Source organism: Cajanus cajan, chromosome 11 (assembly GCF_000230855.2).
Source record: "Cajanus cajan strain Asha chromosome 11, NIPB_CcT2T_4, whole genome shotgun sequence".
Taxonomy (NCBI): domain Eukaryota; kingdom Viridiplantae; phylum Streptophyta; class Magnoliopsida; order Fabales; family Fabaceae; genus Cajanus; species Cajanus cajan.
In genome coordinates, this window is record NC_138527.1 from 24,045,024 (window position 1) to 24,112,623 (window position 67,600).

Here is a 67,600-nt window from a genome sequence, read left to right on the forward strand (position 1 = left end):
GGGACTTGGGTGTCTGTCTTCCTTTCACTCAATTTGAGTGTGATTTTTTGAATTTCATCAACTCGGCTCCTTGCCAGTTGCACCCTAATAGTTGGGGTTTTTTTAGGGCTTTCCAAGCCCTGTGTTTGGCTTTAGGGATCGAGGTGTCTCTGCCCGTTTTTCTTCATTTTTATCAGTTAAAAATGGGCGTTCCTCCCCACGGTTTGATGTCCTTGAACGGGAGTAAGGTTGGGGGTCTTTTTTCCCTTTACTCCCAGTCGTATAAAAATTTCAAACAAGAGTTTTTCCGAGTGACGCTTGTAGACGTCGACCCGTTGGAGGATGGGGCATTTTATTTCGGTGGGTTGCCAAAATTCCCCTTCTACTGGCGACCAGTCCCGGCTAGGTTTCACGGAGTGGGGGAGTTGAAATTGACGGCTTCAGAGTCGGCCGCCATTGAAAACCTTGAAGCACTTCCTCGCCCGTTGGATTGCAAGCTCGTCTTGTCGCTTGGGAACTCGACGTACAAGGAGAGGGGCTTAGAGAGTGAGTATCCCGTCTTTCTTAGATTCTTAGGATTTGTAAAAGCTTATTTTGTTGATATATTTGATTTCTTGTGTTTGCAGGCATCATGGGCAAGAACAAGTGGCGCGAGCTGAAGCACCGTTACAATATCGTCGAGATTGAGGTACCAGAGCCTCAAGAGGAGGAGGTTTCCCCCCTGAAGACGAACAGGAAGAGGAAGAGGGGGGGGAAAGGAGGTCGGGGGGACCTCCTCCCCTCGGGATGCTGAGGAGGTATCCTCCAAAGCTGCTGATGCTGGCGCGGTGGACCTCACTGGGAGTCCGCCGGCCGAGGGGGCTCCGCAAGCGGCCACCGAGGAGATGGCTCAGGCTGCTAAACGAGTTGTTCAGGTTGCCGAGGTGGTGACCCAGGCTGCTGAGCAGGTCGCCCAGGCCGCCATGGTGAGTACCTTGCTTTTTGTTGTTTTTTCTATCCTCCTTATCGTTCTTTTGTCTTCTGACATAAGGTCATTTTCTGCAGGCAAGGGATGCTGCCGAGATCCCGGTGGCTCCGAGCTCGAAGGTGCCCGAGGCGGGTGCTCCCGTTGTCGAGCAGGGGACGCTTGCCACCGCTTCTACTACTGTCGGGCTTCGCGACAAGGGGTCGAGTTCCGAGGTCCCAACAGCTACGCCTGCAGTTTCGGCGCCATCATCTGGCCCATCACAGGGGGCCTCCCAGAGCTGATACATTGCACACCGCTTTGGGAAGGACCGCTCCGAGGTGCGATTGGACCATGTGAGTGCCTCTACTGACATGGATTCGTTGTGGAGTGCGGGGGTGACCGCCGAGAAATTCTTTCCCAAGGGTTCGGTGAGCTTGGAGGACTAGGGGATGATCAAAGAGGTCGGGCCCGTGGAAGGTCTTGACGCTGCCCAGGTCTTTCTGCAGAGGACTATGGCCATTGTGGACCACTGGAAGCATAAGTGGTCCAAACAGTAGGAGGACTTGGTCAGTCTGAGGGGCCGAGTTCAACCCTTGAAGGAAGAAACCAAGGCCTTGAAGGAGGAGAACTTGGCAGGCGCTCTCGGGGACGCTAAGCTGCAGAACGAGGCTGAGCTTCAAGCCGCTCGAAGGGAGGTGGAGAGGATCCGGAAGTCTTTGGAGATCGCTCTGAGATCTAACGAGACTTATGTTGCTCAGATTCGTGATTTGCAGGAACTCGCCAGCTCCTCCCGGGCCCAAGTGCGCGCCTTGGAGGATGAGGTCATCGCGCAGAAGGCCGAGCTGGTGTCAGCGGTCGAGAAGCGTCTTTCTGACGAGGTGCTTCTCGGCAGACAAGCAAATGAGAATGCTGCTCTAAAGGTGGACCTGGCGAAGTTGGAGGAGGCGAAGACGGGGCTGGAGAGGAAGCTTGAGGAGACTGAGCGGGCCGTCATTTTTGACCACAAGAGGGGGTTCCTCAAGGCAGCTCGCTAGGCTAGGCTTCTCGCACCCGGGTTTGACTTCTCCGCCATGCACGTGGAGAAGGGAGTTCGATTTGGGAAGCTGGTGAAAGAGGACGACCTTGAGGATAGCTCCAGTGAAAATGCCTCTATGTAGGCTAATTTTGTAATAGCCTAGGTCCTTTATTTCTTTATTTTCCTCTTTGGATTCATGATGTGAACTCATAGTCGCTGTGTATATATTGTTTTTCTAAATTTTTTCCACTATGCTTTGGTTGGGTCTGTTTAGACTTCTGATTTCACTTTTACGCCTTAGGCTTTATTTTTTCCTGTTTGCGCGATTTGGAAAGCACGTTCAGCGTTTGCTGTTTATTTTTGTGCTTTGTGGCGCTTATACCCGATTTAGAGCAAGGTGATTTGTTCCGAGGTTCGAATCCGACCTTGTGCGAGATTGAGATATTTCGCAGTGAGGTTCAAATTTGACCTTTGAGTTGAGTATACCGAGGTTCGAATTCGACCTTGAGTTGTTTATATCGAGGTTCGAACTCGACCTTGGATTGATTGTGCCAAGGTTCGAACTCGACCTTGAATGGATCATACCGAGGTTCGAACTCGACCTGGGGTTGATTATGTCAAGGTTCGAACTCGACCTTGAGTGGATAATACCGAGGTTCAAACTCGACCTTGGGCTGAGGTAGAATGATTCGTATGGAGGTTCGAACTCGACCTTGAGTGTGATATGAATGATATCAAGGTTCGGACTCGACCTTGGATTTAAGCGAGACGTATTCAGGATTCGTACTCGACCTTGACTAATAGCGAGATAAATCGGACCAAGGTTCGAATTCGACCCCGGCGTAGAGCAAAATATGTTGTGTCAAGGTTCGACTTCGACCTTGGCTTAGCATAAGACATTTTATAGTAAAATAATGTAAAGCTAGGAGAATATGAATGAAAAAGAATGAGTCATTTTATTAATTGTATATATGTGCCTCGTTAAAAACCCTCTCAGCCAAAACCCATTTTTTTATTTTTTGGGATAAAAAACTGAGGCGAGAAAAGAGTGCACAGCTCATTCGTACAGAGTTAGCTGAAGTAAAACTTGAGATGCGTGGCATTCCAAGTTTGCGGTATGGGTTTTCCGCTAAGTTCTTCTAATCGGTATGCTCCGTTCTCCAAGTTCTCTACAACTCGGAATGGGCCACCCCAGGTGGGTGCGAGCTTTCCATCTAATGTGTCTTACCGTGCTTCGCCTAATAATCGCCACACCAAGTTGCCAACTCGAAATGAGCTAGGTCGCACTCGCGTATTGTATCTTCTAGAAGCTCGGAGCTTGCAGGCTTTTTCGTGGATTTGAGCTTCCTCTCTAAGCTCGTCGACTAGGTCGAGGTCAACTGCTAACTCTTGAGCGTTCTGCTGGCTGTTAAAGACTTGGCGTCGGTGAGATGTCTCTCTGATTTCCACTGGAATCATTGCGTCAGCTCCGTAAGTCAGCCTGTAAGGAGTTTCTTGCGTTGTTGATTGGGGGTGCAATGATACGCCCAAAGGTTGCTGCGAAGCTCGTCGGCCCATTGTCCTTTAGCGTTTCCCAGTCGCTTCTTAAGTTCTCGGAGGATGACCTTGTTGGCGGCTTCAGCCTGGCCATTGGTCTGGGAGTGTTCCACCGAGGTTGGAAGATGCTTAATGCCGAGCTCACGGAGGAAGTCCTCGAAGCCTTGTGCGATGAATTGTCTGCCATTATCGGTGACGAGGGTGTGAGGGATTCCGAATCTGCGAACGATGTTCCTCCAGGTGAATCTCTGTACATTTTCGGTGGTGATTTTGGCGAGTGGGTATGCCTCAATCCACTTGGTGAAGTAGTCGATCGCCACTAGGAGAAACTTGAGTTGACCTTTTACGGGGGGAATGGTCCGACGATGTCCATTCCCCACCAGGAAAAAGGCCATGACGACATCATCTGGTGAAGAGTTTCGGGTGGCTGCCGACGTGAGTTGCCGAACTGCTGGCATTCTTTGCACCTTTGTACGTAGTCCTGGCAATCCGACTTCAAAATGGGCTAGTAGTATCCTGCTCGGAGTACTCTGGCCGCCATTGAGCGTGCCCCGGAATGCATGCCACATATGCCTCGGTGGATCTCCTCGATAACATAGGCTGCCTGAGGCGTAGTTAAGCACTTGAGCAGTGGGGTGGAGATGCCACGCTTGAACAGTTCATCACCGATAATTACGAATTTGGCCAACCTCACCCTCATCTTCCGAGCTTCGTCCTTATCTTCGGGAAAAACTCCTTCCTTCAAGTAGCTCCAGATGCCTGTCATCCATCCCTGGTCTTCGCTGGTGCTGGTATTGACGACCTTGTCGTCTAGGCTGGGTGAGTGCAAGGTTTCCTGGATGATGGTCCGATGTTGTCCAAGGCATTTGGTGCTGGCGAGCTTTGATAGGAGGTCGGCTCTAGTGTTTTGTTCTCGCGGTACATGATGTATAGTGAACTCGTCGAAGGATGAGATCTGCTATGATGCCATGTGGAAATACCGTTGTAGGAGAACGTCTTTGCTTGGTATGTTCCGCTGAGCTGCTCTACCATGAGTTTCGAGTCGTTGTTGCAACTCACTCTCCGAGCCCCGAGGTCATGAGCCAGCCTTAGCCCCACGAGAAGCGCCTCATATTCTGCCTGGTTGTTGGTCACCTTGAAGCTGAACATGAGGGATTGCTCCAAAGTGATTTGGTTCGGTCCTTCCAAGATGATACCTGCACCACCACCCTTAACGTTGGAGGACCCGTCAACGTGTAAAGTCCATACCTTTAGTTCTTCGGCTAAGGTAGGTGTGAGTTCGGCTACGAAGTCGGTCAGGTTGAGCTTTCAGGGCGCCGCGACTTTCGTATGAGATGCCGAACTCAGATAATTCTACCGACTAGGCTATCATCCGTCCGGCGAGCTCTGGCTTTCTCAGGATCTACTTGATTGAGTAGTCAGTTTTGACGACCACTTGGTGACTTTGGAGGTAAGGTCGGAGACGCCTGGCTGTCGTGACAAGTGCCAATGCGAGCTTTTCGATGGTTTGGTACCGTTTCTCCGTGTCTTGGAGGACTCGGCTGATAAAATAAATCGATGTCTGTGCTTTTTGGTGCTCCTGCACTATAACCGCGCTGATTGCGCTTTCTGCCACCGCCAGGTAGAGGAGGAGGTTGGCTTTGTGATCCGACCTCTAAAGGATTGGCAGAGTAGTGAGGAAGGTTTTGAAGCTTTTGAAAGCCTCCTCGCATTGGTCCGTCCATTCAAAATTATTTGGCTTGCGCAGCAGGGTGAAGATGGGCCCTGCCTTGTCCACCAACTTGGGGATGAAACGGGAAAGGGAGACCAACCTTCCTACCAGACGCTGGACATCTTTCACGATCTGGGACTCTGCATCTGAGTGATGGCTTTGCACTTTTTCGGGTTGGCCTCGATCCCCCTACTAGTGATCATGAAACCCAGGAACTTACCTCCCTGGATGCCGAAGACGCATTTCTCTGGGTTGAGGCGCATGTTGTGCCTCCTGATCTAGTCGAACACCTCGGCGAGGTGGCAGCATGAGCTTCGGCTGAGGTGGTCTTGACCACCATGTCATCGACGTAGACCTCCATGTTTCTCCCGATCTGCTGGTGGAAAACCTTGTCCATCAGCCGCTGGTAGGTGGCTCCTGCATTTTTGAGGCTGAAGGGCATCACCTTGTAGCAGTAATTGGCGCGGTCGGTGATGAACGACGTATGCACCTCGTCTGGTGGGTACATCATGATCTGGTTGTACTCGGAGTAAGCATCGAGAAAACTGAGAAGGGCGTGCCTGAATGCTCCGTTAACCAGCCTGTCGATGCTTGGCAAAGGATATGAGTCCTTGGGGCATTCTTTGTTTAGGTCGGTGTAGTCGACGCACATGCATCACTTCCCCGAGTTCTTCTTCACCAAAACCACATTTGCCAGCCATGTGGTGTATCTGACCTCACGGATGAAGCCAGCGTTCAGTAACTTCTGCGTCTCGGTGATGATGGCCTCCTGCCTCTCGCCATCGACTTTCCTCTTCCTCTAGGCCACTGGCTTCGCCTCCTTGTGAATTGCTAACCTGTGACAGATGAAGTCGGCATCTATACCTGGCATGTCGGCACTGGACCATGCGAAGAGGTCGGCGTTCTTGAGAATCTCAGCTTCGAGCTGTTGCCGCAATTTCGGGTTCAAATGCCTGCTGATTTTCGTGCACTGTCCAGGAGGACTCCCGATCTGGAGGTCATCGAGCTCGTCGATGGGACTTGGTCGCTCATCATGGGAGTCGGACCTCGGGTCGAGGTCGGTGATATCCACGTGGGCGATGTGAGCCACTGAGGGGGGATCACTCAGGTGACGCTCGTCGGATGAGGAGACCTTGAGGCTTTCAGCATAGCACTGCCGGGCTGTCTTCTGATTTGCTTTGATGGAGATAATCTTTCCATCAGTCCCGGGGAATTTCATGGTGAGGTGCGGGGTGGACACCACTGCTTCGAGTTGATTTAACGTCGGCCTCCCGATGATTATATTATAGGAGGTTCCGAAGGTTGTCAGCAGATCCACGTACCCTCGAGTGTGAACTCGTTCTCCTACAAATCCAACTAATGGCTCTGTGTGAGGCTGGATAAGGGAGTGAGGGATATCTAACCTGAGGAACGTTGGCCAATAGAGGACGTCAGCCGAGCTTCCTTGGTCAATCAACGTCTTGTGGACCTCCTAGTTGGCGACCTCCACGGCGATGACCATCGGGTCATCCTGATTGGGGCTGACGCCAACGTAGTCGTCGTCAGTGAAGGTGATTGGAGGCGAGCTTTGATGCGAGGTCGAGGTAGCGGAGTGGACGTTATTGATGCTGCGCAAATGTCGTTTCCGCGCCGAGCTGCTATAGCCTCCCCCTACGAAGCCACCTGCAATTGTGTTAATGACGCCCCGCAAGGGGGCTGACCCTGTTTCCTGGCTTACCTCGGCCTGTACTGCGCCGTCGGTGTTTTGTTGAGAGCCAGAGGGTTGGTCCGTGCAGGCTCCTGAACCGCGACCTCTGCCTCTTCCTCGTCCACTGTAGCCTCCTCTATGACCCTGATGTCGTTGGACATATTGGCCGAGGTGACCTACCTGGATGAGTTCTTCAATACGGTCTCGGAGTGTGCGACACTCTTCAGTGGTGTGATCGTGGTTTCGGTGGTATCTGCAATGTTTGGACTTGTCCGCACTGTTGGGAGTGTGACCTGGTGGTGGCAGGGTGAGCAGATTGCTATTGCTTGCCTCCTCCAGGATGTGAACTCGGGGCATATTTAGGGGAGTGTAGAAGTCGTATCTCCCCCCTTGCTTGTCCGAGCAGTTTTCTTGAACTGGCTGTCATTGGTGACCTTCATCTTGTCTTTGTGGCCACTTTCGGACTTTGCTTGTGACTTTCCGCGAGCCTGGTCACGGAAGGGAGAGTGTTCTTCCATTTGGATGTACCCAGCAGCACGGGCACGGAGCTCGTCCATATCGCGAGGAGCTTCATGACACAGACTGTCGACGAACGGTCCGGGCTTGAGTGCCATGAGCATGGCGAGCAGGGCGACCTCGGGATTCAAATTTCGGATCTTTACCGAGATGGCGGCGAATCGTTCCATGAACATCCGGAGTGGCTCGTCGTCACTCTGTCTAAGACTGGCTAGGGCAGCTGATGTTATGTGATGAGGTCGGCTCGTTGCGTACTATGTTGTGAACCGTCTGACCAGGGTGCCGAAGCTGTTAATTGATTCGGCAGGTAGCTGGGTGTACCAGTTGAGCACGGCCCCTTTGAGCGAGGTCAGAAAAACCCTACACAGGATAACATCCTCATTAGTGTAAAGATTTACCTGTGTGGTATACAGATTGATGTGCTCGTCTGGATCCGTGGTGCCGTCGTAACGGTCGATGTGGAGAGGCTTCCACTCGAAAGGGAAATGTGTTTCCATGATGCCGTCCACAAAAGGATGACAGCGGAACGTCGCCTGATTTCCCATGACGTGGGCAAGAGCGTTGCTTACGTCATCTGCCGACCTGTTGGTCGGTATGTGAGACCGATGTGTGGCACGCCTGGGGGTTGGTGCCCTAGCCGCTGTTGGCGATTGAGAAACCGAGTGCCCTTCCTCCTCATGCAGGTTGCTTTGTTGAGGGGGTTGATCAGAGGGACGCCGAGGGAGTTGAGTGCGAATACGCTCGTTCTCGGCGTGTAGTGCTACTAGGTCAGCCTCATTAGCGGTACGCATCGCGGCTAGGTCAGTTTCGTGCTTGGCACGCATACTTTGTAGATCTGCGGCGTGTTGTTGCCACATCTGCTCGACCTGCTCGATCAGTCGTCTAAATGCTGCTTCGTTATCCATGTTAGTTATGTGATCTAGGTCGTCTGTTGCGCGTTTGCTATGGCTTTTGGTGAAAACCATAAGCGTGGCCGATAAGAGCTGTCTTGATCGGCCTCACGGTGGGCGCCAAATGTTCTTACTAGGAATCCGAGGTAGGGATGATCCGCTAGGTAAGATCGGTGAGCCTCCTTCAGGATACTTTGATGCTCCAAGATGGGGGTGGTACCTGCAAAAGAGACTCCGATGCCAAAGTTAGGGTTTGTGGGAGTATGAGTCTCGTATAAGTAATGCACATACCTTGGTGTGAATTAGGGTTTCGTTGGGCCTTGGGCCTGAGATCAGTTATGATCTGATTAGATAGCGGATCTCGTCTAGACCGAGATCTCCCAGCGCATGTCCGAGGTCATCCTGCGCTGTGATACCGAGCTCGAGCTCGGCATAGCGGTACGGATAGTACATTATTATTATTATAATTATTATTATTCGTGATATAAAATTATTATATATTATTATTATAGTACAAATATGAGATTGTATATTTGAGGATGACTTAAATGAATTAATTTGTACAAGTTATACTAACAACATATATATACATTTCGGTAGCTTACTCATCAGAACTTCACAGTTAAGCGTGCTTGACCTGGAGTAGTACAGGGATGAGTGACCTTCTGGGAAGTTTCCTAGAAATTGCACAAGTAAGAATAAAACACGCTAAACAGTGAAATATCGTGAAATAGAACCCTTGAGAGGCCAAGTATGAGGATTGTTACATTAATAAATTTATTAAAATTAAAAAAAAATTATAATTTCTGACGGGTAAAAAAAGGGTCATAATATTAATTTAGAGGCAGTTAGTGCGACAGTTGATGAAAATGTTAATATAGAGGCAGTTAGTGCGTCGGGTGCTTCAGGGGTCGCAATTCCAATTTTGTGACGGTTTGTGCAACGGTTCTGATAACCTTCGCAAAATTGCCTTCTGACGGATAATTCTGCGACGGTTTGGGAACCGTTGCAATATTGTCTTTGCGGCAGTTCTAACCGTCGCAATGTAGGTCATATAACCGTCGCAAAATCGTCATTTTCTTGTAATGCTTATTTTTTTTTTTTTACATTTATGTTGATAGTAGTTTAGTGACATTTTAACTCAATTCGATTAGTATTTCTAATGCATAAGTAGTTATGACTTTGAGTGAACCTTGCATTTCACTGATGGATAGTCTTTTATGTTATGCTTATATTTGGATATTTTGGATTGCGCTTGGGATTTTTTTGTTTAAATGCTGATTGAATGTTTGTGGTTGTTCTCATGTTTTTTATTTCATGATGCATTCATTATTTTTGTACGGGTAGGGATGTTTAGCCACCTTCTTATCGGTCGCTGAAAGGCCGAATCAGGTGGCCGATTGCCAATCGGTTACCTGGTTCGACTCATCCCTATTAGTTATCGTTAATAAACCATCAAAGGTTAATTAGCTGATTAAGAAGTATTACCTAGCACGGTAAGTTTTTACAGGGCCCATAAGGTCCAGGGCCCATGAATGTCAGTATAAAAAGCTCAGGTCAAAAGGTAACGTCACTGTTCATTAATTACCCTAGATTTCTGTGCCCGTGCTGACTTGAGCGTTGGAGTGCCTTTTGCAGGTACAAACCCTTTCACTCATATTGGATTGGAGCGTTCGTTCGGCCTTCAGAACACAGGAAGACTATTGGTGTATCCTTATACAGGTACATTTGGCGCCCACCGTGGGGCCGAACGAAGTTGGTTGGAAGTTTGTTGAGAAGAACGATGTCGATAACTAGGAGAACAAACATGCAAGATCGTCCCATTGAGGAGCATGTGGAAGTGGTGGATGAAACCGATCTCTCTGAAACAGTGCATTTGCTGAAACAAGAAATGGAATTAATGAAACAACAAAGAGAGAAGGATGCAAGAGAGCTTTCGGCCTTGAGGGCTGAGAATGAAGCGTTGAAAAGTCAGGATACAACATGGAAACCTACTTATGTTACTAACACACAAACTCAGGGATCGTACCAGTCTCACGCGGTACATACGTCGGCTCCTCATGCTTCGGCAGTAGCCCCTGAGAAGTTTCCTTCAGCTTTACCCACTGTGGGTCGTCCGGCAGATATGACCACTGTCGGATCACACCGGCATCCTTTTACCCCTTCCATTATGCAACTCCCTTTAATGGATAATTGGAAGGCTTTGCCCATTGACAAATATGATGATACTACTGATCCTGATGAGCATTTAGATGTTTTTCTGACACAGGTAACCTTGAGTACAACAGATGATGCTGCGTTGTGTAGGATTTTTCCCACGTCTCTTAAGGGCAGAGCTCTCAGTTGGTTCACTCGTCTCCCACCCAATTCCATTGACTCGTTCAACACATTGTCTTCACAATTTACTATTCAATTTGCGACAAGTCGCCCTCATAGTCTAACAACTTTGTCTCTGGTTGGTATCAGGCAGGATAAGAAGGAGTCTCTTCGGACATTTATGGATCGGTTTAATAAGGCTGCGTTGGAAATTCGAGATCTTAATCCTGCTGTTGCATTGCATCATCTCACAACCGCATTAAAACCAGGACCGTTCGTTAATAGTATCTGTAAAAAACCTCCTTTGGACATGAATGATTTAAGAAGAAGGGCTGATAAATATATGCAGATGGAGGAATTGGCAGAATATCGTAGTCAGGCCCGAGCTGAATCTTCTGGCAAGGTAGACAAGCAGATAGAACAACCATACAGGGGGCTAGGGAAGGAGATATCTCTTCGGGATCGGCCTAGTCGGGGTCCAAAATACACTCAATACACTCCACTCAACACTAGTCGTTCGGTAGTACTTGAACAAGCTTTGGCTTCCGAAGTGTTAACAATTCCGAAGAGAGCATCCACTCCACCACGGGCTGATACTAGTAAATCTTGCCGATATCATCGTAATCGGGGACACTCAACTGATGAATGTGCGGCCCTTAAAGACAAAATTGAAGATTTGATTAAGCAGGGTAAGTTGCATAACTTTGTGGACAGGTCAGGTTCGTCCCAAACTCGCACATATCAACCCAAATATCAAGATCGGTACAGGCAAGACCGTTCCGATAAAACCTCTGATAGAGCTCGGCGTGAAAGAAGTAGATCACGCGAACGAAAAGATGACTCGGCACCTTCGCATAGGAGAGTCATTAATACTATTGCAGGGGGATTTGCGGGTGGAGGCACAACTTCTTCGGCTCAGAAGAGGCATCTTCGAGCCATCTGATCGGTAAATTCCATTCATGGACAGCCTTCTCGGCGGTTACCAACAATAACATTCACCGATGCTGACTTCAAAGGCATTGATCCAGAGCAGGACGATCCGATGGTTATTAGTGTAGAAATACACAATTGCATCATCAAGAAAACATTGATCGACCAGGGCAGTTCGGCGGATATATTATATTGGAACACATTCAAGCAGTTGGGTATTTCTGAAAAAGAATTGCTCCCTTATGATGATCCGTTGGTCGGCTTTGCAGGAGAAAGAGTCAGTACCAGGGGATTTATAAAACTTTTCACACGATTTTGTTTTGATGAAAAGGAAAGTAGAGAGGTTCAAGTGAAGTATATTGTGGTTGATGCTAACACTTCGTATAATATTCTCCTCGGCAGACCATCTTTAAATGCATTAGGGGCCATTGTCTCAACGCCACATTTGGCAATGAAGTTTCCGTCTGACAAAGGAAATGTAATTACAATTCATGCCGATCAAAAGGCTGCTAGGGAGTGTTATTATGCTAGTCTACGTGTCGAACCGATGGAAGAAAGGAAATCGAAATCAAAAAGAACACACGACGTGAATGTTTCGGCATTAGTAGAGCAGCATGTATGGGATCTTGATCCAAGAATGAACAACAAAGAGCGTGTGGAGCCAGTAGAGTCAAAAGTACATTTCCAGATAGGTGCATATCCTGACCAGGTTACGTACATCGGTGCCGATATGAATGAGGAACACTGTTCGGCCCTATGTAGGGTTATAATGGAAAATAAAGATCTTTTCGCATGGACGCCTTCCGACATGCCTGGAGTGGATCCCAAGGTCATGTGTCATAAGTTATCAATCTGTGCCGAGGCTAAACCAATTGCGCAGCGTAAAAGGAAGATGGGGACAGAAAGAAAGCTTGCAGTTGAAATGGAGGTTGCTAAGTTACTTGATGCCGGATTTATTCGGGAAGTCCACTACACTACTTGGTTGGCGAATGTGGTGATGGTAAAAAAGTCGAATGGGAAGTGGAGAATGTGCACTGATTACACAAGTCTCAATAAGGCATGTCCTAAGGATGTCTATCCGCTCCCAAACATAGATCGATTAGTTGATGGCGCCTCGGGTCATGGAATTTTAACTTTTCTTGATGCTTATTCGGGGTATAACCAAATCCCCATGCATACCCGAGATGAAGAAAAAACAGCTTTCATCACTGATTCGGCCAATTACTGTTATCAAGTAATGCCTTTTGGGTTGAAAAACACAGGGGCAACATATCAGAGATTGATGAACAAAGTTTTTTAGTACCAGATAGGTAGGAACATGGAGGTGTACGTAGATGATATGGTTGTTAAATCCATAAATGTCGATCGGCATGTGCTAGACTTATCAGAGGCATTACAGTAGTTACGCAAGTATGATATGAGACTCAACCCGGAGAAGTGCGTGTTTGGAGTGTCTGGGGGAAAGTTCCTCGGCTTTATGCTGTCGGCAAGGGGTATTGAAGCTAATCCCGACAAATGTATGGCAATCATCAACATGATAAGTCCTCAAAGCCTTAAACAGGTTCAGCAGTTAACAGGTCGGCTTACAGCGTTGTCACGATTCCTCCCTTGTTTGGCCGAAATAACCAAACCTATTGTGGCATTGCTGAGAAAATCAAAAAAGTTTGAATGGTCTGACGAATGTGAAGAGGCCTTTCGAACTTTAAAGGAGCGTCTCGGTTCGCCGCCTATACTGTCAAAACCCAACTTGCAGTTACCGATTGTGGTCTACTTGTGTGTCTCTAATGATGCAATAAGTACCGTTCTAGTTCAATAAAAAGATGGACAACAACCTATTTATTTTATTAGCCGAATGCTACAAGAAGCTGAAACGAGGTACCAACTTTTGGAAAAGGTGGCACTAGGCCTTGTCCATACCGCTCGGCGTCTCCGACAGTATTTTCAGAGTCACCACGTTGTTGTTCGAACCAATTGTCCGATATCTAAGGTATTGCGCAAACCAGAATTGGCAGGAAGAATGATGGCTTGGTCGATTGAGTTATCGGAGTTTGACATTGTATTTGAGCCTCGAAGGTCGATCAAGTCTCAATATTTGGCAGATTTTGTCAATGAATTACAGCCAAAGGGCTGTTTTGAGAATGATTTATGGACGATGCATGTGGATGGTTCTTCTAATAACCAAGGCAGTGGAGCTGGTATAATTTTAGAAGGACCTACAGGATTAGTTCTTGAACAGTCGTTACGATTTGCGTTTAAAGCCTCAAATAACCAAGCTGAATATGAAGCACTGCTGGCAGGGTTAAGGTTGGCCCGAGAAATTGGGGTTAGCCGGTTGGAATGCTGGACAGATTCAAAAGTTGTAGCCGAGCAAGTGAATAATAATTTTCAAGTAAAAGATGCGAACTTATTGAAATATTATCACTTGTTTCAAAGAATGCGTGACACATTTGAAGAAGCTCAAGTAAAGCACACGCCCAGAGAGCGTAACAGAAGAGCAGATTAGTTGGCTCGGTTGGCAAGTAGCACTCGAAAACCCGGCCAGCTGAGAACCACGCTACACTTAGACCTTGAAGCTCCAAGTATGGTCACTGCCGAATGTTTGGCAACCGAGAGGTCCAGTCGGACATGGATTACTGATATGGTAGATTATCTTCAACATGGAAGAGTGCCGACTGACTCATTGGCTGCTAGAAAGCTTCGGACTCAGGCTGCTAGGTATACCATGGTGGTTGGAGAGCTATACAGAAGAGGATTCTCGGTCCCATTGTTGAAGTGTGTTGAGGCCGAACAGGCTGATTATATTCTAAGAGAAATCCATGAAGGCATATGCGGTTTTCACTCGGGAGGAAGAACTTTGGCTGCCAAGGTGCTTCGCGCTGGATACTATTGGCCTACTCTCCGGGATGATTGTTTGAAGTTTGTCAAACATTGCACATCTTGCCAACAACATGGAAACCTCATTCATGCTTCGGCTGAAGAACTTCACGGCATAAGCTCACCGTGGCCATTCGCGATGTGGGGTATGGACATTCTAGGTCCCTTCCCGATCGCCAAAGGACAGTGCAAGTTTCTATTGGTAGCTGTGGATTATTTCACAAAATGGGTCGAGGCCGAGCCACTTGCCAGTATCACAGCTGCCAATGTTCAAAAAATTTTATGGAAAAATATCATTACTCGCTTCGGCATCCCATATGCACTTGTTACTGATAATGGTTTACAGTTCACCGATCAGAAACTTAATCGGTTCATCCAGGATCTCGGTATCAAGCACAGGTTTACCTCGGTTGAACACCCGCAAGCTAATGGGCAGGCCGAAGCAGCAAACAAAGTAATACTTGGCGAACTGAAGAAACGGTTGGGGGATGCTAAGGGAGCTTGGGCGGAAGAGTTGTTGGAGGTTCTATGGGCTTACCGGTGCACGCCCCAGTCCACGACTAAAGAAACACCATTTCGGCTAACATACGGTACCGACGCCATGATACCTGTGGAGGTCGGAGAACCATCTTTTCGAAGAATACATTTTGATGAAAATACCAATGATATGTCTCTCCGAGCGGAAGTGGATATGGCGAACGAGGTTCGTCTCAGAGCAGAAATCACAGCTGAAGCTTGCAAACAGAGGATGGCTCGTAGATTTAATTCTAATCTTATCAGAAGAAGTTTTAAAGAAGGCGATCTGGTATGGAGAGCACAAGGATCGGCGAGGCGTAATCCGAAAGAAGGAAAGTTGGCTGCTAATTGGGATGGCCCATTTCGGGTCCGGCATAGCTTGGAAAACGGTGCATATAAATTGGAAGAACTTTCGGGCAAGGTCATTCCGAGAACTTGGAACGCATCTCATTTGAAGACATATTATAGCTAGTATATGTTGTAACAAGATCTTGTGTAAATAGATGGTGTACTCTTTTCCTTGATCGGTCTTTTCTCCCCTTATAAAAAAGTGAAAAGGGGTTTTGGCCGATGAGGTTTTTAATGAGGCACCTGTTAATGAAATCTATTCAGTTCTTCCATTCTCATGGCTCAATTTTCGATTCTTCGCTACTCAATCAACGCAACAGGCTTCCCTCCCGAGTTGTTCAACTCGGCCAAGGATGTGCCTTAAAAAGTATCGTAACAGGCTTCCCTCCCGAGTTGTTCAACTCGGCCAAGGACGTGCCTTGAAAGACTATCGTAACAGGCTTCCCTCCCGAGTTGTTCAACTCGACCAAGGATGTGCCTTAAAAACTATCGTAACAGGCTTCCCTCCCGAGTTGTTCAACTCGGCCAAGGATGTGCCTTAAAAAGTCTTGAAACAGGCTTCCCTCCCGAGTTGTTCAACTCGGTCAAGGATGTGCCTTAAAAAGTCTTGTAACAGGCTTCCCTCCCGAGTTGTTCAACTCGGCCAAGGATGTGCCTTGAAAAGTCTTGCAACAGGCTTCCCTCCCGAGTCATTCAACTCGGCCAAGGATGTGCCCTAAAAAATATATGTATATTGTAACACGCTTTCCCCACAAAGTACAAACCGAAGCATATCAGTTCGGTTTTATCAAAAGAACAAGTACAAGCCGAAACAAGTCAATTCGGTTTTATCAAAAAAGACATACAAACCGAAGCATAATAGTTTGGTTTTATCAAAAAAGATGTACAGGCCGAAGCGTATCAGTTCGGTTTTATCAAAAGAACAAATACAAGCCAAAACAAGTCAGTTTGGTTTTATCAAAAAAGGTGTACAAACCGAAGCATATCAGTTCGGTTTTATTCAAAAAGTGTTACCAGCCGAAGCTTAGCAGTTCGGTTTGACCAAAAATGAGTTCCAAACCGAAGCATATCAGTTCAGTTTTATCAAAAACACACGCCGAATCAAGTCAGTTCAGGTTTTATTTAAAGAACATATTTCCGGTATATATCTCTTTGGTTTTATTAAAGCGAAATTCGAAACAAACTCGTTCAGTTTTATGTACGCATACAAATGGTTACCCATTCGGTTCTAGATACGAATGCAAGTGGTTAATCTATTCGGCTTTGTGTAAGAATTCAAGAAGTGTATCTTTTTAGTATTTGTTAATAATTAACGAATAATAATTCAAGGCAAACTGCTTAAGAAAAACGATTTCATTCAAAAGAAGAAGGCTCTATCGGCCTTCAAATTACAAATAAATCATTTCTATTACAAAAGAAAAATAATAACTCTTCCGGCGTTCGGGTGGACTCAACTCCCATAACGGTATCAGGATTTCCCTCGGTATCGTTAGTAGGGACAGGGTTCTCCTCATCCAGTGTATCTTCCTCGGAGGTCTCGACACCATCTTCTACTTGGGGGGCAGTGTTAGGATTATCATCATCCAGTTCGGCTCCTTCAGGCATATCGGCAAAAGACATCAAGGACCCTTGATAGAAATCCTGAGTCATGTCAAACTCAAAACCTTCTTCAAATTGACCGAAATGCTTAGCCTGACGAACGGCCTATTTGAATCCAGCCTCATGTTGAGCAATGATTTTTTCTTTAGCTTGCTCTTTGAGGGTGTCATATGCAGCCTCGGCCTCCTCCAGTCGGCGATGCCCCTCATTAGTTATTTTTTGAAGTTCTAGACGAAGGGTATCATTGTCACGCCGAACAGCATCTAACTCGGCAGCAAGATCCCTATTCTTGGCAATCACCTCTTCATTGACTGAAATTGCTTCGGCTGCAGTTTTTTCGGCCTCCTCAAGATTTTGTTTCAAAGTTTGGACCTCGCCGAGAGGTTCCATGGCGAGGTGATGAGCCAGAGCTAAAGAGCGTGTCTGTACCTCGCAAAATAATCTCCACTTTGTTCTCACATCCAAAGATGATAAAAATTCTTGCCCAAATGGAGAGACAAGATCAGATCGAATCACCGATTCGGAGGGAGTATCCTCGCTCAGAAATGACCGAGACATCAATGGAGGAGGCACCACAATAATGGTTCGGTTCGGAGAAGACTCAGGCATTGACTTAGCCTTCTTGGATCGCTCTGGTTGATCGTCAGAGCCCTTCCTTTTCTTGTGTTCTCGGGCGACTTCCTTCCCCTTTTTGCCCTTCTTTTTGCGTTCTGGAGGAGGGGGCAATCGTTTATCAGTGTTGGGACGGGGGGAAGATGCAACAGCCGAAGTGCCGATTTCCCCCGACTGCCGAGCCTCCTTCACTCTTGCAGCAAGAAGATGTCGAATATTCAGGTCATCAGCACCACTCTTAACCATGATTCCTGCAAGAAAAGTTAAGTAAACATCAATAGGAATTATGATGATAAAGGTGAGAGGACAGCAGCATACCAATTAGGTCGGCCCACCAACGAGGAGACACTATCAAATTGATAAGAGAAGCGTCGCCCGTTCGGCCGTATGGTCACTCGGAAAAATCCGGCCTTGAAATTCTTATACGATGAAGTAAAACTATCCAACAAAAGCCGATCGCTTACTCGGCTTAGGGAGTGCCATTTCGCCAAAATAGTCGGTCGGGACGAATAGAAGTATAGAAAAAGAAGTGGAGAAGGTTTAATATGGAGACATTTGCACAGGTGTTTGAAGCCCTGTAGTTGCACCCAGCTGTTAGGATGCAATTGAGTAGAGGCCACGTTCAACACTCTCAGCACTCCTATAGTAAACTCGTCAAATGGAAATTTGACTTTGAGATCCCGAAGAAGACAGTCATATATGTAGAATGATTCCATCTTTCCACCACTTTGATCAAGGCAGACCATGTCAGGGTTTGGAAAGGCATTATTTCGGCATGACCGAATCCGAATCGGGTAGGGATTTTTGTTGGTATCAAAGTTCAGACAGTTTGTGTAATCTATAAGATTAGTAATCATCTGCGTATCTTGATACCGAGAATAATAAGAAGTGACTTCCCCGTTCACCCATTCGTATCCAGGCACATCGGAGGGGCCGTATCGTTGACGGGTTGCTACCCGAGTTGTTTTTTCTTCGACTTCTTCACTTCCACTAGTAGAAGTTCCTTCTGAAGAATCGTTGCCTTCATCTAGTATTTCGGCATCAATAGGGGACTGAGTCAATTTGGAGTGGCTTGATCTACTGGACGAGGACCCCTCGGAGGACGATGACCGAGAGCTGTCAGCCGAAGAACTTGAAGTATCAACCATGGTAATAAAAACTTACCAATCTCTTCACAAAAGCACGAGGGACAAGCGGATCGGCTCCTAAGCGCTCGGATTAGCACAACTCGGATTAGAATAATGCGTGCGAATGGCCCTACAGTTTAATCTATTTATAGATTTGAAGGAAAGCGAGAAATTTTAAAAGTGTTGAAAACTTATAACCGTTTGATTTCCGAGATCCAACGGTTATAAACGCGCGCCTCTTCATCTTACCCTAACCGCCATCTCCATTTTACCCTTAAAGAAAAATCCGTTTTCCTTCAAGGATGGGGGGCAGTGTACGGGTAGGGATGTTTAGCCACCTTCTTATCGGTCGCCGAAAGGCCGAATCAGGTGGTCGATTGCCAATCGGTTACCTGGTTCGGCTCATCCCTATTAGTTATCGTTAATAAACCATCAAAGGTTAATTAGCTGATTAAGAAGTATTACCTAGCACGGTAAGTTTTTACAGGGCCCATAAGGTCCAGGGCCCACGAATGTCAGTATAAATAGCTCAGGTCAAAAGGTAACGTCACTGTTCATTAATTACCCTAGATTTCTGTGCCCGTGCTGACTTGAGCGTTGGAGTGCCTTTTGCAGGTACAAACCCTTTCACTCATATTGGATTGGAGCGTTCGTTCGGCCTTCAGAACACAGAAAGACTATTGGTGTATCCTTATACAGGTACAATTTTAATTGTGATTAATGGTTGTGACAAGATGTATGCCAACTTTTGAAAACTAATGAATTAAACCGTGTGAGTTGTTGAACTTCAGAATTTATTCCTATTTGAGAGCCACCATTCATGACATATAATTGATTTTGCTTGAATTTTGATACCAACTATTTCACTTGCATGTGTACATATGATAAGGTCATTTGTCTTTAAGTTTTATAATCGTTTGAGCCAAATAGCTAACCTTGCTTTGAAAAATTAAAACCTTTGTGCAAACCTTTGGACCTTAAAAGAGTTTATCTTCATTTTTAGAACCTTGACCCTTAATGAAAAACAATTGACTATCTCACTTTGAGCTAAGAGATCTAGAACAAAAATCCCAGTCATTGATTTTTAATATTTTATACAAGTTTGGGAGAAATTATCATATTGGAATGAACTAATCTTGTAAAAAAAAATTGAATTGGAATGAATTGAATTAATCTTGTAAAAAATTGGAATGAACTACTACATCTATTTGTATATATAAGATTCAAATACCTGAGTCATCAAGATTAAGAAAAATATTTAATATAATTGATAATAATAAATTTGTCTTACTTTTATAATTTTTTTTTCTAAAATAAACTTTATAATTTATCTCTCATAATTAATACTCATATTTCTCTTAATCAATCATAGTGCATGTCATATATTATCTCTCTCTCTCTCTCCTAATTACTATTGTTCTATATCTCTTAACTAATTAGAATATGTACCTTTTAAAGATCCTATAACTAATGAATTTCACAAAATTAAGTACACATATATTAATTATGAGTACTTTAGTCTAAAAATAATTAATACATAAAACAATATGAATTGAGTCAATATCTAAAAGAACAAACAATTATTCTAAGTTGAGTCTTATAAATAGGGATAGATGTAATATTTTATAAAAAAAAAATAAACTAAACTATTTAAAAATCGAACTAAACAAAATTGAACTATTTTCATAAAATGGAGAAAAATTTAGATGTTTTAAAAATAGCCTAGCGGGTTAGGCTAGAAAAAAAATGATTTGAAAAAAAAATTGGGCCAATTTGGCTAGAGTTGACCTATCGAACCACTAATTTTCAAGCTCGAAACAAAAATAGGCCTAGTATTTTTTTTTATATTTTCTTTAGTAAATTTAGAAAAATAAAATAAAATTAAATGGGCCAATTTGGCCTATATCGGCAAATCAATGAATCAAAATAGTTCAATTCAAAGCATCAAAACATTTCAGTTTAGAGCACCATAATAGTCTAGTTTAGTTAAGATTATAGTCTAGTTCAAACTTTTAGAGTATAGTTCAATTTAATCTAGTGAAGTAAAAATAATTTGGTTAAATCCATCTTAACTGGTTTCCAAATTCACTTTAGTTTAGGAAAACCTTTTTACAGTCCAGTGTAGTTTTTATAAGTTTAGTTTAATTTATTTTCTCCACCTCTAAAACATTGTGTTGATTTTATATGTTTAATATATCACTAGTCGTTTATTTATTTATTTATTTTTGTTTGATAAAGAAGGATAACTTATCCCTAGAGCTGTCAAAATGAGCTTGGCCCGGTGAGCCAACCCGGCTCACCACGGGTTCGAGCCGGGTTGGGTTGAAAAAAATTTGAAAATTTCAATACGGGTCAAATTTGAACCCGGCTCACTAACAACCTGGCTCACCCGGGTTGAACCCGTGGTGAGCCGGGCTGGCCCACCAACCCGTGATTAATTTTTTTTTTTTTTAAAATACAATAATTATTGGGCCATGGTGCAGTCTAACATGAGACAATAATGATTTAATGTTGGATTGTGATTAGTAATTTTTATGATTTTGGATTGTATTTGAAATTTAAGATGATTTTGGATTATATTTGAAGTTTAAGATGATTTTGGATTATATTTATCTATTTGAGATTATTTAGATTTGATTTGATTGTATTTAAAATTATCATTTAATGTTTGGGATGAATGATTCATTTATGGGTGTCTTAATTAAGAATCTCAGATTTTTAAAATAAGTTTAAATTTTTGGGCTTTAGTTGTATATTAAGAAAAAAAAATGAAAAAATTTATTTTTTTTAAAGGTGAGCCAACCCGTTTAACCCACCAACCCTTAGTGAGCCAGGCCGGATTCAATTTTTTTGAGCTTATTGATAAATGAGCCGGGTTGGGTTGGCCCACCAAATGGCCAACCCGTGGTGGGCCGGACCGGGTAGCCCGTTTTGATAGCTCTACTTATCCCCATCAAGTCGATCCATATATGAGTAAAGTGGTCATTTTAGTCTCCACTTCATGTCCAAGTTGAATATTGAATTTCAATCTTTAGTTAAGTAACACGAGTACACCGAATCATATTTGTGCTAATAGCTACTACAAAAAAATCCCCTTATATGTACCTACACACAATGAATGTTAGCATATTTTAATAAATTTATTTTTAAAATATATAGATATAAGTTATAGCGACCTATAATGCTTGATTCCATAATTATTAGTGTATAGATATATGTTACAGTGACACATAATATTTATTATTAAATATCATTTAAAATTAATATTAAAATTATATATTAATATATATATATATAATAGATTTATATAACACTTTTTTATGTACCACTAAAAGTCATATTTCTCGTAATGGACCTTTGGTTCTCACATGTCATTTCTAGTCCTATTGATGCTTAACATTTCTTAATGTTAGTGTTTCTAAATTTGAAAAGAAAAGTAGCCATACTCATTGGAGAATTTCTCTCGAGCATTTGCAAGCTCGAACCCTTTTGGAAGAAAAAAAATCCATTACTTTAAGTGAATGATGTACTAATAAGTAATAAACCCTATACTGACTAATGTGAACGACAACCTATGTTGCAATTAAAATATAGGAAATTATTGAAAAATGAGATTTAGTTTTAAGCACGTTCTTTGGACAAATTTATTGATTTTCAAAACACAACTTGGACGACAAAGTACTAAACTATAGGTATAAACATCTAATCAACAAATGTAACGTCTATGTAAGGTCAAGTTAGTTGGGAACAGTCTTCAAGGCGATCTGGCTTGGCTTGGGATGCTTGCAAATGCAAGTTGCCCTTAATTACATGCTTAGCTACTAATCTTGTAGACAAAGTAACTGTTTCCAGTTTGGAAGACATACTTATTTAATTTACGAAACAACACTATTCTAGCTTCTAAAATCAAAGACTAACTACAACTAATTAGGCAAAACAATTCTAGGTTTAGGTTTATTACACTTTTAGGCTTTTACCATAAAAAAAAATTAAATTATTATTTAACCATGTGCTTTATTTAATGCTATTAATAAAATGTTATAATGATAATCACAAATGTTTAAAAGATCAAACTCTTATAGTTTAACTCGAACGTTTCTGCATGTATTTACCACAAAAAGTAATTAATTTGAGGGTAATTAATAAAATTTGTTATAAATAATTGTACATCATTATCCATGTGTAAAGGATTTTTTTATTTTTTTGTTATGTTCACTCTCATAAAGAAAATTTGAATAGAAGGCATTTTAGTAAGTTTCACAATTTAGTTTTTTGAACGACAAAATGTTAAGCAAAAGACAATTTAAAGAAAACACGTTTATGCATCATTAAAAAGTGACTAGGTACCAAAGACACATGCATTTAGCAAAAGGAGAAGGTGCGAAAAACTATTTTGTGTTACAGCATTCGAAACACGTATTTACCGTACACAACACAAGACATAACGATTGGGATGCGGAAACGAAGCTTGTACGAATGTACTCACTTAGTGCACACACAAAAAAAAAATCTCATAACAGTAGGTCTACCTACGTAAAGTTAAATCTTAGATAATTTTATTTTATTTAATATAATTATTTTAAAATATTTTTATTTAATTAAGATCCTATTTTAAATGACTATTTGTTATTTGTAATATTAAGTTCCAATAAAAATAATTAAAACAAAATCAACCTAGTAATAGAAAAGAGAATAATATAAACAAAATCTTAGATTGAAATCTTATGTCGATATTATAATTTTTATTGATAAAAAAATTAATTAAGATTAATATTAGTAAAATTAAATGATGATAACTAACTATCTTAATTAACACACAAGTTAGTTAATTTGCATCGATTCTTATAACAAGCCGTCTAAAAAGTGTTTTCTAAATCAATTTATAGTAATCAATATAAAATGTCATTCCAATATTACAAAAATGTCATTATTTTGCATAATGCATCGATCTTTTTGAATCCAATATAAATTTCCAACGTAAAAAAATATATACATGCTATTATACAAGTCTAGATAATACAATGCATTATACTAATAAGTAATTTTATTGATACAAAATATTAATACATGTTATCAATACATCACATGTTAATATAAAATATTGTAATATTAACATTGTCCTTGAACATGTAAACTTAGGTCCTATTTAGATAAAATTTTCATAAACATTTATAAAAAGAGGAAAAAATCCCTTAATTAAAAGTATTATTTGGAGAAACTAAATAATTTTAACTTCTTTTAAAAGAAAAATTAAACTTATGCATAAATGATTTTAATTTTTTTAAAAAAATACTTTTTTCTTTTCTTTTAATGTATGCTTTAACAAAAAATTAAATTATCCAAATATACCTTAATTTGAATTTTAATGCTCACAACAAAACTTATTTTAACGTTTGAGAACTTTTCACTATTAAATTTTCGCTTAATCTTTTTCTTTTTATTTATGAAAATCAAATATGATACTAAAAGAATTTACAATACTTAAATTTCATGTGAGTTGATACCTTACTTTCTGTTAATACTGATATTGCATCAAAAAGTACTTCACCTTTTTAATCAAATAAAAAAAAAATGTATATGTTAGTCATCATTGTGAAGTTTCTCCGATGATACCAAAACGAGGGAAACACAGACAATAAGAATATTCAGTTATTAAAAAAAGTCATTTTTACAGACTTGTATATATTTAAAATTTAAAATAATACCGTACTATTTTGTACACTTGAAAGCACAATCTAATTTTTTTTGTACTCAATAATCCAAGCAATGTACTTCTTAAAAGCTAATTAAGGTAGCTAATTGGAAGTTGGAACAATCTCTGATACTGTTAGCTGGCCGTATATGTCCGTACTGCACCCAAAGCTGTACAAAGTCCACTCATAAAAAATCCTTTTAATATTTTTAACTATACCACTTGATTAATTAAGGACTTAAACAAAGCACCACTTGATAAAGCATATCTCTTTAGTATCCTTTAAATCTAAAATTAATAATAACAATAAAACCCTCTGATTAAAAGGTTAAGTGAAGGTTTTAATATGAGATGTGTTTTCAATCAATGAGATTTAATCACTATTTTTATATATATTAAATACTTTGTATCAATATTATGGTTAAAAAAATATAATATGGTTTCATTTATTTGTATAAGTGCTGCATTTAGTCATCCAAAATGATTATGCATGTTATTGACTAAATATTTGTAAAATTAATTTTAGGTTAGAATTTATTTTGATGTTTAGAGATTAATGTTTATATTTTTATTTTAAAAAATAAACGGATAATAAAAGTTAATATCAAATTTTAATTATTTGATGTAAAAGTTACCTTATCAATTTATTAATTTGAGATCAAACATACATATTCATATAAGATTGTATGAACAGGTATTCTAACCTAATTTTATGACTTAACATGAAACTAAACTCGCTTCACGTATTGTACTTTTTTTTTATTTTTTTATAATCATTAGTCAATATAATAAAAGAGAAATATTAACAGCATTTTATTCTTGACATTAAGTATTATTTGTTAAAATTCATCTAAAGTCATAAAATCAGGAGAAAATTTATTAAATTAAGAACGAGACTTATCAAATTTTGTAATAAAAAGGTGTTTGAAAAGTGTGATAGAGAGTATTTTTGTGATGTTTCTCGTGATGAAACTTTATGTTTGAGACACTGTCCACATTTTGTTCTCGATTGTTCTGTGTACATTTGAAAAGTTATGGAAGTGGAAAATGGTGAAAAGAGAAGTGGAGGAAACATGGAGGCAAGAGGAAGTTAAGTGGAAACCTAGAAATGGGTTGCCTCACTAACGTGGTCTTCGAGCAGTCAAAGGTCAACAATTCTGAATATTGAATATTGATTCAAACAAAAGAAAAGGCACACTTAGAGGCACGTGAAGAAGCATAATAAGAGCTTGCTCTTGTTCTTCTAATAACTCACCTCTTACCTAGCCCTGCCTTCTATGCCTCCCTACACCTTCATCGATATTTCCCAATTTCAACTTGTTCGATGTGTTTATTGACCACCCATAATACTCTTACCTACACTATTAAGTAGTAGTAGCAATTCACAATCTCAAAATTTAATTATACAAATGCAAATTAGGTTTAGTTTAATTATACAAATGCAAATTAGGTTTAGTTTTCTTAAATAATGTATGGAGTTTGAGACTTAATATAGGTATACAAATTGTAAGATTATACTTTAAAATTATTACCTTTTAGGTGGTTTTCTTTCTATGTATTTTTAAAAGTGATCACAATTCAAAGAATATATACATTACATTAATAGATATTATATTCACTAAAAAGATAGATGTTGATAAATAGTAACAAATCATCATATTTATCAAATGATTCTCCACTTAATAAATTTGATGATCAGGTTATTAGTATTTATTTTTTTTATAGTATCTGATGTATATATTTCTTAAATTTTGGTCACTTTTAAAAAACACATAAAAGATAAAGGTTTTTAATATAGGATGATGATAATTTGTATACTTGTATTTAAAAACAAAAAAAAGAATGAAAGGATAACTTTTACTAAATATAACCAAACATCAGATTCTCCAACTAAGATTATTCATTCACAGAATTTATATATACTTTACATCAATAACATAATAACCTAAAACCTAGGGTATCCATAGAGATCAATTACTTGTATCTTACTTTCGATATTAAAATTTGTACATGATGCTATCCTACAATTGTATGAAGCAGTTTTGTCTCAACTATGTTCTTGTGCTCGTGGTTGAATATTTCAAGAGCTTGAAGTTCCGCATAAGTTGGTCTTAGATGTGTTGAAGTCTTTATAAGTCATCTTGTACTTTTAGTTTACAAACAATGCAAGCTAATTAAACACATGTGATAGTGTGTCAGGTTAACATCTGTGTAATGCTAATTTGTTTATCAAAATCAGATTTCAGATTTATATTAATGTTCATATGAGAATTAAATTTTTTTATGTTCTCGTTTTTTATTTTGTTATCCGATTCAGTTTCTGAACGTGATTAAGTTGCACTATTCGGTTTTCAAATGTTTAATTAAATAATACCATTCATCATATATATTAGTAGTTATACTTCTTTGGGTTAGCATGACTTTTCATGCATTATGTATAGTTTTGTTTGACCCTCTCGGAATGTGCTTCTATCCCTCATTAGTAAACATAATAAATAAATTTGTCGGCTTCAAACTTGGGTATATATAGTTATACGTGGGGTCCTTCATGTGCCGGTATATATGGTTTGATTTTTTTTTTTTTTAAATTAAAGTTTCAACCAATCAATTTTAATTGGTTTAGTTTAGATCAAATTTACAAAAATAAAAAAATTAGTTGATTCAAACAAAATCAAACCAATCAATGAGTTGGTTTGGTTTGAATTATTGATTTTCTTAAAAAAAATTGTAGATGTTTATTTTTTAAAAACATAAAAATACATTATATTATCTCAAAATTTAAATAAAACCCTAATATTAAAAGAGTGTAAATAGCATTCAAACATAACTAAAAAAATAACGTAAGAAATATAAAATTAAAGTAGTCAACATAATTGAATATAATCTAATATTTGAAATTAAAGTATTCTAATATTTAAAATTATAGCTCTTCAAACATAATTAAATTTTTCTAAGTTATAATTGTTATCTAAGTAGCCTTCTTGTATTCTAATAAAATCATTATGTATTACTTATTAATAAAATCATAATATTAAGATAATAATTATATTAATAAAATAATAATAATAATAATAATAATTTTATTGATTTGATTATCAAATCATTAAATATGCAAAATTAAACTTCGTTATTTGAACCGATTAAAGTTGGATTTAATTGGTTTGAATAAAAATTAAATCAACTTAATTAATTTGGTTTGGATAATTGATTTTATCGCATTGTTTCAATTGACAAACACTCTTAATCTTACATATACTTATTTTTTTTTCTCATTTTTGTGATATTTTTTTTATAAAGAATTAAAAAAGTTATTAAAGAGAGAATTACACTTCAAAGTATAGGATTACAAATGGATGAGGTTAGGTTATATTTAACTTAATTTAGAACTCAACTTGATGAAATATAATTAAAAAATAAAATATAAATTATAATATCAATACAAGTATAAATTATTTGATCAAATATTTTCAAATGATACTAATGACTCATGTCACAAAAATTAGTAACTATTTTTAATAATAGATATTTCATATAAATATCATAATTAAAAAAAATCGTTAATCAATTCAATTATGTGAAATACATGATTTACGGAGATATAAGAAAAGAATTTAATATACTTACAGTAAAAGAATTGCTTTAGAGAATAAAATCAAGTTATTAATTACAAAATTATGGATTGAGATCGTAAGTAAATGTTTTTTTTTTATTTATAATAAACCCATAGGTATTCTTCGTGGACCCAAGACCAAAAGGCCAAATTATATATTTGTTGGGATATTGAGAAATAGATGCCAATAATTACCAAAACCGAACATGAATGTATGAATTATAAAACAAAAACGATAACCTTTTTCTCCTAAAATTAAGTAGTTGTGACAACACTTGTTTAAAGCTTCTGCTTCATGGGCTTGAATTTTTCCCTCAATCGTGAATCATGCAGAGGCACCAGAGAAAAATCATGTGCCCCAAAAGGCACGAAATTTGTATAATGTTCTTAGTTAGAAACTTTCTTGTACCATTGCCTGAATTTATGACTTGTATTAGAGATGATAATTAAATACAAATGTAAGATTTATTGGTAATTGAGTTTATTGGTGATGCACATCTTACACTGTCATTCTTATTATAAATTTATTGACTTTTATAATAACATTTATTTCTTATTAGTTGATAATTTTTTACATCGACAGTGGATCCCATTAAACTCTAGTTAATTATCTACGAAATTTTGTACTTATTGTGATCCCTGGTTTGGATAAATCATATCAGATTTTGTGATTTATCTAACCATAAACCAGCTGATTTTACTAATATTTGTTCAAGTGAACACTTGAATTTATTAAATGACTTTGTTTCAACATTAAAAGAGGGCTATATATAAAAGCCCAGCTTCATATTAAATTTTAGAAAATTGGGTCAGACTGAAATATTTAGGCCCAGACTCATACATTTCTGCTAGGTGAGTACATTTTGAAGTCCTATCTTTTTATTTGAAGTTCTTCCCCAAAAACAAAATCAAGCCCTTCAAAAGCAACACAGGCCCAAGGACTGGTTCATGGATGACCCATTGAAGGAAAAGTATTAACTTATACATAGCAAAGGACACATGGATTACAAGTTTTATTATTTTCATCTTGGCTCTCATTCTTGTATTTTATATTCATTTTTAAGGAGTATGAAATTTGTATCCCTACCTCGTCCTCTTTGAAAATGAAATATACTTACTATACTCATCTTAAATTTACCAAAAAGTTAATTAAATATTATTTTTTTTTAAAAATATTAAAAAAACAAAAAAAATTAACATAGAATAAAAATTAAAAAATTATATTAATTAAATTTTATTTTACATAAATTTAAAATAAAATAAAAATTATATAAATATTAAATAATATTTTTAAAAAATAAATTAAACTTTTAAAATTTAAAACAATTACGAATTCAAGACAAATAAATGTATATTCATCTTCATATCCAATTTAATAAATTAAATATTATCTATATCCATTTCCTTTAAAGTTAAGATAAGTGCATATATATTAAGGGATACATATTAACTTGTCATCGGGTTAGAAGAAGTCATTTTGAAAATAGATTGTTAACAATAGTAAATAACATAGTAGTTCCTTGATTGATTGTTTTTAACATGGACATATTATTTACACTTGTAAGCTCTTGTTGATCAAGCTAAAAATAATTGAGGCCAATTTTATTAATAGATAAACAAATTCAATAGCTCATAATTTGATAAAGGTAATCAAATTTCAAGCGTCTTAAAGATTAGAGTCATATTCCTCCTTGTATTACTCATCATATTATTAATTTGAATTATTCCATTCCTAAACAAAAGAAATTAAATGTATCTCCTTGTAAAAAAAAAAAGATATTACAAATAATTGAATGAAGTACTCTTTCATATAATTTATCTAATAACATTATTAAAACAATGTGAAGTTTTTAACAGAGAAAATTGCAAGATGTTGTTGAATTGAAAAATAGTAAATTGAGGATAGTACCCTGTAATTACATGACAAGAAACTAATAATATATTAAAAATTTTCAAACCAAACACTATTATTTATTGAGTGATTAATCAAAATTCAACTATAATTTAACTTAAAATTTTATTTGTTAAATTAAAGATAGAGAATTAATGATATATTGAAAATCTTTACACTAAACACTGAAGTTTAATAGCTTGACTCAAGATCTTACTTGTCAAAGCAAGAATTTCACCTTTAATATAGCTTGACTCAAGATCTTACTTGTCAAACCAAGAATTTCACCTTTGATATCAAAGCATCTCTTTTTAATCTATCAGCGCACTGCCAAAATGTTGGCGCATTTAGATTTTAGATGACAATTAGAAGACCAAATTGCAATCCTAAATGTCCTACCCTAATTCTACTTCACCTGTCATTTTACAAAGACAAATAAAGAAAGAAAAACCAGGGAAAGAATTTTTGTTGCACCATGCTCGTATAATCTGACAGATTGATGCACATCAGACCAAGAATTTTGGTGCCTCTACACCTAAGAATCCAACCACCATTAGGTGAGATGAAATTATGCCCACAACACAACAAACCACAAACTTTTACTTCCTTTTAGAAATGTGACTAGTTTTAAAGCACCTTGCTCTTTGTTGTGGGTGCAAAGTGTGTCACAAACAACTCAATCCTAACCTAGAGCATCAATATTGATGATTCATCAGTATTGTTTACTCCCATTAGAATTTGACTCCCCTAACTTCATATCATCATATCATGAAAAATAAAACCTCAGCTTAAATGAGAAAACAGAATTGATAATGGCAACAACAGCAAAGCAATCAGAGAACTTTGAAGACCATTTGAAATAAGGAATCCACATCATATTCAGATATTCAAAACTCATCACTTTGCTCTGCCTTCTACAAATTCTTTTCTTTCTTTTTTTCTCCTTGTCTATTGCCAAAAGAAACAATAGCTGAAACCAAAAGCAATATCTAGAGAAACAAAACCTTTGAATTAATATAAAACTGAACCTAACACATTGCAGAAAAAACTGAGGAAAGTGCTAATCATCAAACCCACAATATCACTTGAAAACCCAATCATCACCCCAACACCAAAAAAAACAAGAGACTTCGTAAACGACCCATTAAACGAACAAAGCTAATTACTAAAACACAAAACAAAGCAATCAGAGAACTTTGAAGACCTTATGAATCAATATATCTTCATCAGTTTCAGACATTTTTTGACTTCATCATTTTGCTTTGCTAATTAATTGATTGGTACCAATCATTTCATTGCACACAGGACACTGCGAAACACATAGATTTTTCGGCAAAAAAAAATTGCAAATTGGGCAAAAGAGAAGACACCCAAAAACAAAAAATTTAATTGCCGTGAGTAAATTTTGCACCTAGAAAACCTTATCTCGTAATTTCCTTGCAACTGAACTTGAAGATGCAAGGGGCTACGTGGTGCATCATGTTAACAAACATTGCTAATACACAAACAAATGAAATGACACAGAAAAAGGTACAGAGGCGGCAACACGTTTGTTCTGTGGTTTCATTTGCATAGCCACTGTCTTCATTATATAAGACTAGGAGAGTACATAGTCAATTAGGGTTTCCTTCTTTTTTTATTTTTTATTTTTGGTTTGTTTTGTTTTGGGCCACACAAAACAAAATATTGTTTTACTTATTTGAGTGCAATAATAGTTTTTTTTTTCTCATCACAATCTATACTAATACATAAAAGATACAATTATTTTCGTAATAATTTTTCGTTTTTATAATTATGAACGATTATATTTTTTAATTTTAAGAGAAAAATAAATATTTTTAATAATTATCATTAATTAATGCTAAATAATCTCTCACACTATTATATATATATATATATAATATTTATTTTATTTTTAAAAATATTTAAAGGTATAAAATACCTCTTTCCCCTAAGTATACTAAAGAGAATCATTTGTTGACTGTTGATTTTGAGATTTGTTTTTCAAATATCAAGAAAAAAATACGCATAGAAGGATTTTACTTTGCTTTAATTGTGTTTTTTTTAATAATATTTTTGTATTGCAATCAAGCAATTATAGTCATTAAATATCGTAATTATGTAATTTTTCTTTTCAAATTTTAATTAAATAATTTTATTCTTTTAAGTGTTATAATTATATAATTTTATTTCTTAAGTATCGTAATTATATATATATATATATTATTAAAATTATTAATATATGTAACTTAAATGGATAAAAATTGTATAATTATAAAATTTGAGAGACTAAAATACACAATTGCACTACTCATAAGCTAGAATTGTTTAATTAAAATCTGAGAATCAAAATTGTACAATTGTAATACTTGAAAGACTAAAATTATTTAATTAAAATTTGAAAGACTAACAGATAATTTGAGAGAACAAAAATGCATTTTAAGCCTTTTACTTTTTATATAGTCATCTAAATACAAATTATCATGATAGTTGACGAGTTTAAAAGATTTTACATTATCAAACAATTAAAAAATAGGCTAAAATATATTTTTACTCTATAAAATTAAAAGATTTTGATTTTGGTTCTGCTAAAAAAAATTATTTTTTATTCCTCTAAAATTTAGAGCTATTATTTTTAGTCTCTAAATATTTTTTTACTACTTATTTATTTATTAAAAGATTAAATGATCATCTCAAGTGTTACTCATAATTATTAATATGCATTAGCTCTAGTTTTTTCTTCTTCTAATTTTTAATTTTAAAGAGATAAAAATTAAAGAAAAATAATTTATATAAACTAAAACCAAAATTTACTAATTTTATAAGGATCAAGAATATTTTTCATTATAAAAAAATGCTACACAAATTAAAAGTAACTTTATGTTATGATTTAAATTATTTATCATAAATTAAAAATATAATTAATACGTTTAAACATATATATTACATATTTTAATTATAATATAACTTATATATTTAAAATTATTTATTTATTAAAAATTATAATTATATAAAATAAACATTCATTCTATACATTACATATGAAATAAAAAAAAATGAATGAATGAATAATTTTATATATATATATATATATATATATATATATATATATATATTTCACATGTAAAATAATAGTTTAAATTAATTATTTCACTCCCGTAAAAATTTTATTTTAGATATATGATTAATATTTATACTGTGAATTAATAGTATTTTAGTCAATGGATTATAAAGGATAAGTATTATTTTTTATATAATTAAATTTATAATAATAAATATTTAACTTAATTACATTTTTTTAATCTTTCTAGTATAATTGGGTGATTTTGGTCTCATCATCCTCAAATATTTGAATTTTTTTTTTTAAAAATAAGTAAATTACTCTATTTATATATCTAATATTTTGTTTTATTTTATTATGTCTAATTATATATATATAAAGGAGTTTATAATATGCATGTGACCATGCAACATGAGGGTGAGGCTCCAATAGCAAGTTTTCCTCAAGAAATGTGATAACATGCATTAAAGTCAGGATCGACCCAAACATGAGGCAAATAAAACCTATGTTTTAGGTCTCTTAAAAAATATTCTACATTAATATTTATATAAAAATTTTAAGATTTAGTTTAAAAGTAACATTTTGTATTCTTAAAAGCCCATTCTAAAAGGTTCATCTTTAAAGATATACAAATATCATTAGTTTTTCAAAACCTATCTTTAAAATATTTTTATTTTTTAAAAGATATTATTAATTTTTAAAAAGTCTTATTCTAAGATCTGTTTCAGGCTTAACAATGTGTTAGGTCAAGCCTGATTACAATTGTGGGAGATAAAGTGTCTCTCCATGACAGGATCATCATAAATTTGAATGACAAGTGGATTTTAAACTTTTATGGGAATATAGGGTGGGAAAATAATACCCAATAGCTGATAAATCATCCTTGTTCGATTTATTATAGGTACGTGTTAAGTCAGACGAAGCAATTTCCAGCAAGGTTTTGAATAAGACAAATATAATACATGTTGTTATTTCTAACAAGTGTGTTAGTATTTTAGAAAAACATAAGTACAAGTAAGATGAAGAATAAAACATGTGCCACTTCCTACACTAGAATCAAGATAAAGGGTAAAAGTTTCAAGCATCAGATGGAAAGATCAAACGAAGCCAAGCCTAGCACAAAAAGGAAAATGATCAAGCTTCAGATGATACATACCACAGACGAAAGGCCAAAACAAGTATCAATCAAGGCTAAATCAAGAACAAGACAAAAGTGGTTAAGCACCGGATGAAGTCCGAATAGACAAAGGACAACAGATGAAGCTAAATGGTCAACCAGACGAAGATGAGATAATGCAAAGCACATCATGAGGATCAGACAAAGGAAGACAAATGATAGATAGAGTAAGACATGAGCGCCAAATGATGATAAATCAAATATCAGACGAAGGTGTGTCAAGGACAACCTAGAGCGCAATAAAAGAACTCAGACGAAGATTGGTCAAAGATCTGAAGAAAGTCAACTAAATATCAGACGAAGGACAGCACAGACTAAAAAGTATTCTAGACGGAAATAAAGTCTGTCTATCTACAATGTTGACCAAACCAAAGAAAGTCAAAGCATTAATGACTAATGCTCAGACGAAGATCAAGACTTGAGATGCATATTGACTATCAAACGCAGATGAAGACTGCCATACAAGTATTTGAAGAATTAAGTCTCAAGGGACAACTCAAGCATTGTCTACGATCATATGAAAGCTCTCAACATGATCGCGTGATTAAAGGAAAAGACAAAGAAGAAGAAAAGCAAGTCAAAAGCAAAAGCATGCATGTGTCAAAAAAAGTACATCACTTTTTTAGATAAAGACAATGCTCTACAGCTACATGACCAGAAAATGACAAAAAGTTCCTAGGTCTCAGCTAAAGTCAGACACTGCCGCTAACAAACGTAGAAGACTTCATGCAATGTCTATAAATAGGAAGCAACATTTAATGCAACATTTAATGCAAGATCTAATGCATTAAATGAAAGATCAAACTAGTCATGAACGACTACATCTGCTTCAACGGACACTTGCAACGGGAAAATTTTACAAGATTATATATATGTCATAACTTCAAACTTGGAAAGGTTGACGTTGGCAAAGAGTGACATCAAGCCCATGAAGCAATGAAACCAGAGACAGAGCTTATAGAGTCAAATGTACCGTAGTGTATTTATAGTGAGTGAAGCTAGCCAACCAGGAGTGGTTGAGAATACTCAAGACCAGGAGTGGTCGAGAATACTGACTGTGAGCTTGAAGAGGCTGAACAAATAATACTTGTACTTCATTGAATATCTAGTGGAACCCTTTATTTGAAGGAGACTGGACGTAGCTCAGTCTGAGCGAACCAGTATAAAAATCCTTGCACTATTTTTTTTATGCTTTAGAAGCAATTTTTCTTAATTGATATATCATATTGAAAACTTTGTCCAATGCTTAATTTTCACTATGACTCTTTTCAAACGAAAAATATACGTGCTTAAATTAATATTTCTTAAGAAACATTTTCCTTGTACAAACAATAAACTTTTAGACCGAAAATCTTTGTTAAGCCAATCCTACAGTCTTTAAGTATTCAAAATAATATTTTTACTGGACGAAAAAGAGCTTCTCTACGAAAACGTTCTTAAAATTCCCTAATATTTTGACTCTCTTGATGACCTACCACAATCTATTGTTGTTGATGAAATCCATGTCGAGCCTTATGTTGGGATGGAATTCAATTCATTAGAAGAAGTTGTAGGATTTTATAATGCATTTGCAAAGGCAAAAGGGTTTGGGATTCGTACTCGTTCTAGTAAACAGAATTATTGCATTTTGGTATGTGTTAGGGACGGTGAACGTCTAGTGAAAAGTGAAAAAAATGAAAAGGATAATGGCATCATGAGAGAAGTTAAGAGAAAATGCTCAACCATGCACATGGGATGTCAAGCGTCACTTATTGTGTCAAAGGATGTGAAATGAGATAAATGGGTTATTAAATCTTTTGATAATAATCATAATCATGTCATGGCTAGTCCTAAGAGTGTCTCTTATTTGAGGTGTCATAAAAAAATGAGTATTGTTGCAAAAAATCTTGTTGAGAAGTTTAGTGAAGAAGGCTTACCTACTAGAAAGGTTGCTTCAATGTTTGATGATAATGGTTTAGCTTTTTCTAATAGAGATTGTTGGAATCATATGAAAAATGTTCGTTTGAAGATTTTGGATGTTGGAGATGCACAAGCTGTTTTTAATTATTGCAAACATAAGCAAGCTCAAGATGATGATTTTTTCTATGTAATACAAATTGATGATGATGCTAGAATGGTAAATTTCTTTTGGGTGAATGCTAGATCAAGGTTAGCTTACCAACAATTTGGAGATGTTATTACCTTTGACACTACATATAAAACCAATAAATATAGCATGCCACCGTTTACTGGGTTGAACCATCATTTTCAATTAAATTTATTTGGTTGTGCATTATTACAAGATGAATCTGAAGCATCTTTCATATGGCTATTTGAAACTTGGCTTCAGGCAATGAATAAGAAGATGTCGATATCTATAATAACTGACAAAGATTTAGCTATTAGAGCTGTTGTGGCCAAGGTATTTCCACAAACTCGTCATCGTCTATGTTTGTGGCACATTAGAAAGAAGTTTCCTGAAAAACTTACACATATATATCACAAAAATTCAATATTCAAGTGTGAGCTAAAGATATGCATTCGAGAATCACTAACTATTAAAGATTTTGAAGATGATTGGCAACGTATAATGGAGGTATATAAGTTGTGGGACAATGAATGGCTTCAGAGATTATTTGATATTAGGGAATCATGGATACCGGTTTATAATCGAGGCACTTTTTTTGGTGGTATGAAAGAAGTGAGAGTATCAATTCTTTTTTTGACTCATTTGTTGATGCAAGCACAACACTTCAAGACTTTGTGGTAAAATATGAGAAGGCAATAAATAAATGATATGAGGATGAAAAAAAAGAGGACTTTGAGTCTAGACACAAATCACGCATTTTGAGTATTGACGCAAAAATTGAGAAGCACGCTGCATCAGTTTATACTAGGAATGTTTTTGGAAAGTTTCATAATGAGCTTGCAAGTGTTAGCCATTTTACAAAGGAGAAGATTGACAAAAATAGTTCACAATGTAAGTATTGAGTATCTAATTGTTTTAATACTTGGGATACATTCATTGTTGATATAAATTTAGAGTCAAAGAATGCTAGATGTGGTTGCCAACTTTTTGAATTCATGGGAAAACTATGTAGGCATATTTTGGTAATTTTTCAAGCCCAAAATATTATTGAAATTCCTACTGAGTATATTCTGGAGCGTTGGACCAAGGAAGCCAATAGATATATTGAGGTTGGTGCTCTTGATATTCAGAATCATGAATCAGATGTTTTGAGAAGTATGCATGTGCATCATCAATTTAAAAAATTTGCTAATTTGGCCAAAAGATCAAAAGATGCATTTAAGTTTATAGTAGGAGAATTTGATCGTGTTTATGATATAGCCTCTACAATTGGAACAGAAATGTCAAATCTCAATGAAACTCCTCTAGAGCCAAACAATCAAAATTTGATGTCTAACACAAATTATGATGATTCAAGGTTGAATATCAAGAACCCACATATATCACAGACAAAGGGTAGGAAAAGGAATGATTCTGACAAGTTGCCTATAGTAGGAAGATATAAGAGTGGTCTTGAATTGTCAGTCAACAAGTCCTTAGTCAAAAGGAGAGCATGCAAATCTTGTGGAGAATATGGTAACTACCAATCAACTTGTAAACAGAAGAAAATGTAATGTAAGTGTTCTTGAATTGTCTATTCTAGTTGTTATTTTCTTACTTTATATAGATGAATCAATTTTCCTATTAATTCTGGTGTCATAACAATATGTTATTTTGTTATCAAAACAGTGTGTTATCATTGAGATGGCTATAATGGTGGTGTTGGAGCTTGAGGGGCTAATTGTGAAGAATCCAATTCTTGAGACAATTGAAGACTGTTGGATTGTTACAATGGATTACTGCTTATGCAATTGAAGACAAGAGAAATTGGAATGACTATTAGTGAAACATTGTTTTAATATTTATAGGATTTAGTTATTTTTTTTAATTTATAAGTTGGATTCTTTTTCAATGCAACAATTGAACAAGTATGAATTTTATTAATTCAATCAGAGCATGAGTATAATTGCTACATGAAATTTCCAATTTTTACAAGAGTGCAGACAAATACAAAAAAGCCTTTGTAGCTTAATTCCAATTTCATCATAGAAGCCTTCAATGATATTTGTCTCTGTTGTAACTTAATTCCTTTTCCCCTTCCTTTGTTGGTGATAATAAAACATCATATAAGTACATAGTCACAGTCCCTTTGATAACAATCTAAATTGTAGAGTGGTGTTGCAAACGGCTTCTTTTCAACCCACAAAGATAGCTTCTTCGCCCCTTCCTTTGTTGCAGCACAATCTTTGCTTGTGATGCAACTATGGTCAATCTCTCGATGCCATAGTTATACGTAGTCTCAATTTGTTGTGGGTATTCATAAGTGGCATTGCTCGTGTGCATATCTAGCCACATTATAGTGTCTGCAAAGACTTTTTTGATGTTGTCATTCGTTTTCCCCGAAGTTAAGCCATGACACATTCCCAAGTACAACGTTATGGTCTTATCTTTGCTACTTGCTCGCTAATATATAATGTCATGCTTACTTCTGGGTTAGTCACTATGTTTGCTTCTCCATGCAATACAAAAAATGGCAGAGTCACCTAATCCAAATTCAGCCAACAAAGTCGCCTATAATGAGTATATTTAACAAGTGATCAATTTTTGGAATCTGATTGACCATTTTGATTATGAACTAGACCCAATGTAAAAACAAACCTTATATAAGTTTTCTTCAAGGCTAATGCTGATTCTCAACATTTCTAATGTTGTTTTTAACTTGGGCTTATCCTGGTATATCAACTTATTTTTTCTTATCTGCAACCAAGGTTAAAGGGAGAGGCACATTATTTAACTTCAGCACTAAAACAACAAGATTTCAAGTAAGCATTTGAGAAAGAAGTTAAAGTTTCAGACAATTGTTCATGCATACATATATATCTTCAAGAAGACTTCCATATTTGTGGCATAGGTAATTGGTAATTAAAGATAGCCGCGTCATGATTCATATATATTTCATAATTGATACAAAGGAGGCAAATTTATTTATTGTTAGACATCGCATGTATTTTTTACAAAAATGATCTTGCTTTATTTAGATAATATTATTATGTTACAATTATTTTTTCAAATACAATTACATATTCAAAAATTAAACTTGAAACTTGAAACTATTCATTAATCATATTAACTTGTATCAATTAATTCACTTGTTTGATAGTAAAAAAAGCCAAGGAAATTATCAAATTAGAAATTTTATATTAATACTATCAATGATATCTAGTTTAAATAATTCTATACTATCAATATGATTTGTTTTTCTGTACCTAGAAAAGTTGTTGCAAAAGATGTTGATAGTTGATACCTTACACATGGGGGTGACGAGAACTGCACTGTCCTAGAATGAAGGTCCTTTATATGTAAAACTAGGCTCGGAACTCCAGTAGAGAAGTGCTACTGGTGAGTGAGATTCGGTGTAGTAAAGTAGCAGTGAAGGAGTCAAAGCTTCACTGGATGTGACAACAATTGCGATGTCGAAATTTGAGTGAAGAAAATGAAGCAACGTGTTATTAATTAAAGACGATGGTGTGTAGCAAATGAAAAGAGAGGCTTAGATCGTCGGAGGAGAGTATCGAGAAAAGCAAGGTGCGAATACTCGAAACTTCGATGGAGAGTATCATTGTATTTGTGCACCATTAGCATTATGATTTATGATTACTATTATTATTATCAATATTATCATACAATTATTTGAGAAGGACGTGTCGGTAGTTGTATTAATTTCTTTGCTTGTGAAATGCATTTTGTTTCATATGAATAGATGATTTGCTGATCACAAGATTCAGCATTAGATTTAGACTATTCAATACTTGACATTTTATATTTGAAAAATAAAAATAGAGTTAAGGCTTTACACTGCAGGTAGTAGGAATTCTCGGACACCAAGGGATGGAGTGCTTGGAAACTTCACCAAGACAAAGGTGGAAGACGAAAACTCTGCCATAAAATGATAGATATTTAAAAACAACAAAACACACGTGATTTTAGGTTAGAGAAAGGAATCAAGAAAATTAACATTTTAATTATAGTTTTTTTAATGCAAGTACATTTAATTATAGGTTTAATTACATTTTTTTTATCACTCAAGGTTTATAATTTTTCAAATGTTAGCTATAAAATTTTTGAGATTACAAATTTTGTCACTACAATAATTGACTTTTTATTATCTTTAATTAACTATTGAAATGACATGTTAACTACTAATGTAACTCATTAACCATTAATATGTCATGTTGATAATTTATGCGACATAATATATCACATCATTATCATTTATATATCATTTCAATAATTTATATCATTAGTTAATATAACATATTAATCGTTAATATGTTATGTTAATAGTCAACTAATAGTGTTAGACAATTAACTAATAAGGTGATAAAATGTATAAATATTTGTAAATTTGGTGGTAAATGTACAATTTTAAAAATTAGATGGCAAAATTTGTAAAATTGTAAAATATGAGTAGCAAAAATACAATTGAGCCTTAATTATACTTCAAAACCCAATGAAAATTTTCATGTATATATGGACATATAGACATCCATGCATTAGCCAAATTCAAATCAAGATTGCCATTGTCAAAATCTTGTCTAATAACTTGGTATTATACTGTTAAAAACCAAACACCCTATTCAACTTCCCTTAGTGTTTTCAACCCTTTACATGATTGTTGCAGCTCTCACCAAGACAACAATATATGTTTTTCATGATTATTGCACCTCCAAAGCACATATCTTCATCATTTGCACCTTTGTCTAACACAAACTCTTTATCTGTTAAGCACCCATGGTAGAATAAATAACCTACAATTCAATGGTAATATTAGCTTACACCCACTCTAAGATCCCATGAATATTAAATACAAAAGCTAAAAGACTTGAGGGAAGTGCAACTGCACAAACAACAAATTTTCTACATGCTAGACCATAACTTAGCAATCAAAAGCTGTTGAGGAAAATGTTTCCTTTGTCAAACAAGAAGAATGCTAACACAGAAACCAGTGGGACGAAAATTGCTACTGAAAGAAATGTCAAGTTTCTCCAATTTGCAGGCTTTTTTGCTGAAATAGATGATGTTACTCGAGTTTCGGAGCTTGCACCTTCTTCATCCACCTAGTAATAGAAACCAAGAAAGGGTAAGCTTTTAGAATCTAAGAAAAAATAAGTTTGGAACTCTACATAAGCTTTTTACTCTATCAAATATCAATGAAAGGTTAAATTCTGCACTTTGTAATGTCTCCACAACAATATATAAAATCCATCCAGGATAGCTAATTACAATAACAGTAAAAAGTATATGTTTGAAAGAAATGACTGGTTATTGATTCTTGTTGAGAATTTTGCTTAACTCTCTGAATTACCATTGTAAGCATCATTAGTTTAATGAATGCACGTGATCATAATGAAAATTATATACACTTTCAGATATAGTTTAATATTCTGACTATAGCATGTGAGGCAGAAAATGGTTTGAGAAGGGAGAACCAGGGTTCGTAGACTTTTGACATGCCATGCCAGGCAGAGAAGGTAATAATATTATAGAGGCAAATGAAAGATGAGTGACAAGAAATACATGAAATTCATTGTTAATACAAACATTATATTGTCTTAATAAAAGTAAATCTAGTTGTTGAATAGAATGAAACACTGAATAAGAGAAGATCTTCAACAATGGGCAGGAAGATCATACTATCATAGTGTTATGTTTGCTTCATTGAACTGTCTATTCTCCCAAGTTCTTTCTTAAAAATGAAAACCAGAAAAACTTAAAGACAATTTATATGTATTCATCAATTCTACCTGTGTATGGTAAATCAGGTGTTAGCCAAGAAGTATTTAGCTTAAAGTTAATTTGGAGGGACTAAACAAGGATCAATATATTTCCATATTCTCATCATATTGATAAAAGAATACTCCTTTTTATTGTACCAACTACCAAGAAATTCCAATGCATGCAATAGAATAATGGACAAGTAGAATAGCCCTGGAAGGCTCAAAGTACACTTGTGTATCACCAAAATAGTTGTAAAATAATCATGTCTTTTATATATGGCCAACAAGAGATGCTAACTAGCGGTTAGAATGAAAAGAAAAAAAGTGAAGAGGAATAATGATATGTTAAGTATCATATTTACTTGTATTATGCAAGTATAGACAGAATTTTGTTAAGCTTCAGTTAATTCTAAAAATAATGAAGTAATCATGATATACCAAAACTTGGGAATGGTCTATGGTCCCCCGCTATAATATTGCAAAGTGTTACAGATATTGTGAATATATTACAGATATTGTGGACACATATATTATGGCTATTATCCTCACTATCAATTAGGGATATGATTAGATTAGTTTCCATAATATTAGAGATTAGTATCTCTATCATTTATTGTATTCACTCTATAAATAAGATTGGTATGTGTACAACAATACACACAATTCCTGAATCACAACATGGTATCAGAGCTTAGGTTTTTCTTTTAGAATATATTTTTCTCTCTTCTTGCAAAGGCCCTTGCTGCCACCTCCGGCTGCCGCCGGCCGCCGCGCCGGCGGCTACCGCCTCCGATCGCTGTGCCGCCGACCACCGCTTCCGGTGCCCACTCTGACCGCCATCGGTCGCTGCCCCCGGTGGCTACCACCTCCGGTCGTCGCACCGCCGACCGCCGCCTCTGGTTGCTACCTCCGACTGCAGCCTCCGGTCGTCGTGCCGCCAGTTGCCGCGCCGCCGACCTTCGCCTCTGGTTGCTACCTTCAGTTGTCGCCTCCGACCGCCACCTCGGGTCGTCACACCGTCGTCACTGGTCGCTTCCTGTCGCCGCCTCCAACTGTCGCTTCCGATTGCCACCTCTGACTGCCACTTCCGGTCGCCAACTCCGACCGCCGCCTCCAGTCATCGCCTCTGGTCGCCGACTCCGACCGCCGCTTCCGATCGCCGACTCCGACCGCCACTTCCGGTCGCCTCTTCTGGTCGCCAACTCCGACCGCCGCTTCCGGTCGCCACCTACAACCGCTTCCAGTCGCTGACTCCGACCGTCGCTTCAGGTGGCCATCGCCTCCGATCGCCGCTTTCGGTCGCTGCCTCCGATCGCCGCCTCTGACTGCTGCCTCCGGCTGCCTCCAGTGACCAGTTAGCAGATATGTTCACAAAAATCGCTTAAAGGACCTCGGATTGATTACATTTGTAACAAGCTTGGTGCATATGATATATATGCTCCAGCTTGAGGGGGAGTGTTACAGATATCGTGAATATATTACAGATATTGTGGACACATATATTATGGCTATTATCCTCACTATCAATTAGGGATATGATTAGATTAGTTTCCATAATATTAGAGATTAGTATCTCTATCATTTATTGTATTCACTCTATAAATAAGATTGGTATGTGTACAACAATACACACAATTCCTGAATCACAACACAAAGCATACCCTAAAGCTTGTCAAGGCACTAATTATGTAATAAACAAAACATTTGTCTTATATGCAGTGTCATTACAAGAACAACTAAATTTAACACCCAGGTTTCACCTATCATCATCATATATGCATATGAACTAGTAAAAGAGATTTGACTGACCAAAAAAGTACCTGCCTGAAAGGTCTTATTAAAATGATCAATTCCTTCTTCATCTGATGATTTAGCACAGCTATCATTGCTTGAGTCATTGTTGGAAGCCTGATCTTCGTTTCTGTTATTTAGTCCATTGTTGCATGCATCTAAAGGGACACCAATTTTGGTATTCTTTAACTTGTCAACCAAATGTTTATTTTCCTGTTTTAAAGCATCTAACTGCGGGAAGAACATGGTGATAAGAATGTTAACTTCCTGGTAGTGTATCATAGCTCAGCAAAATTTGAATAATGAATCCAGGCTTTTTTGAAAAATAAAATAAAATAAAATAAAACATCAAACACAATTATAACTAGAAAATTGTCATGTTAATTCTTGGGTATCCGACTTTCTTCCGAGGAAAATTACTAATTTATTCTCTATATTAATCATGCAAAAACCTAATGATTAGAACTGATGGCTGCCGTAAAGTAAACTATCTCCACTTGTTTCTTTCAGTATAAGCACTTATGAACTGTTATATATCTGGAACGGAAATTCTGATTCAGATATACCAAAGATAATTCGCAAAGATACATTTTCTTTAATATCCTTTGAAAAACTAAAAATAATTTATAAACACTATTTGGGTCCTTAAAATATACATTTTTCTCAATTGTGTAATGCAAGGCATAATTTCAACAATAAATATTTTAGTTCATTTCAATTGGGTCCTAGCATCATAATCAATGAACATGAACAAAAATTGCACAAAATAAGCATTGAAGGACCAAACTTAGATAAATTAAGACATTGAATGTTTCATTTGATAAAATCAAACTCTAGGGAACCCAATTGAGTACACGACACACATATCTTTAAAGGCCCAAAATACTAGTTTCTCTTAAAAGAAACATTGAAACTAGTTCAAAATTAGAATTTGATTCAAGTCATTACCTGGTTATTGATGCGCTCCCTTTCAGAGGCTAGTTGCATGACCATATCCATGATAAGCTTGGTTTTAGTATCAATTTCTTTTGCACTTGATAATTTTGTATTGCTAGCTTGATCCAAAGATGTTTTCAAGCTTATTGTTCTGGACCTAAGAAGATCCAATTCTTTATTTAGCTTTAAGTTAGTTTCAGAAAGCACAAAGCATTGCTCTGCATTACTTTCAGATTTTGAAACCTTTGATTTAAGCTCTTCAATTAATATTTCCATATCCCATATAGCTGTGTATAACATGTTCTGCTGTTCTTGACTTGCTTCAGAAGACGCCTTTGCATTCTGTAGTTGGATATCTAATTCCCTTAGTTGCTTCTCAAGTGAACCAACCTTCTTCTCTGCAGTACTAGCACTCCCTTTAAGAAAATTCAGCTCTTCAGTAAGTTCCAAGTTGGTATCAGTTAACTGTGTAACCTTCGCTTCTGCACTGTCAGCCCGATTTTCTGCCATGTCAGTGCTTTCCTTCAGAGACTCAACAAAATTTTCCATTTCAAGTAGTTGTTCATGACATGCTTCATTCTCTGCAATCAAATTATTCATACGAAACTCAAAATCTTTTCGTTCTTCTTCAAGAAATTTCACCTTTTCTCTCAAAGCCAACACCTCAGACTCAGATTTTTCCTTAATACTCTCCGCATTACATGTCTCAAACTTTTCTAAAGCAGCATCTTTATCCTTGAGTTGCTCTATCAAACTTTGAAGTTTTGATCTCAGCTCATTTTCGCGTTGCATAGAACCATTGAGGTTGAACTCAGTTATCTTAAGGCGTCCCATTATACCTTTAGAAATCCCCATTAACACCTCTGCAGTATTGTCTGCCTCTAGAAATCTTCCCCAAACTACTTCTGCTGCTTCTTCCATATAAAATGCCACTTGTTCTGTGTAGTGGAGTTTCAGCTTTAACTCTTCATTTTTTCTTGACTCTGCTAACTTCCTTTCAAGTTCTAGCTCCCTTGTGAGAGATTTCTCCAGCATTCGCAGAATATACCTTCGTTTTTCAACCATCTGATCGTTGGATTTTGCTTTCACATCTGTCAGTTGACCATTTCCTGATAAATTCAAGGCCTTCCCCGTTTCACCTGTTTACATGGATGACTAAGAAAGGTAAACAGTCACCCAAAACTTGGAAAAGAACTGCATCCTCATTATAAACATGTTGAACAAAAATGAGTAAAAATTTCAACTTACAATTCTCGTGTTGGAAAGCCTCAAAGGTTTTCTGTAACTGGGATGATTGCATTTTCAACTCCAATAACTGCTGCTGAAACTGCTTCACAGATTCTTCAGAGTCATGCAATTTTTTGTCCATCATAAAGAAAACCTCAGTCAAATGTTTGCATGAGAATATTTTATGACGAGCATCAACAATTTCTTCTTGGAGAGTGTCCATGAAATTGTCCAGCTCTCTTACCTCAGAGTCTAAAATGCCAGACAAAAGATCAAATGTCATTGCCTTCTCAAATAAGTTTTCCAAGATGCAGTTATTCTTTGAATCCATTGCTTCAAGATCATTTTCCTCGGCCAATAGATAAATATAAAGGACATGCAAGTTCACCAGCTTCTCAGAAAAATAGGCTAAACGATAGTCTATTTCTGTTAAAGCTTGCAGGGATATTTCCAGTTCTTTCACATCATTTTCTTTAGTTGAGAACCCTTGGAGTGAGTAGGGTTTTCCAAAATCTGCATTTACAGCATACAAGTCACCTTGAACATTATTAGCAAATTCATCCATTGCTAGTCTGTATCTTGTGGCACCAGTCCTGAAAGTAAGGTAGACATGAGAGATCTTTTGTGTAAGAAACAAAACAACTATACTTTATGTATTAATACAACATAAATAAAAATTGATAGTGTACAATTCAATAATTAATTAAGGGAAGGACCAAACTTAAATACAGTACCATAGATACTATTGATGTTGTTCTCTGATTAGAGTTGGAATTTCATCTTGGTAACACACGTAAATATATATTTCTTATTGGGAAAAACCCAAGTCCCACCAATCCTAGATCATTAAAAAGGGCTACCCACTATTTATCCACGTACCAAGTCTGATAGTGCTGGACGTGAGGGGGTGTATTGAGAAAAACCCAAGTCCCACATCGACTAGAGATTAGGCAATTGAATAGTATATAAGTGGAAAGCAACCCTCACCTTACAAGCTGGTTTTGTAGGGTTGAGTTAGGCTTAATCCACTATTCTAACATGGTATCAAAGCCATTTAGATCCACTTTAAAAATGGGTCACCTACCATTGATGCATGCCTCATAGGCATGAGGGGGTGTATTGGGAAAAACCCAAGTCCCACATCGACTAGAGATTAGGCAATTGAATAGTATATAAGTGGAAAGCAACCCTCACCTTACAAGCCGGTTTTGTAGGGTTGAGTTAGGCTTAATCTACTATTCTAACATTTCTGAAGTCTACATTAAATGTAAAAACGTATTGCTGAGGTGAAACTTCAATTTTGATTCAAGAATTATACCAACTGTATCTAAGTTTTGTCCTTGAGGGAAAGCCTAACACTAATGATCAGCTAAAAAAAAGCAACAACGGTTAGCAGTTGGTAATTAGTAGGCCTACATAGATTACATCTAAAGTTCACACAGATCCTCTAGAATGATTTGATCATTTGTAGAAGGCAGAGGAGGAAGGATTTGCTAAAGGAATAGTGAGGAATTTGTATGCTCTCATTTCTTGGAAGTATTTACTGAAAACATAAAAAGAAAGCATTGGCATACTTATGTTTTTCCCTTCAAATCTACAGTGGAAAGGAAAAAAATTGCTGTTGTATACCAACTAGTAAGGAATTGAAAAAATACAGATAAAAAAAGTTACAAAAAGCTAGGTACTGGAAGATTTTCTATTAATGGTAGAATGGCAGTTATTTTTTGAGGATCAATTAACCTAGTTTGTTTCTTTACATGTTGTTTCCGTTCACCTTTCATTTCACATGAATTTCAAAACCTCATACGCAGCATTTCATCCTTATGTTAATTTCCTCACCTCACTTTCTCACTTTTCCTGACATTGCAGAACTCAAGCGATATATGGCGAAAAGCAAAAAATGTAAAACATCTAACAAATTTAGATGCCTGGTTTCTTTTTCTAACACTCGCTATTAGCATCTACCTCCACTCTTCTAATTCATCAACATCTAATCATCAACAAAAGCACCAGAATCAAAACTTCCATGTTTTCCCACACAATACTCACCACTAAAAAAGCTAAATTCAGTAGCAGTTCATTTTGAAAATGCATTCTTTTTTCTTTCAACAAAAAGGCAATGCCACAAATTAAACATATATTCCGATCTTAACAGCATAAACCATAGGAGACCCTGAGTTTTCTAACAAATTCAACACAATACACTGAATCCGCAAAAATCCTTGACAAATAAACCCCTCAAAACCACCAATCATAACACCAACACAATTTTACTTCACATTCAGCTTACATCAATCAGAATTAGAAATTTCCAATACCAAACCCCACCCAGTGACAATCCTCTACAAAGCTCCAAACTTTACCATCCCAAAACTTGAAATGCTACAATAAAAACAAACATGACCTCCCCCATTTCCACCTAGGAAGCACACAACAAAAATTCCAAAAGTCACATTAAATTCTCAAATGGGAGCTCAGAAATTGAGTCATACCTTTCTCAAAACGCTTCTGGATCTTCTTATCCCTTACTCCTTAGTCTGAAAATAATCTTGACTTGACAAAACCCCACATGAAAAAATTCTGCTGGATAGTCTTTCTCAGCCTTCTAACTACCACTCATTTCCAAATTACCGTTATATAAATATAAGGGCAACCTTTTTCCCATTCCCCAACACAAAAAAAAAAAAACAAAAAAAAAATAATCTTTTTATCCTTATTTTCTGGTGACACACCGTGTCTCCAACTCCAACCTGTGTTGATCGATGATGTGGAAGAGGAAGAACCAAAAGTGCAAAGTGCAAACAGCAAAGTGGTCAAAGAAAGTAGTGCGTGAGAGAGTTGCTGTTGTGATCTGTGTGTGGAGGAAAAATCAAAGAAAAATGAAGACTTAAATTGGGGTGCACGTTAGCTTCACCTTGAACCGTTGCTATTGACTTTGAATAATTGAGTTTGACACAAAAACAACAACACTGTACGCACAACTGAATAGATAAGACACAGATCAATGGCTTTGGCTCCTGTAAAAAGCTCGACTGTCTTTGTCTTTGTGGGTCCCTTTCCCTCGATTCAGACAACTTGCTTTTGTTTCACAGAATTATCATTGTTCTTATTAATGCTAAAATGATGTAACAATTTCATCTTCTATTTTCTTTTGGTAATTTGATTTGTAATTCGTTATCGTATCATATTAATTCCACAAAAGAAGAAAATTTTAAATTAATTTTTGAAGTTTTTAATTTTTTTTCTTTAAGTTAACGTTTATCATTAATTAAATATCAATATTATCATTTAAAACATACATTGTTTTAATTTTTAAACTAATGTAACCAATTAATCAAATTTTCATAAACTTATATTTTTAAAAAAAAATTAAGAATTAATATGAGAATACCTTACGTATTCAGATAATGAAATGATAAAAAATAATGGAAAGATTTATTTTATTGTTAAAACATAAAGTGTAATGATTTTGTTAATAAAAGCTCGACGACAAAAATAGCATAGTCGTTAGCTAATAATTTCTAGCCTTGTTAAGCGCTCCATAATTTATTTTATGAATAATTTAATTCTCTTTTATAATGACAGATTTTTTGCCTCCTCTTTCACAACTTCTTGGATCTTTCTATTAGCAGAATATTCTTTCCTGTTAAGTTTTTTGTCTGTTTATTGTAGGATTCGTTGTACTTTTTTTTTACTTGAATTTCATGATTGTGTAAATTTTATCATTTAATTTTCAAATTGTATATTTTCTAATTTAATTTTTAAAATATTCCACCTTTTATCATTCATTAATTATTAGTTTGACATTGTTAGTTAATTATTAATGCAATTCATTGGTTGATGATAACATAACATGTTAACAATTGATATGTTAATTACATTGACACTTTACTATACATATTATTTTAGAGTAATATATCTTCCAAAATAATTGTCTGAAAATTTTTTCAAAACATTTAAAAAAAAATTGTTGATTAATTTACATATTTAACTTTTTAAAAAATTTAACCGTTCAGAGGATATTTCAAAATTAGGATTTAGCATTTTCGATTATGTTATGTTATCATTTGCATATTACATTAGTAATTCACATCATTAATTAACATGTTAGTATCAAATATGTCATGTTAATTAATCAACACAGTCCATGATCAATTAATAGAATAACAAAATGTGAAAAAACAAATAGAAATTGAAGGCAAAATACACTATTTTAAAAATTCATTTGAAAAATTTGTAAATTCATAAAATATGAATGACAAAAAAAGTATGATTTTTTTTATTGTATTGGTATGGGAAAATTATTATATAGATAATTTAAAAAACTTGTTATATATTTTTTAAGATAAAAAAATTGGTATACGATAGATATATATAACTAAAGCAAGCACATATTGTTGAGTATGATTCTTTTTTTCTGAATAGTAACATTCTTATATTAATATAAACTTCATCTAATTTTGGTATTGTTGTATGGTAGCACTATTTACACAGAATGTAATAATCAGTATTACTTTTATATGATGCAAGGGATTTTATAATCAATATTTTCGGTACCCTGTATGTTTTGTTTGATCTCATTTACATCAATATATATTGATTATAATATGGATTTAAGATATAACATTTAGAATCTTATTTTGGAATATTCATACGTGATAATAGCCATATGCGCGACAAAATTAATTCAAATATGATTCGGTTTTAATAGGTAATGATACATTATCAAATTTCTTGACTTAAGTAATTTATTCCTTTTACGTAATATGATTATATTTATATTAATATATTTTTTGAAATATATATTAATTTTTTAATATAATTTTATTAGTTAATTTTACATAATATCCATGTTTATATTTTTTTTTTTAAAATATCATACATAATCATGAAAGCGTCATTAGTTGAGTTTAAAAAAGAAATAGATTGATCAAAGATGCAGGGTGTCAAAAAAAAATATTAGATGCAACCTATTAATCTAACTTGTCCCATGATCATTTTGTAGCCAGAATGGTTTGTTTGATGTTAAAATTAGTTAGGTTTATTGTGACAATTAATTTAATTTAATTTGCATGTTCTCTTATTTTTATCGATGAGTAACTTTGATTTAGAGTTGAGAGTTGAGATAAGTTCATTGAAAACTTATAAATTATAAATTAAGTAGAAAACTAAAGTTTATAAGCTAATTATTTAAATTGAAACTGTTTAATAAAATTAATTAGTAGGCTAATTGATTAAATATAAAATGACACAAAAGAGATTTTATAATGAGATTGACAGACCGACAGGATAGAAAAAATGTTTCTAAATTAAAAGAAAAAATAATAAAAAGAACTTATAAACTACAAGCTACTTTATTTAACATATGAAAATAAATTATAAAATTTTAAAATAAACTAACATATATGCTAGTTATATGAACTTATAAACTCCTTCAATGTATTATCTAGCATACTCCCTAATTTAAATGTTACATCTATTAACACTACAACAAAATTCATTTTTACCGACAATTATTTACCGGCAATAAATTAATTGCCTTTGTTTTATTATTTAATAAAAGTATTAGTGACTAATATATAATGGTCACTAAAAATATATTTATATCACACCAAAATTTACTATTAGCGACAATTATTTATTAAGAAAAACTTTAGTCCCACATCGACTAGAAATAAAATAATTAAAGAGTATATAAATAATAACTCTCACCTTACAAGTTTGTTATGTAGGATTGAGTTAGACCTTATTATTCTAAATTAGTATGAGATTACTCACTATTATCAAACTCAATAATCCTTAAACTTAAGAGGGTCAACTATTGATAAGAAAATAATTATATATATATATATATATATATATATATATATATATATATAATTAGAAGATAACCTTCATCTTAAAGTCCCACATCAACTAGGAGATAAAGTAATTATTTATTTGTACTCATCTTACAAGTCCCACATCGACTAGAAAGTAAAAAATGTCACAAAAATATATACACTTTTTTCGACCATTATAAGGGTTTTTACCAGCATTTTGAATAATTGCCGCTAAATGCTTTAGCGACACTGCATACAATGGCTAATGTGAAAATGCCGGTAAAAGATCTTGTAACAATTTTTATTGCCACTAAAAATTATATTAAATGCCACTAAAAGTATATTTTGTTGTAGTGTAACGGTAAGTTTTAACATTAACTAGTTTCAATAAAATAATATAATAATTATAACATTACTTGTTCATAATAAAATAGTTTTCTCGTATGCAAAGGATTTACATTATACGTCATATTGGATAAAACTCTAGTGTTTAATGATAAAATAAGCTCCGATAAAAGAATATAAATAGGCATAAAAATGACCTTAACAAGTTTCCAAAGGAAACTATAGAGACTTTAAGTATGGCAAATGAAACTTCAAATCTAAAACAAAGGTTTGCATAAATAATTATCAGCAAATGGAAATATAAACTAGTCATCTAAACCCCGATATCACACTAATTAGAGCAATCCATAAAAATAAAATATAAGCTTTAACTTCATCTTTCACATGCTCAAACTCATTATCTATTCTACTCCTGAAATTGGCGTTCAACCCAACCAAGGAAAACATCACACACGTGTATAGGCATATATAAAGAATATAAATAGTATATAAACAATGCAATGCACACCCCATATCAAACAGAAGTTAATCTCAAGTTCATACATCTTCAAATCACAAGGGACATAGGGCTCATGAGGACTCATGATCATAATTCTATATGCATGTGGTATCATTCTCAACTTGCATAAGGTACTCGCATATGAAGTAGTCTAGGAGCACATGGACAATAATAAAAGATCACTACACAATGGGCACCCGACTCACACTTTACTCACACTAGAATGAATTATATGGGGGGCAAGTCAAGGTATCATAGTTGCTCATAATGACATTCATTCAATGTTAGAGGTTTCATGTAACATTGAGTACTTTATATCCTTTATTATTCAACTATATGTCATGTTGCGTATTAAATGTTGATTTGTTGTGTTTATAGTCATTTTAGGGCTCTAAGGGTCAAGGGATCCTAGAGAGTTAGGTTGTTCTAAGGTTGTTTTAGTCTGGGTCAAGTTGACCAAGTTTAGAGAAGATATTTAAGATTTTTCTTAAGATGTGAACTTCATAAGTTCATATTATAAGAAAAGTTAGAGAGAAGCTAGAGAGAGACTCTAGAGTCAAAGAGATTCTTTTCACCTTCTAATCCCGCAAGATCTTTCTAGATCCTTCTCTTAGTTGAGTAGAATTGGTAAATCAGTGGATTCAAGTTTATGATCTAAGAATCAAAGTCATGGTTGTGGTATGGAAAACTTCCGAAAAACCTCTATTTTTCCTTTCCTTTTCTCATTTTTGAGTGATTTAAGGTAAGGAAATTTTTCTGATTGATAATTATTGCATTTTGTTTGGAATTGTTCATTTGATGGCTGAGATTTTTTGAATCAAGAGAGGAGAGTTTTTCTTTGAGTGTTGCTTTTGAAGGTGTTTTTGAAGAGTAATGGTGATTCTTGATTTTCATGGTTGCATGTTGTTGTTGTTGAAATTGAGTTATCTATGATGCCTGTATGTTGAATGAATTGTTGCATGTTGTTTTGGATTGAGAATTTTCATGCTAGAGCCAAAATTGTGATCCTGCTATTGTAGAAATCACATTCACGTCGAGCATAACTTTAAGGCTCCAAGCATGATGCAAGTTGAGGGCTCTTTGCCTTACTTACACTGTGCGTAGGATTGGTGCTGTCAGGCGTGAGTTAGTTAAGAACTCTTTGACTTAGTCACATTGGGCATGGATTGAGAGACATCAAGTGTGATTGCTCGATGAGCTCTCTGACTTATTGACACTAAACACGTGTTGTGCAACGTCGGGCGTGATTGCTCGATGAACTCTTTAACTTGGTAACGTCGAGCACATGTTGTGTAACATCAAGCGTGACCAAATCATTGGCTCTTTTCTTTGACACTGGTCATAGGATTAGTAGTGTTAAACATGAGTTACACAAAAAAGACTCTTTGTCTCATATATGTCAGGCATGAGGAAGCCAAAGGTTCTTTGTCTCACTGACCTAGACGTAAGGTGTATGGAATCAGGTGTGGTTATGCTAGATGAAAACTGGTGACTTAAATACTAAAATTATGGAAGTATGTTTTATGAGTTAGTGGTTTACATGATGTATAATGGTGTTTGATTTTAATTCATAATGTATAGATTTATGATGATGTTTTAAGTTGATAAAGTTGAAAGTTGTTTATAGTCTTAAGTTGATTAAGTTGAAATTTATAATTGGCTAAAGTGGTAAGAAGTAAAGTTGCATGATTATATTTGTATGGATATGTGAAACATGTTTAAGTTGAAGTTGCATAAAAACTAGAGGAGATAAAAATTGATTTAGAAAATAAAAGATCCTATTATGTGGATATAAGTTGTGGTGCTTCAAGAGCCCAAAGTTGTAATCCTTTGAGTTAGTAAGTTGCCTCCTGAATGAGAATTTTTTTTAAGTTGTCTCCTCTAAGTTTTTATGTTCAAACAATATGGTGGAGATTGAATCATACTTGTCATAAGTGGCCATTAAGTAAACATATGAGGTCGAGAGCGAAAATCCCTAACTAAGTACTATAAAGGTACATAGTATTTGGAGGTTAGTCAGTGGGCTAATTTCATATAGACTTAGTTATGCATGCTAAGGTCATGATAGACTCACACTCAAGTTGTTCTATCCTTGACAATAATATTGAACTTTTCTGGTTTAAGTAGCAAAACCTAAGAAACTAAAATAAGTTGTTAAATATGTGCTTAGAAAAGCCTAAAGTTGTCTATGTAATACCATATTTTTCTTAATTATTTATATTCATGATATATGTAATTAAGAAATATATTTTATCTTAGAGAGAAATCAACATATAGGGCGTTTCGAGGTTTCTTTTTTCTTCCTTCCTTTCCTTGATTCTAGGCCAATTGAGATCAGGGAAACTTGTTGTTTGATATTTCATGTTATATGTGTTGATTTTACTTTGTTGATTTATGCTTTGGTAAATATTTAATTTGTAAATTAAAGAGTAAAAATTTGGGTGTGCTTTATTCTTTTTTTTATTATGAAGAATGAAGAAAATTAGTGATCCTTGACTTTTGATGGTTGCATGTTGTTCCTTTAGCAGGAATTGACTTGCATATGTTGTATATTTGTTGAAATTGAGGTTGCATGTTGGTTTTCTTGAAAAATTTATAGGTTAGAGCTAGGGGTGGGAGATAGGTTAGGTCAAACTTTGAATGTATAGTGCGGGTCTATTTTACAAAATTAAAGCCTAAACATAACTTGTTATCTATCACAAGCTTTTTATAGATATGAATTTACTGTTTTAAAAGTTTGATCTCACTTATTTACCTTTTTAAAGTCTATTTTATATTAATGAAAACAATTAAGCCAATAAACATAATTTTTAAAAAGTCAACAATTCTATTTTTAAGTATGTCACTATCAGTTTTTTTTTTCATTTGCGTGATAAAAAATAATTTACTCAATATTATTAAAATTTAGATTTTAAAAGAAATATATACACTGTCACAAAAAGAAGAAAAAATGAACACTCACATAAAAGTTCTAAGCATTTAATAAATAAGGGATAATCTTATTCTTATCCAATTTTTTTTTTAAATATTTCTTATATCGCATTTGATATATTTTAAATAATTGATTCTTATTTTAGCAAACTAAAATAGTTATGGTAACAAACTAAAAAAATATCCATTGTACACGAAGTGATCTTAGGTGTAACGCCTAATTATATAATTATTAAATATAATACTATATATGTATCTTTATAATTTATTAATGCAATTATAGAATTAATAATATTTTACATAAAGTCAAAGTAGATTTTGTGAACTTATGTACACATAGTTAGCTTATAATTACATCACCTACCATTATAAAATATTTACAATAACATACCGAATTACATACTATATATATATATATATATATATATATATATATTCTATACTTCTACTACAATATTTACATATTAGGTTGATATAAGTTTACTATTGGATTAACGTGATTGGTTGGGGGTAAATAGAAAGTAACTACTATTTGGCCATCTATAATAATAGGGTTTGCTGGGTTGGTGAAAATACAAATAACGATACTCTTATGCCCTGAGAGGTAACGAAATTTGCAGTTGCGTTCATATCCCAACTTGTACCCGAAAAAACGATCATGATAACGGAAGTGAAAGGGCCTGGTATGGTTGACATATCCATTTTACATTATAATTAATTAAATTTTTAAACAAAAAAAATAAGGAGTGAGAAAAATTATTCAATAGATATTAATAATTAAACAAAATGCATAGAAATATTTTTAACTAATACTAAATGAATATATTAATCCTTCTTGATATGATAAAAATTTAAATTATGCTTGTAGTGACTAATCAGGATAAATGAATATAACAAATAACAAAAAGTTATTTCACCTTAAATTTTTTTATTCATTTAAATCTCTAAGGTCAAACCTCCAACTACAAATTAATTCGAACTTTCATTCTTATGGTCATAGATTAACATTTATCTTTATAATATATAAAGAAATAATAAAAAAAATGAGCTTAGGATATTTTAACAAAACTATATTATAGTTAGTATTAATATAAAAATAATTAAGCTAAATAGGTTTGAATATTTTAAATTATTTAAAAATTTAATATAATATGGTTTACAAACATGGAATGTATTAAAGAATATTAATATAGTAAATGATAGTGATAAATATCATAAAATAATTAAACAACATAAACTAGGAACACTTCATTAATTATTAAGAGTAAAAAGTATCTTAGATAAAACAAGTAAATAAGGTTAGGGACACATCACTAAATAAATACACATAGATATATCATAAAATAAATAAACATAAGAGTATATAAAATTTAAAAGAGTAAAGGACTCTTCTCCCTTTACTTTAGTAGAAAAATGAAATGACTTCAAGGTATCCTAAGATTGTATATTTCTTTTCTCTTTCTCTTTTTTCTTTCTTTTTCTCACTTCCTTCTCAATATTCTTTATCTCTTTATGTAAGTTTTCTCTTTTTTTTTTTTTTTTTACTTATGACCCCTTTCTTCCTTGTTGGCCCAAATTTTGCAATGATTATTATTAGTTATATTCTAATGATATATAATTTAATTACTATATAATTACATAAGTTAGTTACCATACAATAAATGCTTTGGATAAGCATTATTTGTTTATATATTTCAGCAGTTCTATAAAATTCTATTATTATTATTATTAAAAGTTTCGATTATATATATATATATATATATATATATATATATATATATCACGAACGATTTCGATTACGAAATCTGCATTATAGTTATATATATATCATATGCCGTTTTCGTAGAGCCGCAACATTTTTTTCCTTAAAAAAAATAGAATAGTTTAAATTATTAAAATAATATAATTAGATATTATTTAATATATTTAATCTAGTAAAATAAATTGAAAATATTAAAATTTATCTTATAATATAATTAAAATATTATTATGAAAATATTAAAATAAGGTTTTAAAATTTTATAATATAATTAAATATTATATATATATATATATATATATTCATTTTAGTTTACTGGGAATATTGTAATAAAAAATTTAAAATATTACAATTATGCAAAAACATTATACTTAATCTCTATTTATTTTAAAATATGATAACTAAAAATTTAGATTATTATTTTTAAGAATAAAATAATAATAATAATAATAATAATTAAACTGAGATTGCTAAAATTATATAATATTATAATTAAACATTGTATTAGAAATTTGGAATGTTACATTAGGGGTACATATACAATGTCACAAAAAGGAAATAGAAGGAATCATATTAAAGGGATAATTCATGTACAATAATGTATAATGATGTACACTCATGTACAATGATGTATAATAGATGCGACTATTAGAGTTTCTATTTGTGATTTCTTGATTTTGTATGTATAGGGTATGTAAAATGTTTAAGAACAACGATAAAAAAATATTGATAATTTTTTGTTTTATAAACTTGTTCTATAATATATGTATATAAATAGGTTGATCTATTAAGTCTAATAATTTTTTTATAAGTCTAAGCCTAGTCTTTTTTAATAAATAGGTTTTTTTTTAAAACGTCTAAACATGATCTTTTTGTTAAATAACTCAAGTCAGGCCAAATTTTAAAGGCTAAACTATAGACTCCTGTTTAAGGCCTGATTTATTCTCATCTCTAGTTGGAGTCAAAAATCGTGATTCTGCTAAGTGCAGAAATCACAATGGCATTCATCACAATTTCATGGTATCAGGCATAATTGTAGAGAAAAGATAGATACTAGAAAGTGGTTAAATAGTGTTAATAAAAAAACTCACACTTTTAAATTCGTAGGTCATTTCCTACAGATAAGTTCGTAGGTAATTTCTCACAGATAAATCCGTAGGTAACTTTCCACACAATAATCAATAGGTAAACTTCCTATAGATATGTTTGTAGGTAATTTACCACAGATTAGTTCGTAGATAATTTTCTACGGATTTATCCATAGGTAATTTCTCACTGAAATGTCTGTGGAAATAGCCGTCAAAAATTATCTATGGATTCAAATATCCATAGGTAAAGTTACCAACGAGTTGATTACCAATGGATTTTTGTCTGTTAATAATCCGTAGATAAATTTGAATTACCTACAGATTTTGGGGTTTATCTACGGATTTGGTTTGTAGATAATTACGAGTTTTCTAGTAGTGTTTTCAAGTAGTGAAGTAGTAAGGCCAACAAAATAAAAGTATTGAAGAAGAGACAAATGAAACACAATATTTTTATACTGATTTGTCTCAATTATCGAAACTATGTGTAGTTCTTAATCCAACCAAATTGAGTTGCACTATCTTAAACAAGATACAAGTATTCTTTCAACAAGTCATTTCTGGCTCAAACTTAAGTGTTCTTTAAATTGTCTCTTTAGGCAATCTATCCAAGTATTCTTTTACACAAAGTCTCTTCATGCTTCAACACCAAGTATTCTTTTACTGTCAAGCATCTCCAAACTTAAACAAGTATTCTTTTGTAGGCAAATCTCTCTAGGCTCAAACAAGTATATTCTTTTACATAAAAGCCTTTATAGGGTCGAACAAGTATTCTTTTACAAACAAGCCTTTACAGGCTGAAAAAGTATTCTTTTACAGACAAGCTTCTTTAGGCTTAACCCAATAACAACAATTATATCTGGTTAAAGTATTACAATTATTGTTTTTCCTTACAAACAAGATGTTATATAACCAATTAAGAACAAAAAGTCTTTACAAAAAGAATGAATAATGATTTGTACAAAAGTTCTTCTAAATTGTAACTCTTTTTTTTTTTTTTTTTTTTTTATTGTGAAGCTTCTTATACAGTAGCTCAAATGAAGATGATCGTTGTAAAAATTTGAAGGTTCCTCAAAGTCTTGTTTTGTCTATCTTTGTTACACGTTCCTTGAGGTGAGAAGTGTCTGTTGATGCATTAAATGCGTTTCACCAAATTTTCACTTCTTATCTAATTAAGGAGGTTACGTATCAACTTTAGGATACCAAACATACTATTTTTGGCGTGTGTTCGCGAGAAGCAGGTTAGGCATCAACTTTTGCTAACTTTCTCTGTTTGTCCTTGATTCTGACATAACACATGACTTCATTCACTTTAATAGATTTATGAGCTCCGAAGAGGTTTCTTAGTTCGATCCATTAAGGAATCACTTAGACATGTAACAAGTAGTTGTTAGTCATTATAAATGATACACATTTAAGACTTTATAAAATCAAATTATATGCTTTATCTAATGACACATCATTTGTCTAATGATTTGCATCTTATGTTTCATCTATTTGCATTTCTCAAAAACATTTTCTCTTAGAAAAATGTTCTATTTGTTATCATTAAAACTTTAAAAGCTTGAAGGATCCAAGACTATCTTTTGACTTAAAAATAATGTAAGTCAAGGGCTCTCTATCTCACTAACATCGAGAGCAAAATAGGTAGTATATATTAGGCATGAGTTAGTTAGGAGCTCTATGACTTGGTTACGTCGGATGTGATGAGAGAGTTGAAATGGGTGATATCACGTTGAATGATTATTTATTTATATATATATATATATATATATATATATATATATAGAGTGAGAGAGAGTGAGAGAGATGAAGGATCTATTTACTATAATAGTAAGTCTACTTAACTTACTCCTATCAATAACTCGTGTTCTACATCAAATTCTAATGATCCAACTGTTGAATTTAAGGTTCTTAATGCATAGATCAAGTCTGCAAATTTTTAAAATATTTGAAAACCATTTTGTTTCATTAATTCAAATTAATGAATGATTATAAAAAAAGCATTTTATATGTTGATTTGAATTAATGAAATAAAGTATCAAACAATTTTTAATTTTTAAAAAAAAAATTATACTTGATCTATGCATTGAGAACTTTTAAATTAACGATTAGATCATTAAAATTTGATGTAGAACATGAGTTATTGTTAGGGGTGGGTATACGGACCGGTCCGGCCCGTTTAAGGCCCGGTCCGTAAAACCCGTGTTTTATACGGGCCGGATAAGTCCGGTCCGTAAAATAAATGGACTTATTTTTTAAGTCCGTATCCGGCCCGCCAAAATCCGCGGATAACGGACCGGTCCGCGGGCCTAAATAATGGTTCAAAAAAATAAATTTTTAAAAAATAAAAATACATAAAATTAGAAGAAAAAAAATATTTTTTATTTATAAGCTAAATTTTATCATACTAAAATTTATCAATAGTTAAAATGGTTTAAAATACTAAATATTAAAATATTAAAATATTAAAATAAAAATAATTACAAATACTTAAATAATAGTACCAAACTTTCAATAATAAAAGCATCAAAATGTCATAAAAGTAATTCAAATGACAAATACCTACCAACTAAACATAATTTTAATGTCATAATAATTTAAAAAATTAAATACACAACTTAATATTAAAATCATAATATTTAAAAATATTAATTAGTGAAGTCCGCGGACTAGCCCGCGAGCCCGCGGATTAAATCCGCTAAGTCTGCGGACTTCACGGGCCGGGCTCAAAAATTAGACATAGTCATACGGATTTGAAAAAAACGGGTCCGTTATCCGTGAAATCCGCGGACTTACGGACCGGTCCGCGGACCCGAGTCCGTCTACCCACCCCTAGTTATTGTTGATATTTTCGTTAAGACTATTTTTGTTAACACTTTAAATCGCTTTTGTTCTATCAGCGGTCTCAAACACGACAAGTATACCGACCGTTCAAGTAGTAAAATTATTGTATCCACAGGGATTAGTAGGTAACATAAGCATTTATTGACTATTCATGACTAAATAATAATTCTAATTTTCGTCGTTTGTCATGCAAATGTGAATTTAAGATCATGACTACTGGAAAATTAAACTATAAAAATAGTTTGTTGTGAGTGGAAATGAGTAGAAATGGTATTGTGGTTTTGTGAGATTGTGGGGTCAGATTTCACCAAACGTTACACTAATGAATCCTTAATCTCTTGTTACAAACATTGCTTAGTCAACTCATGAGTTTACTCAAACCTAATCCCTTAGAGCAAGAGCCTAGGTGCAGATATTGAATATCAATTCCTTGAGTACCCAATATCTACACCCGCATTACGGGCTAGGGTTTAAGACTACTAATGGGCCAAGCTCCATTCCTAGATACATTTTCCACTAGGCATTTGTTTCAGAGCTAGTTTCAAAGGTTATTTTCCAATACCCAATGGAACCTATATCATGCAAGGAGAATCAATCCAAGGCAAGCATTAAGAATATAAACATACATAACAATGAATGAAACAACATGTATATATATCATTAAAACGTAAGGATTACAATAGAGTACGTTGGTTACATCTAACCCCACAAAACAATGGGTAGAACCACTCAAAACAATGAGGGTAAACACAAAATAGAGATGAAGAGAGAATGAAGAACCGAAAGAAAGACCCACACACGAACGGCTCCAAGCTCCGAGAATCCCTTCCACAGCTCCTAAAACGCGCCCAATGTGTGAATGAGGAAGAAACCCTCGAAAATGTCTTCAAATACGAGCTTGGGGAGTTAGATTAGGGTTACGCACCCAGCGCATAAGTCTTTGCGCCCGGCGCAGGACCTTCCAGTGAAGTTAAGAATTCTCTGCCTCAGGCAACGCCCGGCGCAATTTCCTTTTACGCCTGACGTAGTGTCTTCTAGAGAGTTTGAGTTACTCCCTGTCTCGATCATGCTCGGCGAGGGTAGTCTCGCGCCCGGCGCAGGTATGATTTGCAGAGGTGAGGCACTCTGTTCTTCTCAAGCCCGGCGCGGGTCAGATTGCGCCCAGCGCAGTCACTCTTCTCTGCTCCTTAGCTCCTTAGGTTTCCAATCCTATGGGTCTTCAATCCTCAATTTTCTAGCTCAATACCTGCACAAAAAATAAGGTGTATTAGGGTATTGTCAGCTAAATTATGGGTTAGCTATATCTGCACACAAAATAGATCAAAAAAGGAACAATTCTATTGCAATGGTTCAAAGAATGAGTGAAATTGTTCATTAAGTCTTGTCCAAAAAGAAGTATAATTGAGACTTAACAATTATTGAATAGAGCAAGTCTACCCAAACTTCTTCCTAGAGTAAATGGATCTCTCCTTGTGTGTGTGTGTGTATATATATATATATATATATATATATAGTATGTTATTTAAGTTGTAAGATGTTGAGTTGTAATAAATATATGAAGTATGTTGTTGTGTGGCGTGTGGTGATATGCATGAGGCATGTTTGGTGTAAAGTTGTGTTGTGAATACATGATGCATGATGCATGATGCATGATGATTGAGTTGTATTATGAGGTGTACAAGGCATGTGTGTTGTACTATGTTGTGAATTTAAGATTACAGGAGTTGTGTTGTTTTTAAAAGTTGAATATTCCATTGTGTGGATGTGTTTAGGTGCTCTAAAAGCCCAATTGTTAGAAAACCCCTTTTGAATAGTGTTGTCTCTCGAAGAGGATTGTTGAGTCTCTTTTAGGTCCTTAGTTGATATCATATGGAGGCACGGTCGGACCATATTGGTTTAGAAGTGACCAATTTCAGTAAGGTGTCAAGTTGATGGGAAAAATCCTTAACTGATTATTGGAAATGTGAGTGGTATCACAAGGATAGTTGATAGGCTATATTCATATGTGACTTGGTTAATGCAAGTCAATGTCGTGGAGGACCAATACCCAAGCCATGTTATACCTAACAACGAGTACCAGACTTTCCTAGCTTAAGTAGCGAAATATGAGAAATCATGTTGTGTTATGGATTAATATCCAAATTTGTTGTCGATCCAACAAGCTCAAAAGATCCCATTGTGAAGTTAGTTTGGTAGGGTTAAGCTGCTTATACTGCTTAGCTATGTTGTAAGATATCTCTTAGTTGAAATGCATGACGATGCATTGGGTTCCCGTATTTCCATGTTGCAATGTTGTTTAACTTAACGTGTTGCTATGTTGTGTTATAAGTTGCTATGTTGCTATTATACTATGTTGACATGTTCAATTGAAATGATTGTGTTGCTATGTTATCATATTATAGTGTTGTTTTAAGTTGTATGTTGTTGAATATTGATAAGATGTGTTATCTATATACTAAGTTGTGTTATAAAGTTGTCATGTTGTTATGTTATTTTGTTAATATGTTGATGGTTGTATAATAAGTTTGTTAAGTCAGACGAAGCAATTCCTAGTAAGGTTTTGAATGAGACAAATATAATACATGTTGTTATTTCTAACAAGTGTGTTAGTATTTCAGAAAAACATAAGTACAGGCAAGTTGAAGATCAAAGCATGTGCAACGTCTCACGCTGGAACCAAGATAAAGGAAGGTTCAGCAAGTGTGTTAGTGTACCACTTTAAGCATCAGACGGAAAGATCAAATGAAGCCAAGCCTAGCACAAGAAGAAAAATGATCAAGCTTCAGACGATATAGACCAAAGATGAAAGCTTCAAGTATTAGATGAAGATGAGTTAAGGCAAAGCAAAACTTCAAGGATCAAACGAAACAAAGCCAAATGATAGAAGAAACAAATGATAGAGGAAATTGAGCGTCAACAAATGATAGATGGAATACAACATGTGCGTCAGACGATAATGAATCAAATATCAAACGAAGTGGTGTCAAGCACAACCTAGAGCGCAACATAAGAACTCAAACGAAGATTGGTCAAAGATCAGAAGAAAGTCAACTAAATATCAGATGAAGGACAGCATAGACTGAAAAGTATTCCAAACAGAAACAAAGTCTGTCCATCTACAATGTTGACTAGACCAAAGAAAGTCAAAGCATTAATGACAAATGCTTAGACGAAGATCAAGACTTGAGATGCATATTGTCTATCAGACGTAGACGAAGACTGCCATGAAAGCATTTGAAGAATCAAGTCTTAAAAGATAAATCAGGCATCATCTATGATTAAACGAAAGCTCTCAACATGATCGCGTGATTAAAGGAAAAGACAAAGAAGAAAAAAAGCACACGCAAAAGTAAAAGCATGCATGTGTCAGAAAAAGTACATTACTTTTTTAGATAAGGACAACGCTCTACAGTTACACGATCTGAAAAGGACAAAAAGTTCTTAGGTCTCAGCTAAAGTCAGACACATCAGCTAACAAAACGAAAAAGACTTCACGCAATGTCTATAAACAGGAAGTAACATTTAATGCAAGATCTTCTGCATTAAATGAAAGATCAAACTAGTCATGAACGACTACATCCTGCTTCGACGGACACTTGTAACGGGCAAATTTTACAAGATTATATATATGTCATGACTTCGAACCTGGAAAGGTTGGCTTTGGCGTTGAAAAAGAATGATATCAAGCCCATGAAGCAATGAAACCAGAGACAGAGCTTATAGAGTCAAATGTACCATAGTGTATTTATTTTTGTAGACTAAGGAGTTCTAAGTATAACTTAGGAACATCCACCTTAGAGAGTGTAGAAATTCTTGTATCCTCTCTGTGAGAGTAAACCAAACACTCAAACCAAATCATCTATTTATTATTTGCAAAGCCTGAAGAGGCTAGGGAAAGAATACTTGTAAAAGTCTGGAGAGGCTTGTCAAAGAATTCTCACTACGAACCAGAAGTGACTGAATAAAGAATACTAGCAATGATGAGTGAAGTTAGCGAGTCAGGAGTGGTCGACAATACTCATTGCGAACCTGAAGAGGCTGATTAAAGAATACTAGAGCTAATGAGTGAAGTTATCCAACCAGGAGTGGTTGAGAATACTCGGGACCAGGAGTGGTCGAGAATACTCACTACGAGCCTAAAGAGGTTGAACAAAGAACACTTTTACTTCATTGAATATCTAGTGGAACCCTTCAATTGAAGGAGACTAGACGTAGCTCAGTTTGAGTGAACCAGTATAAAAATCTTTGCACTACTTCTCTATGTTTCAGAATGCAGTTTTGTTTACTTGATTTATCATACTGAAAACTTCGTCCAATGCTTATTGTTCATTACAACTATCTTCAGATGAAAACTACACTTGTTTAATTTATTATCTTAAAGAGCAGTTTTCGTGTAAGAAGTATTTTCCTTGTGCAGATGGTAAATCTTCAGACGCAAAATCTTTTGTTAAACTAACTCTGCATAGTTTTTCTAAGCAATCAAAATAATTTTTACTGGACGAAAAAGAGCTTCTTTGCAAAACATTTTTAAGATTTTTTTTGTCTACACACACACATATTCAACCCCCTTTCTATGTGTTTTTTCGCCAACTTCAAAGTTATCAAACTATAAGTTGAAATGTTGGGTTGTAAAGAAGTTAATCGAGTGAACGATTACTATTGTGTTGTTTTGGGTTACTACGTTGAGTATGAAGATAATGTTGTGTTGATTATCGTAGAGTTGTTTATATAATTGTAGATGGATTTTATGTTATATATTGTTTTCTTTCATAATCTTACCCTTGTTTTTCCATGTTATTGAACTGCAATGATTATACTTGGTATAAAAACATGGTAAGATTAGGTTAGAGGGCATGTTTGGTGGATGGCCATGTTAAAAATGGCTTTATTTGTTGTGTTGTTCTGATATAGTACTTGTATAGAGATGCTTGACCAACACTAGGGCTTTATGGTTTCAGTATTTTATACTAGATGTATATTTGTATATATGCATAGGATTTTGTTGTAACCCTATAAAGGGATTTATGTTTTTAAAGTCAAAATTGGCAAGAACTATTTTATGTTTTCTAGACCTTATACATACAGATTAATATATTCTTTTAATTTTCCACTATGTAATTAATGTGTTGTATTAAGTGTAGTGATCTAGCGGGTTGTTACAATCTATACTTGACGTAAAAAAGATAGATCAGACATTGTGATTTGATAAGGACAAACCACTTAAATTACTTATCCTCAATTGTAAGATATCTCCATCAATTGATACGCATGTTAATGCATTGGTTAATTAAGTTGTTTAGTTGTTTATTCATTTACCTTGGTGATTTTAAGTTGTTCAATTTTGAATGTAAGTTGGTTACGTTGAAAGTTGTGGAGGTTGTTTTAAGTTAAAAACTAACCTGTTGTTTTAAGTGGATTATTTTTGTTGAAGTCATTACTTTTTCTATTTTGTTGTTATCTTGTTTTCTTTCATAAATTTACCCTTATTTTTTCATATTGTTGGACTACAATGATCATATTTAGTGTGAGAACAAATCAAGATTATTTGGTAGGCTTGTTGGGAGATTGGTCCTATAGGAGATGATCTTGTTTTGTTGTATTGTTCTAATATAGTATCCAATATAAAAATGCTTGAATGACGATAAAGTTTTATGTTTTCAGTATTTAGTACCTTTGATATAAATTGTATATATGTATATGGTTTATATGTAACTCCATGAGGAGTTTTAGACCTAAGGTTTTGGGAATCATTTTCATGAGTGCTACCCCTTGTATATTCTCTTTTTTCTTAATTGTATGAATTATACTTATTTGTCTCCCTTGTATGGTTCTTCTTCTTCAATAACTATTAATCTACTTGTTATGCCAACTAAATAAGCATATCATTATAGTGCTCAAGGCATGTCAAGGTGGGTTGACACAAATGGTTAAAGATTTAGACTAAACTTTCTCCTTCTTTATGGGTGGGAGTTCAAATTCTCTTGACGTTACTTTTCTCATTTGGTGAGACACCTTCCTTAGGAAGATCTTCAAGCACCTAGGGACTAGTTCATAGTTGAGTAGTTGCAATTGAATAAAATTGGTTGTTGATCGAGATTCTTCTATATAGGCTTCTATTTAAAATCTCAACATGTCATTGAGACCCTATCTGATAGTATTGGAAGTGTCTTCCTCAGTTTGTTAAGAAAAAAAAAAAGTTAGTACTAAAGGTGTGCTTAATATGTTGATTTCATGATGATGCATAATTTTGGAAATTAATGTCATATACGTTGTACCTGCTTCCCGATCCCACGTTTATATATATACAGTATGTTAAATGATGATTATGTGCGAAAGTAAATAAGAGTTTGATGGTGATTTAATTATTAATAAGAACCGAACCCAACCTCATCATGATTCGATGATATAAATTATATAAATAGGCACGGTTTTACATTTTTTTAAGTAAAGTTCTGGACCGTTAGTATTGAATCAAATTAAACATGCCCCAGCAAGTGAATT

The 67,600-nt window shown here is 34.9% G+C and overlaps 3 protein-coding genes and 2 non-coding genes across 7 annotated transcripts; 2 read left to right on the plus strand and 3 right to left on the minus strand.

The window, feature by feature from the left end:
• Positions 1 to 11,638: 11,638 nt before the first annotated feature.
• Positions 11,639 to 12,826, plus strand: LOC145953455 (uncharacterized). Its single transcript, XM_083067414.1, has one exon. The coding sequence runs from the start codon at positions 11,639 to 11,641 to the stop codon at positions 12,824 to 12,826; it is 1,188 nt and encodes a 395-aa protein (XP_082923540.1).
• A 552-nt stretch (positions 12,827 to 13,378) lies between these two features.
• Positions 13,379 to 14,029, plus strand: LOC145953456 (uncharacterized). Its single transcript, XM_083067415.1, has one exon. It carries the CDS (start codon positions 13,379 to 13,381, stop codon positions 14,027 to 14,029), a length of 651 nt encoding a protein of 216 aa, XP_082923541.1.
• A 16,594-nt stretch (positions 14,030 to 30,623) lies between these two features.
• LOC114915158 (small nucleolar RNA R160) lies at positions 30,624 to 30,702 on the minus strand. The gene has a single exon (XR_003803086.1). It is a non-coding gene; the product is annotated as a small nucleolar RNA R160 (small nucleolar RNA).
• A 274-nt stretch (positions 30,703 to 30,976) lies between these two features.
• LOC114915157 (small nucleolar RNA R160) lies at positions 30,977 to 31,057 on the minus strand. Its single transcript, XR_003803085.1, has one exon. It is a non-coding gene; the product is annotated as a small nucleolar RNA R160 (small nucleolar RNA).
• A 9,576-nt stretch (positions 31,058 to 40,633) lies between these two features.
• On the minus strand, positions 40,634 to 48,802 carry WIT2 (WPP domain-interacting protein 2). Of its 3 annotated transcripts, none has more exons than XM_083066220.1 (5): positions 48,304 to 48,802; positions 45,833 to 46,404; positions 44,597 to 45,723; positions 43,667 to 43,879; positions 40,634 to 41,197 (listed from the first exon to the last, which is right to left on the minus strand). In XM_083066220.1, exons 2-5 carry the CDS (start codon positions 46,374 to 46,376, stop codon positions 41,024 to 41,026), a joined length of 2,058 nt encoding a protein of 685 aa, XP_082922346.1. In that variant the 5' UTR covers positions 46,377 to 46,404; positions 48,304 to 48,802; the 3' UTR covers positions 40,634 to 41,023. The 3 variants fall into 3 exon arrangements, with proteins under 3 accessions (XP_082922346.1, XP_020203940.2, XP_020203941.2); XM_020348351.3 differs by having other exon boundaries at positions 43,682 to 43,879; positions 48,304 to 48,801; XM_020348352.3 differs by having other exon boundaries at positions 40,979 to 41,197; positions 43,678 to 43,879.
• Between the last annotated feature and the right edge of the window lie 18,798 nt (positions 48,803 to 67,600).

Coding starts and splice junctions, on each gene's coding strand:
- LOC145953455 (XM_083067414.1), top strand. CDS start 11,639: ATGGTTATTAGTGTAGAAATACACAATTGCATCATCAAGAAAACATTG.
- LOC145953456 (XM_083067415.1), top strand. CDS start 13,379: ATGCTACAAGAAGCTGAAACGAGGTACCAACTTTTGGAAAAGGTGGCA.
- WIT2 (XM_083066220.1), bottom strand. CDS start 46,376: ATGGATGAATTTGCTAATAATGTTCAAGGTGACTTGTATGCTGTAAAT. Junction 45,724..45,832: donor GGCTTTCCAACACGAGAATT/GTAAGTTGAAAT, acceptor CCATGTAAACAG/GTGAAACGGGGAAGGCCTTG. Junction 43,880..44,596: donor GGGAGCGCATCAATAACCAG/GTAATGACTTGA, acceptor TTCTTCCCGCAG/TTAGATGCTTTAAAACAGGA.